General features: G+C 40.8%; 4 protein-coding genes and 1 pseudogene across 5 annotated transcripts; 2 read left to right on the top strand and 3 right to left on the bottom strand.

Annotated features, from left to right (window-relative positions):
* Window positions 1-13,025: 13,025 nt before the first annotated feature.
* Window positions 13,026-27,606, bottom strand: tbc1d30 (TBC1 domain family, member 30). Its single transcript, XM_030787900.1, has 13 exons — window positions 27,108-27,606; window positions 26,098-26,262; window positions 21,600-21,661; window positions 21,356-21,421; window positions 21,085-21,210; window positions 20,013-20,198; window positions 19,434-19,602; window positions 18,655-18,823; window positions 18,334-18,439; window positions 17,844-17,950; window positions 16,549-16,688; window positions 15,841-16,080; window positions 13,026-13,963 (listed from the first exon to the last, which is right to left on the bottom strand). Exons 1-13 carry the CDS (start codon window positions 27,604-27,606, stop codon window positions 13,026-13,028), a joined length of 2,973 nt encoding a protein of 990 aa, XP_030643760.1.
* Window positions 27,607-28,362: 756 nt separating this feature from the next.
* Window positions 28,363-35,037, top strand: gnsa (glucosamine (N-acetyl)-6-sulfatase a). Its single transcript, XM_030781359.1, has 14 exons — window positions 28,363-28,643; window positions 28,822-28,881; window positions 29,386-29,592; window positions 29,913-29,978; window positions 30,592-30,690; window positions 30,906-31,073; window positions 31,194-31,276; window positions 31,375-31,493; window positions 31,638-31,741; window positions 31,830-31,931; window positions 32,194-32,304; window positions 32,446-32,556; window positions 32,752-32,912; window positions 33,288-35,037. Exons 1-14 carry the CDS (start codon window positions 28,485-28,487, stop codon window positions 33,364-33,366), a joined length of 1,629 nt encoding a protein of 542 aa, XP_030637219.1. The 5' UTR covers window positions 28,363-28,484; the 3' UTR covers window positions 33,367-35,037.
* A 697-nt stretch (window positions 35,038-35,734) lies between these two features.
* On the bottom strand, window positions 35,735-40,987 carry LOC115808039 (adipocyte plasma membrane-associated protein). The gene is made up of 8 exons (XM_030769319.1): window positions 40,845-40,987; window positions 40,575-40,696; window positions 40,377-40,475; window positions 38,630-38,782; window positions 38,111-38,223; window positions 37,213-37,373; window positions 36,303-36,501; window positions 35,735-35,941 (listed from the first exon to the last, which is right to left on the bottom strand). The coding sequence occupies exons 1-8, from the start codon at window positions 40,985-40,987 to the stop codon at window positions 35,735-35,737; spliced, it is 1,197 nt and encodes a 398-aa protein (XP_030625179.1).
* On the top strand, window positions 39,084-39,204 carry LOC115827116 (uncharacterized; annotated as a pseudogene).
* Window positions 40,988-42,115: 1,128 nt separating the features above from the next.
* Window positions 42,116-64,429, bottom strand: rassf3 (Ras association domain family member 3). 2 transcript variants are annotated; one of them, XM_030766900.1, is made up of 6 exons: window positions 63,940-64,429; window positions 61,888-61,890; window positions 51,285-51,392; window positions 49,381-49,639; window positions 45,795-45,904; window positions 42,116-45,643 (listed from the first exon to the last, which is right to left on the bottom strand). In XM_030766900.1, exons 1-6 carry the CDS (start codon window positions 64,060-64,062, stop codon window positions 45,494-45,496), a joined length of 753 nt encoding a protein of 250 aa, XP_030622760.1. In that variant the 5' UTR covers window positions 64,063-64,429; the 3' UTR covers window positions 42,116-45,493. The 2 variants fall into 2 exon arrangements, with proteins under 2 accessions (XP_030622760.1, XP_030622752.1); XM_030766892.1 differs by lacking the exon at window positions 61,888-61,890 and having other exon boundaries at window positions 45,789-45,904.
* Between the last annotated feature and the right edge of the window lie 7,258 nt (window positions 64,430-71,687).

Genomic DNA, 71,687 nt, shown 5'->3' with positions numbered 1-71,687 from the left:
ACTCTATATGAACTCTGAAACTTAGCAGACTGACTGACATATTCCACACACTCATATGAATGTGAACATGCTCATGCAAGCACATACACACACATACACATACACATGCACATACACACACACATGTGTTGTAATATGAATTGATATATGAAATAATGCTTGCAATTATGATGTATCGTACTGTCTAACAAAAAAGTCAGAATTAAGTATGACTCCATTGTTCTTGTATTCATTATTTTCTCCATGAGTTTGGAGTAGTGGGTGTTCACTCCTGTTAAAGATTTTATCAGAATTGGCCCAGGCTGTGGAACACAAACAAACAACATGTTCCAAGAAAGAATAATACACACAGTTCATCAGATAGAGTTTTGCAAAGTTATTCTTAGACAGGTCACCCCTTTTTTCATTTTTCACTATGATCTCAGTGTGATTTACACGATTCATTTCATAGCCCAGTATTATGCACAGCTTGCAGTCTTGAAACACTGTATGACCCAGACTTGACCATAAAGGACAAACCCAAACAAGCAGCATCTGAGGAGGCACTGGCTTCACTGTAAACACTGCACATCCCCTTTAAGAGGCATATATTGGAGTATGGTTTAGTTCGTGTGAAGTCATTTGTAAGAAAGTGTGTGGAATTTTGTTTTCTGATTTTTCTTTATTAGCAGTATGCTTGCACACAATTGTTGGTTGACTGTACAGTTGACAGGTTAACATTTGGACCTTTTATTCCAGCCTCTGTTGGTTTCGGACTGCAGGACCACCACCAGTGGTGGGATGCTTTTTGGGTGGTGGGCTACTCTTTATACAGCTGTAACGTGACAACCTCAGCACTCACAGCAGTCTGTCTGGGATTAATTACCGTCCCCATCGCACTCTCACTTTAGTCTTTGACTGAATGAACTGTCAATTTCATGGAAATGAGCTCCTAATAATCCGGCTACTTAGTGTTGTCCAGCTGTGTTCTGGAGGCCCTGCTGGCTGCCAGAGATTGGTGTGACATCATAGTTGTGAATAGTTTTCACAAGGGCAAGAGCTGAAAATTACATCAAAACAGGTTCTCTCTCTCTCTCTCTCTCTCTCTCTCTCTCTCTCTCTCTCTCTCTCTCTCTCTCTCTCTCTCGCTCTCTCTTTCTCTCTCTCGCTCTTTCTCTCTCTCTTTCTCTCTCTCTCTCTCTCTCTCTCTCACACACACACACACACACACACACACACAGACGGAGAGAGAGAGAGTGAGAGAGAGAGAGAGTTTCTCTGGCTCCAGCTGACATTGTGTAAATCTGTGTTTAGGTTCATTTTGCCTGAAGGACCAAAATCAGGTTTCTCTTGAAGACTAAACAGAAAGCAGTCATATATACCAACAACCCTCTACCTCCCTGATGCATACTGACAGCAGAGGGAGTGAGAAACTTTTCTCTCATGACACTCTCATAAAGATTCAGAACTTGACATGTTACTGAATAGTAAGTATCGGTGAGAAATATTCATGTGATATGGGTGTGTCATGCTCTCTTTCAGCAAGTTGGTCCATGTCAGTCTCTCAGACCCTGTTCCTGGCTTTCCATTAGCCGGTAATTACCGGGTTTTGCCTGGTAAATTTTGTTAAAAAAAGAAAATATAAATTAAAAACTTGCCGATCAAAATGTATATTGTGTAATACTGCTCATACAAAACATATGAGAGTGCTGCGGCTTATGCGCATTGAAAGCTGAAAAGACACATTGGACACTTTTGATTTCAAGTCGGCAGGACTTTGCCACAATGAAAAAAAGGAGAAAATTAAATGTTATCTGGTGGCCTGTAAGCTACATCAGATGCCATGTATGCGTAGCCTTTTTTTTTTTAGCAGGCTACAAATGTTACAGGTTGATGTTTCGTAATAGCCTACATTTTAGCGCCTAATGTTGAGGTTTTGCTCAGTCGTAACTGTTCATTTTGCTTAATCGTTACTGTTCATTAAATAGTCAAACTGATTTGAGTTGTCATTCTTTCGTCAACCTAGGTGTACATTATATATGTGTATGCAACATAGACTGTTATTGAAAAGTGACTGCCAAGTTTCAATTTTGTCCGGTAAACTAAATTCTTTCCGGACACTGGACTGGCAAGAACAAATCCTAGCGCAAACCCTACCCTGTTCACATAAAAACCCAGATTGGTTTGTAATTCCTCCATAATCCAGATCAGAGGTTAATCACTTTCTAGAGGCATTTATGGTATTAGCTCATTTTAGAGACAGCTCTGCATCACTGACAATCACTTGTGTCCCATGACATATTACTGATCCCTTGTGATTGGATGATGAAATACATGTAGCTTTACATGTAGTAGGTCATTCATCTTCATAGCCTGCAACTGTGTCAGCGGAAGTGACTTTTAAGACGAGTTCATGTCATTTAATGGTTTGCTCATCTAGTTTAGTGGTTAGCACATCTGTCATGATGTAGAATTGAACTATAAAGTTAATGTGATCGTTATATAATGTTAGTGAAGTGTAATTTGATTTACTACATGTGTAAAAATCCTCTATTTCAGTTTTGTACTCGTGATCATAATTCTGATAATAATTTAAATTCATCTCTCTTAAACCCCTTCATTTAATCTCTTTATTTCTCTTTGTCTTTCCCCTCTTCCCCTCTATGGGGTCTAAGTGAGTGAACTAGAGTGCTCATGCAGTCTCAGGCAGTATAAGTTTACTTTATTTGCATTCAGTTCTCTGAACCACAGCCTGCCAGCCCATTACAGCTGAACGAGGGGCCAGTGATCTGTGCCTCGTTGAACAGCCGAGCGGGGAGCCTCAGAACAGGCTCCATTGTTCTCCCCTGAGGCAGATACGATTGTTCCTCCCTTCTGCATAACAAGTGCAGGTAGACTGAGTGCTTCCTCACTGCTTCTGTAGCCCAGGTTACTCTTGGCAACCCTGTGCTGAAGGAGATATGATTACCTGCTTGTATCAGCCTACACTACATTTATAGGTGTAAAGATATCCTGTATGTTTGTGGCAAGAGAAGTCATGTGGTTTCACTGACAGGTGTTAGATAGAGTCAGTTATGTGTCCAAATCTCTTTTTTAAAAGACAGTGGTTTACTGTGGTTTTACTGTCCATAAGAGAGGAGACAGAAATTCTAATAATTCTGGACAACTGAAATTCTTTTGCAACTTTGAGAATAAGGCAACCATCCAAGCTGAATAGGATGCAAAAGGGATCATATCATACTTAACTCTCATAGGGTATTGTGTTGACAAATATGCTCACTCCAGAAAAAGATGAAGAATTGGAGAATCTGTTGGGGTTGTCTTTGTCTGTTTTATTACAGGTTGAGGTAAAAGGAACAGAAGTCCCCATTGACACAACCTGTGAGAAGACATTTGTTAAATTGCGGCCAGTAATCTAGCGGTGAATCAACTAATATCTGTTCTTCTGATCTATTGTCATGCACCTATCCAGTGAATAATTCAATGAATGATCAGCTGCTCTAATTGATTTAATGAGGTTATTATAGTAAGATTTAGCAGATGTGATGATGTTATTTATATCAGTGACATCCTTTACTTACATGTTCCCTATTATGTATCACAAGTCAGCCCGTAAAGGTTCTGCTTAAAACATACTCTCTGAGCGAGCAGAATAGCCACTCCTTTGTACAGAAGTCAGACTAGAGTTGATTTTAGTGACAAATGACAACATTTTAGACACCTTAGCTACAAAAGAGATATTCTGCCAATATTTGTTCTGACACACATGCATCAAGGACACCTGAGAGACAAAAAGAACTTAGACAAATAGTAGAATTATGCCAGTTCGTGTGGAGAAATAACGAAGAAACAAGGACTGTGCCTATCTGGGATAGCAGAGCCAAGAAAAAAAAGAGCTAAAAGGATCCTTTTTGGTGAATCATCTTGGAAAAATTTTCTGTCATCATGATACACATACATAGGTGGATAGCTCCTGTGGTTGTATCTCATATCATGTGTGTATTTTTATGGGTGACGGCCAGTGTCAGGAAGGAAAAATGACGGGGTCCATGTACTCTTGTGTAGTTTGCTGTGGCTGATGTACCCTTGAGCTCTCAGTAATAAAGCCTACATCAGGGGACCACATCTGTGTCCTCACCTCCTCCTCCTCCTCCTCCTCCTCCCAGCTCTTTGTTTTCAGTTCTTAGTATACAGAGTGAGACTGAAGCAGCTGGTGAAGAACAGCACATATGGAAAAAGTTAGAAACACATGAAGAAACTAGGCGGCAATGTGTCAGATCCCTTAATGTAGCCGTCCATGCTTACATTCTACTCCCTCTTTCAAAAAGAGGGGGAAAAAAGAAAGAAAGAATCACTTTGGCTGCTGGTGCTCACAGCTGGCTGCCATTATACTCCTAAAGTGACTAACTTCACAATGACACCAGTCTTGGGACAAATCATTACAAGATGTCTTTGCCAATGTCCTGCCCTCTCTTTTCATTACGGCACGTATTCAGTGAAGTACAAATGCAGACAAGCAGTTTCTAAAAATGTTGTTTAAGCTGATGAGGAGCTATGATGTAACAGGTCAAGGTACAAATTCCTGACATCCTCCCAGCGTCAGTCAATTGCGGAAACTGTCAGTTTTCATTATATTTTCTTTAAAATATATTCTTTTTTTGCAGAGCGTTCTTTTGGAAAGGTCATCATGTAGAACAGTGCCGAGATTCTATGACATTCTATGATAGTCTCATGTTCTGTTCTCCCAGGAGTATCCCATGGCTGTCCTCATGTGGTCTGTAAACTACCCTCATCCTAATACTCCCCTCTCAGCACTGGAGTTAAGAGGCAAGAGAAGGGGACTTGGATGAAGGAGAACCATGAAACTGTTCATCGAGGCTGGGCAGTGAGTGAAACTTTTTGATGATTCATCCTGCAGTTCTTGTAGACACATCTTGTGGAAAAAATCATTCATGTGTACTCTTACACATGAATGAATTTCACCTTTAAGTTTTATGGAATGAAACCGTTTATGAATGTTATGAATTTTTGCATTATAGAATGCTTTGTCTCCACTGTCAGGCCAGTGCAACCATGTCTTTTTTGGGAGAGGCATTTCTTTTTTCTCAAGCAGCGGGTTCCATTACGTTTTTTATTAAAAATCCAGAGGACATCTCTCCTTATTGTACTAATCTGCTATTCATGTGCTGAAAAGCTATGCATAGCTTAACAGTGCTGTGCGGGAAATGAATATGGGAAAGACGTATACATGTCTGTCTAGAAGGGCATGAGGATATGGTTTAGCACTGACTGGCTGGAAGTATTTCTTAACAAAGTCCACTCAAGTAGTGGAATGGGAATTGCAATGAGCAAATCACACCGCTGGGAATAGAAACATAAATTCTTTCCCATTGGCTCCTGGCACAAATTACATAGACTTTTTTTCCCCATTCATTCACAGCCATCACAGGGCTTCTGTTTTTGCCCCTTGGTGCTATTAGTGAGGATATATATGTGATGTGGATGTATATGTATATGTGTATTTATGATATTATCTTGCTTTTTCACACACACACACTCTCTCTCTCTCTCTCTCTCTCTCTCTCTCTCTCTCTCTCACACACACACACACACACACACACACACACACACACACACACACATTTAATCATTGTCTGTAGAGTGGTAGAGAGGCTCAGCACTGTACTGTAAATGCCAGTGCATTGTTTCTAGTAACAGGCAGGAGACCCTCCCTTAGCCGGTGAACTTTAAGTTTCATGTCATTGTTATGGGCATCCTAAGGGCCCAGAATGCATTCACAATAAGGCTGTTAATAACAGACGGCAGGAATTTCCTGGTTACTTGTATTTGTGTTCTTCAGACTACAGCAGTAATCAAGCTCCTTGATTATATGTGAAGTACATGAGGAGAATTTTCAATGTTAGTGGGGTTTGTAATATGCTGTGTATTGGAAGTGTTCTGTGCAAACAGGTCATGCGATCAAATGACAGTGATATTACTAACTAGGCTTAGGTGTTCTTAAACACAGCACATTCCCTTGGTTCAAATAAATTCCTTCAGTCTTTCAGGTCAGTATTGGGTCTCAGTCAATGTCAATAAAACTGAGAGTGTTTCTCCGGCTCATGTTTATTTGACTGATATTTCATTACTGTTAGTTACTGTAAATGAATCATGCAGTCAGCTTTCCACAGATAGAACCACTGCAGACGCTGCTGTTTGGAGACCTTGTTTGTTTTTTTCTCATTTAAAATCTTGCTATATTTGTTTGCAGATAGAGATATGGCAAGTTACATTCAATGACAGGTCAATGCTAATAAAACAGCAAACTGTAGTACATTTAAAACTATCATTATTCTGGAAAACTAATTCATTACATTGCAAGATGTCCTACAGCATACGGCAATATATTTATCACTGTATCCATATATCCATCTGGCTTTATAAAAAATATTTTGAGGGGACAGGAACTATGTAGTATTGATAAACTTGGCAAATGAATTACGTAAAACAAATACAGAAAGTAATAATAATATTCAAGCCAGATATGCATGATAATGTTTTCTGTGCTTGTCTGGTAATTGTTTTGCTAACATGGATCAATGTTTGCTACTTTATACACCAAAAACAGAGAGTGAATCCAAGACAGAAAAACAGTGTGAGAGAGAGACAGAGAGGGAGACAGAGAAACTGCAAGAGAAAGAGAGAAACAGTGTGTATGAGAGAGAGAAATAGTGTGTGAGAGAAAGAAACAGTGCGGGGGGGGGGGGGGGGGGGGGGGGGCGTGACGGGGGGATGGGACATATTTTCTCTCGCTGTCAGAGCTGTGACTAACCCCTCTGTACTTACACACGACCTGTGCATCTCTGCTTAAGCACTGTCTGTGCTCAGGGCCTATGCTTGCATATCCTCCTTAATCAGAAACTTCCATTACGTTTTTCCACCCACCACTTGACCTCCCATCCTCTGTGAAAAATCTTCCGGGAAAGGCAGATGAGGCCTAATCATACCATGTCATGAACACATGGATTAAAGTGTGAGATTACTTCATAGAGATCCTGTCTACAGTAGGACGTAGGATTTGTGAATGTGTAGAGTACTCTTCTACTACACTAAGTGTAGGACAGGAGAGTCAAGAGCTACAGCAGTCAAGCCATACAGGTACCAGTAGGTGTGCAGCTAATGAGTTTGAGACAGATGTATCCTCTTTCATGCCAAGGCTTCAGTAAGGTCACCGGATTTGATAGCGTGATGTAATCAGAAAGAGTGTATAAGCTGTTGGAAAAGGTTTTTTTTTTTCCCCTAACCATGGCAACATAAAGCCACCATTCATCTACATTGCTGTTATCATGTAATCTACTGGTGTGTGCTCATGGTTTTTAAGCATGAACACAAACAGCAGCCAAATGTTACACTGAAAGACAAATGTTCCTCTAAACATTTCAAGTACAGATACAGTGTGTGCATGCTTATATATTACAGAATATTATCATGGAGGAATAGTAGAAAAATGACTTTGTTTACAAAATGCAGACACCAAACCAAACTAACAATTAAAACTGGTTTGTTAGGGTTTTTGTTTGTTTCTATTTTTTTTTCTGTCTCTCTCTCTTTTCTTTTTTTCATTTCTGTCCCACTTCCAGCTCTGTATTGCAGAGAAAAACAAATGAAAACTGAAGCCCAGCCAGGAATTCCCTGAGGACTTTCTACACTGGAGCAGCAGCCAGCTTTGCCAGAGCTACTATTACTTTAACAGTCAAGCAGAAGATGTTCCTCATCACTGATAATATGGCGTGCTTGTGGGTGTTTATATTTTTTTCAGTCCGTTTCTCCTCAGCTGGGGCTAAACCATTTTCAGTATGTTCAGTGAATTAAATTTATTTCTTATGAACTTGACCGCATTCTTTAAATTTATTTCCTGTTTTTGAATTTGAAAAGATTTGTGGGCTCCCCACAATTTACACCATCATAAGTATGATAGAAGTACTATTTGTGTTCTTGTCCTGAGACACAGTTTTACATTTTCGTTTTAAAGATATGATTCAATTAACAATGTGTTATATCGTTGTCCAAAGGTGATTTCCAGGTTTTGCATGCGCTGAAGGAGTCTCTCTGGAAATCAGAGGCCGAGCACCAGCAGAATCCGGCTCCCTGCCAGCCAAATCACACTTGTCTGCTCGTTCCATCTGCAAAATAAATCCAGACATCAGAAAGCCTATGGGAATTCCTCCAGAAGTTTCTCACAAACACAGAGAAGTATGCAAATCCAGAGACGTACAGAAATAATGCTCTCAGTTTATTTGGGTCTTTGGAGAGACATGAACATATGAGTAAATATGTAGACAATCAGAAGAACATCAAGGTTTTGACTGTGTCTAATTAAGGAGAGCTTGTAGCAAGAGCAAGCTTATCTGAACTAGACCAAGATGAGGATTTGATTGACATTTTGTGGAATGAAAGTTAGTTGTTCAGATGGCAAGAGTTCAGAATGATTACCAAAAGCTGAGTTGAGATGAAGAATGGGTTAAGGTAGTGCTGAAAGTTATGGGGTATGACTTCTGGTTTTGCTCAATGTTCACACAGAGTTACTTCAATTCCATAAAACACCAAAAAGCCTGAGGCAAGACAGTGTCTGTGGAATGCAGTGACAATAAACTTAAACTGACAGCGTCTGCGTTGAGCAGAGAGGGTGACACTGGAAAAATCACATGATGCCATGTGATACTTTGAAAAAGGAAATGTGGGTTGTGATGTCATGGTTTTAATTAATACATCAGAATTTTATCTGCAAATTGTTGGATTTTAATTACCATTATGAGTATTGCATTACCCCATAGAGATCACGGTACGCTGTAAGGGTGTCCTGTCTTTTTAATATAACTGATGAAACAAGCTGGCTGCCTTAGCAGAAATGAAAAAAACATGTCCACTTAAGTTCTTCGGTGCTTTGTTCTTCTTTACTAAAATGTCATCATTATGTCCTCGTAAGCGGCAAATGTATCCAGTTAATCGTCTTCTGAACTTTACGCAGACAGATTCTGACAGCTTTGGCATCTTTTCACTTACCAAAGATCCATCAGTGGGAAATGTTATTGTCTTGAACTTCAGGGGCCTTTTCACCTCAAATTGTATTTGGACTAAACTCTATTCCATGTAAAAATCTAAGGACTTTTGAAATGCAGTCAACCCCAAAAGTCAAAGTGTGTGTATTTCGTAAAACTGCTCTTTGTATATGACTTCTTTGAATTGATACAAAGTACTTTTCCCTTGTAGTTCAAACAAACTAAGTTTAAGTTGAAATAGTTTCTTTGGTGCCCAGGAGTAGTTGGGAGGTCTTGTCTCTCTTTGATATGTCCTCTTGTGGTGACATATGATGCAATAACTTATTTTACGTCTGGAAAGCTTGAAAGTGTGTCCTCCCGACCACTCAGTCTTTCACTGTAAGACGGAAAGAAAACAACGTGGAGAAACCCCTGTGATACAGATCGAAAAGGGAGGACCTGAAGGACTGCTTGTTCAGACTGAGAGAAATATTCAGTATTTCAATTGTAAAAAGAATCAGAACAATTGGCCTCTAAAATGATAATCTCTTACATTGAGAGATCAAGATCAATTAAGAAATCAATTAAAATGATTAATGATGATGGTATACACAACTAGAGGATACATCAACAAACTTTATGTTTATGTTGAAGACTAGTGTGGCTGATGGGATATGGTTTTGTGACAGGCTATGATGTCGCTAAATTGTGGATACTTGTCTTGCTCAGGTGATGTGAGGTCCTATGTAAGAGACAGGTCTATTTGGGGGTTTTTTTCTCTTCCCACCCTGATGTTTGTTTCTTTGAATAGCACCCCAATCTTGAATCCTGTGATCCAAAAACAAATCTCATGCCCTTGGAGACTTGTGATAAGTACTACTTTTGATTTGTTTTGATTAAACTGTCTACTGAGCCAATAACAAAGATAAGATCTTTCCAAAATTACCAACTGTCACAGCTGCTCCAGGATAAAGAACACTCATGGCAATTAACCTTAAAGCCCACACCCAGTCTCCCTCTCTCACCCCACCAACCACGTCACTTCAAATCCTTCATATGCACACCCACTTTAGCTTCCTGTCATGCCTTTCATGTACAGTTTCACTTGCTCACCTCAGTGTAATCATCAAAAGAGGACACAGAGTTCGTGTGGTGCTCCATTCACGTCTAACACTACTATGTGTCTTATGATGAAACGACACAAACATCCACGAGATTAAAACATGTATGTTTATTCCTTCATTTATCATCACATCCATGGGCCTTTCTGAACTGGATCTGGATTCAGCTTTTATCTCCTCCATTCTATGTGATGCAACATACTGACAGTTTATTCAAACTCGAACACAAAATTCCATGCTTTTTTCACTCAGGTGTGGGGCCAGGCAATCAATCTGTAGAGGTTGAACTGCATCCATAGCTGGCTTCTGCCAGCTGATTAAAACCATATAAGATAATTGCTATGGGCCTTCTGCTGTGAAATACAGATTTAATTAAAATTGTTACAAATATCTACTTAGCATGAGAATTCAAACGTAAAAAGGAGGCAGGTATGAAGCTAATTATGTCCAGTTTGTATGTTGAAATAAACACACAACATCTGGTTTTGTGAATGATAACATTACTGCTAATAATATGCATTTTTTTTTTGTATGAGCAAAAAGTTGTTCATAAATGAGGCATGAGAGGAAAATAACTGTCCGGTAGCTGCTGTACTTCTGCAGATCACTGACAAAGTCTCATGGTCCAAAGTGCTGCCAGGCCTGAGCACAGAGCCATCTTTTCATTCTCACCTGAGTTGAGTGACGTGGTTAAGAGAATTTACCATCAGCACATATCTGTAGTGTGAGGTAAAATATCTGCTAAGAGAGAAATGATGTAAAACTGGCAGCTCTCACATGTTTAGCCAGCCAAGATAGCACTTGAGATTTTGCAATGTTGACAAGTCTGATCTGGGGAGTACTTGAGTCCTTAATACTTCAATGAGAAGAGGCAAACCCTGAAGTAAATAACGACTAACGGTTTGAGGTTTTCCCCAATCAAATTTATAGTTAGTGATAAACCAAGGCCAGCATGTGGGTCTACAGATGAGTGAGAGACTAATTTGTGACTATCTTTCGTAACAGTAACTAAACAGTTTTCACCACATGCAAATAATTAGCCCAGACACTGATTAATATCCCCATTTACCTCACACCACAATTCCAAAGAGGAATTCACTACACAAATGCTTAAAAATAGGTCAGTTTACAGATTATGTCATTACAATTAATTAGCACAAGAATGGTTTGTATAGCTACATTTTAAAAATACACTATTCTCCTAGCGACTGTTTTGAGACAGTACATTTCAGTTTTCACCAAGAGCAACACGGCAGTTCATTCTAAAGGAAGCACTTCCACTTCCTCCTCAGCTTTCCAAAGTCCAGAACTTATTACAAAGGGCTGAGTCCACTGAATGACTCAGGAGGATATTTAAATGCGTGTACTGCCCCCTATTGGTCACAAAGAGACAGAAAACACATTTAGATCAATTAAGACATTGTGGTGAAAATCGTTCAGCAACATAATATCTGTTAAGTTGGAGCATCCATAAAGGAAATAGCTTTTTTGCCTCCATTGTAGATCTCAATATTTAAACTGCATCATTAACTGACAAAGACTTTGTCAGGGCTTTGATGACTGAAAGTATGACAATTTTCTTTCTCAACAGAACCATGGGAGTGTTTTTTTTTAATCAGTCAAGCTGGGACCTGACATTTTCACTCATTCTCTGAGAAACTACAGACAACGCAGTCAAGTCCTGACAGCAGCTTTCCAACCCTGTGTCTCAACAGGACCTCAGCGACGCAGCACGTAGTAAATACTTCTCACACAATCTAGTGCCATTTTTTTTTTTTTTTGGTGTTTTATTTGTTGTTATTGTGTTCAGTGATCATTAGAACACCAAATAAGGGTTTGTGTACCATTTCATTAGACAGAAAAACAGTAATCAATTGAACATTTGTTTCCAGAGATAGATAAGGAAAGAAATTCAGGAAGCATATTAAATTTGATGTGTTTTCCAGACGTGTGGAGAACCTCATGGTGAGGACAAAGTGGAATGGTTTAACTGAATCAGCGATAAATGAATAAGGCACATACAGCTCACAACCTAATATCTGCTGCAGAGTAAAGAGTCTGATAGGTTGGGGACATGATATGAACAAATTTAACTACACTGAAAATTCTGACTGATCAGAGGAGGAGATGAGAGACCTGTGGCTAGTGTAAAACCAGGTCATAGAAATGGAAAAGATGAGAACATCTGATATTTGAGACAGAAGATGCCAGTCTTTTGATATGACTAAAAAAGAGGTGTTCTTATCTGAAAGATGGCTGCTGGTCCAGTAGGACACTTAAGGACCAGTGTTTCAGTGTTCAGTGTGTTTTTTTTTTCCCCATGCACTGACAAGACATTGATAAGACTAGCTGAGTGACATTAATTGTCCACATCAATAAAGTAGATATAACTGACTGAAGAGTAGATTTTTTATTTAGAGTGGTCTGTGTTTCTTTGATTTTCCTTGTGTATAGATGCAGAGACACGTCCACTGAGACCTTGGCTTTGTAACATGCAGCACTGTTACACTGTTCTACTGAAAGAGCTCCATGCATTTTTCCTACACGTGTCTGATGTTTATAAGGGAAAAATAAGCATCTTCAGTGCTTACTAAAACATGACATTGTGCTATGGGAGCCCTTGATGATCATAGGGACTACAGAACACCAAATCTTAATTTACTGCAGTGCTCTTACACATTCAGTCCTTCATCTATGTTGATCTCACATATTCATTACTTTTAGGTGTGTGATGAAAGAACATTCAGATTGTAGTCTTTACACTGTCTAAGTAAAACTCAGCTGCAAGGCAGGTTGTACAGAGTAATTCTAGATTTGCATACTTCATGTGCTTCATTCTACAGCACTCGAAGGAAAATCAAGTGCAAACTAAGAGAGCAGCTGTTCATCATCGCCTCCTGGTGGAAGAAGAGACGCCACTGCTCACCCGGTTTATGCCCCTGCTCATCTGAGGGAAGTGCACTGTGGGAGTCCTGGAGGTGGGTCCATAGAGGCCAAGGTTTCGAGCAGCAGCTGATTTCCGAGGGGTTTTGACACAGGGGAAAGGGGAGAAGATTTGTTGGGCTTTGGGAGGTCCTGATGAGGGTGTGTGCCTGAGAGAACCCCCACTGTCTGAACTGGAGGAATCAGAGCCAGGGCGACATTTAGGTGTCGTTAGAGCTGGAGGTACCGGGTTTACCTCTGGTACTGGGTCTGGTTCTGTTCTCGGTGACGGTTCATCCTGAGTTAAAGTTGACAGCTCAGGTCCAGGTTCCAGTTCTAGTGAAGCCAGTTGTTGCTCTACCTGCTCCACCTTCTCCTCTCTCTTCTCCTCTTCACTGGAGTTCTGCAGAGAGAGATCTGACTGTCCATCCTCAACAACCACCTCTTCCTGTCGCTCACTTCCATCATCTTTCATTCTCTCCTCCTCTTTTTCTTTGCTTTCTTCTTCATTTGTAATCTGTCCTTCCTCTGGCTGCGACGATGCTGTCTCTGAAGTTCTTCTTTCCGGTTCTTCCTCTAAACTGAACGAATCGACAAAGCCCAGCTGTGCACGCGCTCGGGCAATGTTCCTGCGGTGAGCACGCATATGGGAACGCCAGGGAGAGTGCAGCCGGGTCCTCACTGCCTCATCCGTGGAGGGGGTGGAGTGACCCTGGGGCAGGGGCGCAGTGCAGAACCCCGGGCTGTGGGCAATACTGTTCCTGGAGCTTCGGTGACCTCCTCTTGGCTTCCTTCCCAAGAGGAGATGATTGACCATTGGGGAAGGGTGTACCTGGGAGGCTAGGACACTGGTGGCTGGACACTTATCTGAAATATAAGAAAAAGAGGTTGAGGGGTAAATACCTAAATGTGTGGCAGAAGGAGAATCAGGGAGAAGTAGCTGCTGAAGGAGTAGGGGTGTAACGGTACGTGTATTCGTCCTGAACCGTCACGGCACAGTCGTTACGGTTCGGTGCGCGCAGCTGTATGGAGAATACAGGTTAGCCTATGCGCGAAGATTGACGAACGTAATGTGGAACATCACAAGCGCAAGTCTCTCATTTCACTCTACTGTTGGTTTGTTCTCTTTTCTCTAAGATTTGGGATCTGATTGTGGTACAAACAAATGACAATACAAGTTTTCAAGGACCTTGTGTCCTTGTTTACCAGTACGTTGTAGTAAGAAGTAGAACACATTTCCGATTGAATAATAGCAACGCTGGCTGTCAATAGCCTACGATTGGTTACACGCCATTAGAGGCGGCCATGTGCAGTTGTGACGTCACAAACACACAGAATTCAGAAAGGGCTGTAGAAAGGCTTGTACAGCTGCAGGAGGAGAATGTATGTTTTCACACTTTTACAGTATTTCTGTAGCACATTCATCTTAGCAAATTCAAAAGAGCAAGGAAAATCATGATTTCCATTCTGTGGCAACTATAATGCACTACGGGCTGTACCAAGTATCTCACAGGGGACTGTATGACGCTAAGTGGAACAAACTGGAAGAAACCTAGCCTTATGCTTTTTTTTTTTTTTTTTTGCTTTTTTCCTGTTGTACCGAACTCGTACCGAACCGTGATGTCCAAACCGTGGTGTGAACCGAACCGTGACTTCTGTGTACCATTACACCCCTATGAGGGAGAGATAGAAAGACAGCCAAGATGCAAAGTAGTATCATACTAGTACTGTGGCTTCCCAGAAATAATGTTATTGTCTCCACCAGCATTACATGAATGTATTATTTTGAATGTAGGCTTTCTGCTTATTTCATTACAGGAGATTTCTGTGTAGTTAAACATTTTTCAGTACTCTTTAAAAGAATCAACTCCCATAGCTAAGCTCTCAAAAATCCTGAGTGTCTGTTCAATTAATCACTAAGCAGCTATTGTACGGCAGCAAGCAGCTTCCCCAAGATTGAGAGAGTTGAAAAGCAAGAGTTTAAGCTGACTGGAATCACCCTCACTGACAAATGAAAAGCCAACCAAGCTACAATGCACATCTGAGACCTCTGAGATTAGCAGAAATATCCCCAGATTAATTCACCAACAGCAGAATCAACTTCCTAGCACCCTATGTAATGCGCTAAAGGTAAAAAAAAGTTTAATTTGGTCTGTATAAAGATGAGCACTTTAGTCACTGGGTTGCTTACTGTTGTCACTTGAACAGGCACTAATGGGGTCTGCTTGAGTACCTGAGGAATTCATTGAGAGGAAACACATTGGCAAAACAAAAAAGAAGATGGAAAAAAAAAAAACTTTTTCACACATGAAAAATACCACTGGGTAGTTGACAGCCTATGTATGTACATATTGATACTTATTATGAACCACATATAGCCAAAAGAAAAATAAACATTAGAGAAAAAGACAGTTTACTGGGAGACAGACTGTGTCTGTGGGTCATAGGAAACACAACAGGATATTTATGCATTATTTAATCGTATGTCACTGACAGGACAGGGCCTGTATTCCACACCATCCAGACTCACAACACAGTCATCTGTCCCGGCTGTACAACTGTGGCCATACGGTAGCGACAGTAAAGACAGACAGCAGAGTCAGACTATGTCTCAGAGTGAACCAATATTAACTCATGTGATAAACTGATAATAAATTCCATCCAGATTTTCCTGTGCAAGCTTCAACTTATTTTAATTCACATTGGTCAATGAAGTGAATAGAGTTACTTGCGGTTCAACACTGCAGAGACTGAAGGGGGAGGGGTGTGCGTATATGAACGAGTGTGTCTCTGAGGTCTGTATGCCTGGTCACCTGTGTGGATATAGAGCAGGCTGGCCTGTTGTTGCTGGCGTCTCTTGATGCGCGAGTATTGTTTCTTCAATGCATTGATGTCTGTACTCATTCTCTCCAGCATCATGCTGTTAATAGTAGCCTGGTGCTCCGCCCGTCCTGCGCCCACTGCCCCGGGACTCACCTCTGCCATACTGCTACAGCGAGGGCTTTGTTCACCATGCTGCTCTGTAGAGAGAGAACAAGAGTGAGAAATTTAAGTAAGTGTGTGACAAGACACTGGCTCAGAGGCCATTAGACACAGAACAGTTATAAAAGAGCTGTTTTTTTTTCTTTATGGTCAGTGGAGGGAGTGGGGAATTGACAGCAGTAAAGAGTTCTTTAATTCTCTAAGACTCCACTGCTTCAAGACTCCAGTGCCTCGGTGCTCACATGTTCCAGCTGTCAGTGGGAGAGGCATTCAAATGTTCACTAACACACTAATATTAAAAACAATTCATAAAATGGTATTTCTACTCCAAAATCACCTACAAGAGATGTAGATTCAGAGTGTGGTTGTATTTGACAAAGTACTTGAAATACTCTTCAGTGTTTAAAAAAAGCTTTAATATTTTAATCTGTTTAATATGGTGAGAGTGCACAAACATTACTAATCACACAGGAGCCTAGAGGAACCAAGGTTTAGCACAAACTCACCTTTCAGATGCTTCTGGTATCTCTGCATCTCAGGGGCCAGCAGTCCACCTAAGGGTCCCAGACACCCCAGAGCAGTGATGAGAGAATCTTCATCATCTACGTCTCCATCATCATCACTCTCCCAGCCATGGCCGCTCTGACTACAGGAGGCACAAACAAACAAGCCACAGTTCAGTATAAGACTGACAACAGAGATAAAGAGGCAGCATTCAGATGGATCTTTATAGTCCTTCCAGAATCTATGGCAATTTCAGTAGACATTTTAACAGATTCAGTGGGTATGTTAATGGGTTTAATAGATATTTAAGGGGATTCACTTGGAAGCTCATGTAGAGGTTTCTAAGATACTTTTGCCAGGTTACACTATCAGGCTGGAGACACAAAATGTTTTTACAGATTATTTTAATTTGAACGGAAAAAAAATCTTGTTTCTAATTTGTAATATATGTGTTTCGTGTCACACGTTTTCCTTCCATATGAATTTTAAACTCAGATTAAGTTAGAAGGTAGACATATCTTGTAAGACCTTTACGTAGATTTGATCACTATGCTGTCATACAGTGTAATGCCTTGACCACACACTGACCCTGGATGCTAACACAATGTGACTGAAAAATAACTCCCAGACTCATTTACTGCTCCTTTTAGAATGGAAGCTATGATTATTTCATACAAAAAGACTAAAAAGATTCTCAGGACTTTACAGAATGCTTCATTTCACATTCCTGTTCTCTATGAACGAACAAATCAGCAATATTAAGTATTATTAATCTGAAAATAAATTTTAAAAATCATTTTGCTCTATTTTTTCTGTATTTGATATGGCAAAATGGAGGTTTTCAAATTTTATGCCATGCATGTAACATCAAGGAGATACACTGAACTTTTTTCTTGACTGTTGATGAAAATACTAAAATACATTACTATTCATCTCTAACTCTATTAAATGATGAAATCAGGAGTGAAAAATATACACAGTAATACTCCATATACATATCTATACAAACATGTCCATAGCCCTTCACTGTAGCATATCTCTGACAACTGGTAAAGCCCACAAAGAGTACATTTTATTCAAATTACACAGTACATGGTCTCACAGGGTGCACTCTCACAGGGGTCGAGCAGTTATCACTACTCTGAAAGATGTGGTTGCCAAGGACACAAGGGGATTTGCATGTTATATCTCTTCTCCTTTATATAGTTAAACACTAAGCTTCCCAGCTCACAGAGTGAGATATGACTGAAAGTTGTGTGTGAAACTTAAACCTGGCTGCTCTGGATTGGTTACACACCTGCTGTTAGCCTTGACCGGAGCAGGGAAAGGGGTTATGTTATAGGTGTATTTCTCCCTCAGCTCAGCCAGCTGGGGGAAAGGGAAAGGTGCCATGGAGTATACGGTCTAAGAAAAAAAGAACAAGAAGAAAATAGCAACACACACCAGACACCTCCATACAAATATAGGGCACATCTGTAATCTCTGAGTTATGAATGGAATGAGATGAAATTCGAGATTATGAAAGCTAACTGATTTTGTAATTTGGAAATCTCTTATTTTATTTCCATAACATGTACATAATTTTACCGGAAATATTCAGCAGAGTTTGGAAGAATCCATCATAGTTTACTAGTGGTATATGTATAATAAAACAAAGAATGGACGAATCACCTCACACACAACAAAACCAACAGATGAGGGGAAACACATTCCTCAGCCTTATACAGTATCTTCATGTGTCAACACTGTAAAACAGTGGTATGTTCTGCTCTAGTTCAGAAACTCACCTGCATGAGGTCATTAGAGTCAATGAGGTTGTGTTCCAGCATCTCCTGGGTCAGACAGCCCATAGTGCTATAGAACTCATCTGCACTCTGACAGTCCTCAATTCTCCTGAGAGAGAGAGAGAGAAAAAGAGAGAGGAGAGAGAGGGCAAGAAAGAGAAGAAGTTTAAGACACCTCAATGTATTATAATTCCAACCTGTATGGTAACAAACGAACAAAATAAAAACTGTGGTTTAAATAGTTTGAGTGCTGTAATGCTGTCGTTCCATGTTAACAGATATTCTTCCCTTTGTGCATAAATAGAGACAGGTTTGCCCACTCACTCTCCCAGTTTGGACCAGATTGCCAAGGCAACACGAAGCAGCACCTCAGACCCCTGGAAGAAGACAGAGTCCCATATCTTCAGCACAGTGTGGTGGGGCAAACAGGTGGCAAACATGGTGAGGAACCACTGCATGGTGAATACGTTGGTCAGCGGAGGCTCGTAGCTACCTGCAACACAGAGACAAGTCATGAGGAGACATAGAGATTAAAAAAAGCAATACTGAGACATGTCAAAAGATGTGAAAAGACACTGAGGTATGTGATGGTGGGTACAGAGGTGTGAAGAGATGGTGAAAATATGGAGATACATGGCAAACCATGTAAAGGCACTTGGCAAAGCAAAGAAACATGGAGTGATATGAGGAGACAGAGAAACATGGAGAGACATGAATGAACATGCAGTGACAAGTGGAAACACAATGAAAAATTCAAAAACATGTCATCCACACATCTACTTCACCTAGTGTTACTATTCATAACTATGACTCTGCTAAATGATGCAACTCAGGAGTGAAAAGTATATACGGTAGTACTCTAAATCCATAAAACATATCTGTAGAAACATGTCCATAGCCCTTTACTGCATCATACTGACAAGGACACAAAGGAATTTGCATGTTATATCTGCCCTCTTTTATATAACTAAAGACTGAGCTTCCCAAGCCACAAAGTGAAGAGGCAGAAAGAGACAATGAAGAGATGGAAAAAGAGATAATAAACCAGTATCTAAATATAACAGATAGAAGATACTGCAGGTATTGTTAAGAATGCCACACACCTCCCCCTTCTCGATTAGCTTTTTTCTGTAGGTGGTGGAGATGCTGAGAAAGTTCTGGAAGTTTCAGCCTCAGTAAGTCCCTAAACACTGCCATATCCACAGAAAGTGCTCGGAGGTTGTTGGCAAAGTAGCTGTCTGGTAATACTTTGTCAATCAGATAGATCATCACCTGCATGGATAAAAAAAAGTAATTTTGTCCGAGTGGTTTTGGGAAAAGAAGTCTATTCTCTGTGGTACACAGAAAACAGAATACAGAAATACACTGAGAAAAAAATTCACCAAGCAAGGAGTTAATAACATACTCAATGACACTGCATTGTAAACAAGCATGGCATTAATTGTCAGATAGATGAACAACACTTTTAGACAGAAAGTTATCGGTCTTCTCCATACAGTAATTTAAAAACAATTTCATGCATTGCTACGTCTTTGCTAAGATGTTTCCATCTCATAAGATGTAGAGGAGAATCAGAGATTTAAGCCAAATAGCACTCCAAGTATGTCTTCAGTCAAGGGTTTGGAAGTTATGGCTGAGTAAGCTCCAGGAAGTTATGATTTAATTTACCAGTGTACACTAACCTTGAGTGCATCTCCCTCGTTGCCCTCGGTTACCTCGAGGATAAGGGCCGCCAGCACGTTGAAGCCCTGACAGTAGCCCACAGTCTTATTCCAGCGCGCATACGCCAATAGCACACGTTTCAGTACCACCCTGTCCTGCTCAGCCTCCTGACCGCAGTAGGAACTGCACCCGGTCCTGTGCAGGTCCTGAAAATTACACAAGAAAAAAATGAAGTAAATACATAAATCTACACGCACACAAAAGCATTTCTCCTCATCTACTCATATATTTTCTTTTCTCTCCATAGAGGCCGCATGTACATTGGGTCAACTGGCTTTAAGCTGCTATAACAGGGATAAAAGTCCTCTGAACTCAAATGGAGATACTTGAACACTATTAAATGTACAATGTACATGATACTCGAGCTGTCTCAAGGTAAAGTAGAGAGCAAGAGAACAGGCAAATATGGTAGGATAAAACAATCAGTAGAGGATGAGTGTGTGTGTAGCAGGAAGGGGGGGTGAAGGAGAGGGGGAGAGAGGGAGAGAGAGAGAGAGAGAGAGAGAGACAGAAAATGGACTTTGATCTTGAAGTGCATTGTGATTCATTATGCATTTGCACCCAGGAGGGAAAAAACAACAGCAGACTGTATTCCATTAAACACTTAGTGTTGACGTACAACCCTAGGTAAACATCCTGCCAGGCCTTTAACATTCTACCTGCCCTATTCCACTTCATCCATTTTATTCTACTAAATATCTCCAACTTACAACCATTCTGCTTTCAACCTACTGTGTTCCTTGGCCAATCAAATATTTACTGGAAGCATTTGTGGACATCTGGACCATTTTTACATTGAAAGGCTAAATACATAGCTTCTTATAGAAGAAACAAATTTGAGCTGATGAAGAAAAAATAACATAAAAGTTTAATCCAACCCGAAAAAAAGGAAAGAAAGACCCAAACTGCTTTATTCATATGGCGGTTTTATACAGTAGGATACAAATAATGGAGGTTACAGTTTTAACCTGAGACAGGATCTTTGGGTTTTTTTTTAAGTGTTAGAGAAGGCACCTCCATTGCTATATTTACCTTAACAATCTGGATGCCAAGAGAGTCATCATCTGGATTACTGCGGTCATTGAAAGCAAATCTCAAAGTCTTTTCCCAGTCTATAGAGATACTGTGGAGGTACTGGTCAGCCAAAGTTAACCACACCTAGTTCAAAATCAAACCAACACACATTATCAGTGATCAAAACTTTTATGACACCTTTCTGCTGACATTTAGCACATCAAAGGAGTGTATATATTTACATATAGGTTATTGTGCACTGGCGGAAAGAAATAGAGAGTTGACATACCCTCTTCCTCCACTCCTTGGGGATTCCAGTAGGGAGTCTTGCAACTGCTTTCAGAGCATCATACCACTGTAAAAAACAAAACAAAAAAAAAAACAGTCATCATTTACTCCCAAAGACACACACCACTCAGGCCCCAAAGACAGAGGTATACACACAGGTACAAACTGTTCCTCTCTTCTCTTGGGACAGAGCAACAAAAGCAAACACAGACAGCAAGATATTCGAACTTTCCATTTGTACGTACCTGTTGAAAGCCGTTCTTTCCCAGAGATGGTTCGATAGTGAATTTCAACCTTGTGTCCACCCCTAAAATAATAATAATAATTTTTAAAATGTTAAATGTTACTCGTCTTTATTACTGAGGCACCACAAATGCATGCTTCCTTATAAAAACATGAACACTGAGCAAATGCATGCAGTGTCTGTTTCTGTTTCATAAACAATGTAGCCCATCCCTAACTGAATTCGTTTTAAATTTATTTCATTTCCGTTTCCTGTGAAAAAAGTGAGGGAAAGACTGGATTTCACCGAGAGGCCAGGAAAAAAACTGTAACGCATTTAAAAAACAGAAAAAACGACTTCGTCAATAATTAACGATGCACATCCGTAAGCGTTCATTTTCATCTTGAGGCCGGTCAATTAAAACGAACAGGCCAGCTTACCTAACACCGGCTATTAGCCGACATGACAGAAGCCATGTCTCCAATAACGCTATAAGTAAAGTACGGGCCGTATAATATACCACGAAATACACATTTTGACTATGATCGAGAAGAAACTGGTGTGAAAGTTGAGCTATCGTGTCTTGTTCGGAGAAACCGCTGTCCAACACTCCATGGTGCTGATTCCTCACTTCCTCTCAGTTTCAACTCGATATCCACGATAGAAAAACTCACTGCTTCTCCCGGAAAGGAACACTGTGTTACGTGAGCAACCAAGTTACAAACGGTACAGCAACATTCGTAACAACGGTAACATTCGTAAGAACAGAAAGTGTTTTTCTCATTCGCAGATGAAAAACTAACTCGACAATTCCGGCGATACTCCAGCTTACACTCCAGCAGCCATTGCTGTTCCTGGTCACAACCACCGAGTTGCAATACTGTGTCTATTTATGATATCATCAGCGTTCTCCGAGCTACTCTTAATGAGGAAGTAATTAATGTCTTACAACCTGTGTCCATCTCTGTCATAGCTCCGTGCTCAGTCCACAAAATAGCCCTGCAGATTCACAACCTAAATTCATCTTTGAATTTAGACCATATAAGTGTCTTGCCTTGGCTCCGGGGATTAAACGACTGTATTTGGATCCCTCCTACTTCCCCGTTTGAAAAGATTAAATGACCAGCGCTGAATGTGGGCAGGAAAGCACTGTACACTGAGAGCATAGGAAAAAACAATAATCAGACGCCGATTCGAACAGTGCTTGCCAACGGACTAAGACCTTAAACACGGAGTTTGAGAAGAAACGAGTTGCTGATTTGCTCTACATCCGGTCACATATATCCCTCATCAAACAATGTGGTGTATAACACAGAGGACCTAACACTCCAAACAAACCCCAACCACGCTAAAGCGAGACACCAATCTCATCACTAATGTCTGTTCAGGACAAAGTTGGGTCAACAACGCCGAAAGCCACTATGTTCAAATTCAGAAATGAATTAAAGTCATGTGAACAGTCACCTGGCTCCAGAGTGCAGAGCAAGCGCGGGGCCTTTCTAGAGATGCCATTCCGTTTCTTGAGGACATTACTGATGATGTTACTGACTCCTCCGGTATTCTGCCGTTTCACACAAATCCTAGACCTTCTCGAGGCGACAAACCTGTCTTGCTTCATTTGAAGGGCAGTAATACAATATCTGAAAACGATTAAATCTCCTTTGTCTTCACTTTCAGTCCCTTCCGCGTTCTAATTTGGTCTTGGTTGGAGCATTCAGGGCGAGTTCATATCCTAATCCAAAAGAAAAGCCCAAACAAATCTAAACGAGTAGAAAAATATGGCGAACTAATCGATAAAAACGGAGGACGAAATTGCCCCTGATCAGAACAGATGCTCATTCATCCGTTTATTTTCACGCTGGATCATCCGACATTCTCCAGCGATACCTTTCCAAAAGTCCATTTTACTCATTAAATAAACAAATATCTCGTTAAGATCATGATATAAAGCTATATTTTAATAGACAACCATACAGGTTTTCAAATGACCGTGTGCCACCGCATCAGGCTCTCTCACGGTGATGTCTCCAGAATACACCCACATATGCGGCGTCACTGGAGGGAAGGGGAGGGGTGCTGCAGAGGCGATGCAGAATGACTCTAAGACGCACTTTAACACTACATGCCACGGAAGACTGAACAGATGGGGATACAATGTAGAACGCGTGTGGCAAGGGAAAGAAAAGTTATTAATGATGTTATACAATCAGTGAAAGACCTTAAACACTTCATGTGTTGATTCGGATGTCGTAAGAGAGGGACGTCAAAAGAACAATAAATAAATAAACAAGATAGAATAAAATCATATATAGACAATTCCTGAGTTAAGGGACATTTATGAAAATGAACGACTTGCTCATCATGTGTAAGATTAAATTTTTTATAAGGCAGAGCAGAGACAAGGAAAGTCATCTGAAGGTCAGCAAGTAAACCTGAGAATGCCATGTACCTGCACAATTATAGCACGGTCAAACGACAACGCGCAATATAAGTGTAAAGCTATGCAGAATTTGTGATCTGTACAGAAAGACATACACACACAACATCCACTGTCTAAAGAACAATGCTCATCTCATTTGACCAGTGGTTTATTCTGTTCTCTCACTGGTCACATACAGACAGGTCCTACCTAGATTAAGTACATCTTGCTTTCAGTCACATACACATACTCCATCATGTGTCTTATGTGCAGTGTATTTTCATTTCTGTCCCTAAACACTTGCTCTGAGCATCCTTGTGTTATATTCTGGTTGGTGAACTATTACAAGTGGTGTTGTTTCATCACCCTAGTTAGGGGCCACTTAGAAGGGGAAAACATCTTACATGGGACTCCACAGTCACTTACCTCAGATCTGCAGCCTACACAATTCTAAATGCAGTTATATGTTTAGGCACAGTATTTATGAGACACAAGAGACACGTGTATATAAGTACAATGTAGTCATCTTAAAAAAATGCTGGTGTTGGCACTAAAGACACTATATATAGCATACAGTATATATCATGTGTTCTGTGCCTGACCTCCTTTGGCATTGAGACAATACCTTATGTATGAACTGTGTACTAATGCATAAGTCTACACTTAGATTTGTTGGCTCTTCAATACGTTTAAAGCAGTAAGCAAATTTACTAAGATGGTGCAGAGAGATTTCATTTTTGCAATAATCATAGGGTACAGTGTAGAAATGCTATTGTTAGCCCGCAAGGAGCGATACTCCCAGTTTCTTTTGTCATTTCAGTAAAGTCACCTTATGCCCTATGCGGTGTAATAACAAAACCATCACGGTGTCCCTTGCTCCAAACATTTTCTGAGCTTCAGACAAATGATCTGAGCCGACACAATGATACAGTATTAACAAAATTATAATTGTTGTGCAACCTATTGACTTAAGTGAAATTCCACCCCTTCCAGGGAAGCGGATTCATGCAGTCAGTCTTTTGATTAAACTTGCCAGTTATCAAAATGAGATTGGTGTTTCTCATGAATCTGGCCTTATTTACAAAGACACAACATGCAGAAGAACAGAGAGAGGGGAGAAGGAGGAGGGCCATTTTAGGACCCTTTTCAGGACATTTATATACTATACCTGCTCCTCACTGACTGACATGCAGCATGTTGATAAAGCAAAAGGAAAAAAAGGAAATTCAGCACAAAATTCCCCATGAACACACGTGTTCACATTTGCTCCATTATACTGACTGATCTGCTCTAATGTAACATTAGCTGCATATGACTTTGACTTGAATGTTCACTTATTAATCGCTGATTCACAATCACAAATATGTGTTAGTGGGCATTTAAAGTGGGATATTCATGACTCACACATTGCTCACTGATGACAGTTATAGGGCCCATTTACATCAGAGCACATAAAGAAAATATTATACGAATAAATTATGGTGATTGAGTTCCCAGTGAGGCCTTATGCAAGTTTTCACACTTAACCCCATTGTGATAGCAAATCTAAGACTACACTAGAAGCTTTTCTGAATACCTCTTTATGTTTTACTGATACAAAGAGACCAACATAATCTCCTGTAATGTATATTGATAACTCTGGCATCTTTAAATTGTGCATCCTAAAGCAACATTTGATCTAGTTTTCCTCCTCTCAGTTGTCATTCTATGACTACAGATCAGTTACATACTCAATTCCATAGGTCTTTCATTACTGCACTGTGAATGTTAGAGGTGACCTAGAGTTGATGGTAAAACAAGTGCAATTTGATATGTTTCCTCACCTGAGCTCCTTAAGCACCTAGTTCCTGAATGAATCATGAATTTTAAACTTCCACTTGTGCATTTTTGCAAAGGTTGAACGCAGAAGAAACAGAGTAGAGACTATGTTGCATTAAGAGCTTAAATTTATCCACATCTAAGAGAGATTTCTCTATACCAGTCTTGGAAAAAACCCCACACACAAGCTCATATGTCTAAGACTTACAGAAAAGTGTCTGTAAAAGCATTTTTGACCATATAAAAGGAGCAGCAGAAGAGAGAAAAGTGGGAGAGATATTACGTCTTTTCTGGGACACAGCTTGTAGACACGCCGTGATGATGTCACAGTTCTTCTGTAGTTTGTTGTAGAGCCGGTCCTTCCTCTTCAGCTGTCGCACAAGCTTAGCTGACTGGATGCCGATTCTGTACTTTACCTCCTGAATAATCCACTTCAGTTCTTCTGGATCTAAAACAAAGACGGCACAAGCCTACTTAACGCTGTTTTTGCTAATAAGCATATGTAACACCGCCAGTAGAGCTTATAATGGTTGAACGTTCGGTGAAAAGTGTACTTCGCTTCTGGGATATCTTTATCAGCATAAATGTTATTATCAAATTTTGTTTTATGGCATTTGAATTGTGGCAATGCACTAGTGAGCTTATCAGTGTAAGAAACTGTGACAACTCCTTTGCAATCACCTCTGTAAACAGTGGAGAGATGTTACAATGTTTTGGACACTGAAAAAGACAAAGTTCAGTTAAGTCTCTCATTTGTGCAGTCACTCAAATCAAGTAGAGCCCGTTAATTCTGTATTTGTTTACTCACCTTTCACTTGGTGTTAGAAGATAGAAATCGTAATATGAATTTGTAGTATATAGAGCAAACTGCTATACTCACAAAAAATTACTTTGTGAGGGACAATGAGTGAAAAGCGTAGGACGCAAGGAGAGTGCACAATAAACAATTAACTCATTACCAAAAAAGCCGTGACCTTTAATCTCCGCGTTCATCACTAAACTACACAAAGATTAGACTGTATGGCTTTTCAAACTGTACAGCGTGTGCGCAACCCCGTACACCCTTCAAAATTTTCAAGAAAGAGCATGCGCATCTGACGGGACTCCTAAGACGCATCAGCATCATGACACTTAAAAGTTTTATAAAGAGCTCAGTCTAATGAAGCAATAAAAGTGATCTCTAATAATCGACCCAGACACACTGAGGTTAGAGTTAGGATAATAATAGTTCAGTGTGCGCCTGTGCTCTTTCAAAAATTATAGCCTTTTAATGAAACAAGTAATTTTGCCAACCTTTTTGAGCCAAGTAATTCATCTGATGTCGCCTTGTGTGCTTCTCTTGGAGCTCTTGCAGAAAACTTGACCCAGTGTTGCTCCTTCCGAAAAACGCGTCCGAGCTGGACGCTTCGGTTGAGCTGTCCAAACTATCCACGTTCCTCTTATTGCTGGAGTAAGTATCGTAAAGTTCCACAAGCAGGCAGTCCACGATAGATGCACGGGACAAAGCTCTGGAATCATCTTCATCTGACTCGTTGGCAGGTATTCGAGCGCAATTGGATGACAAGACGGAGAATGTTGTGTTCGTCCCATTGGTGGATTCAGAATTTGTGTCCGGTACCGTAATATTAATGTCATCATGGCCTGTTGGAGCCCATTTGCGGAACGGTGAAAACTCGTTTGTGCAAAATGCACCTGAGTTTACAAAAACTCCGCTCTCCGCTTCGGAGCAGATGTCGCCGTCGCATATGTCAATTTCTTTCAGGTCGATATCACCAATTTGTAAAGTAGACATTTTACCCAGACATTGACATTTCACTGACATTAACACGGAGTCAACGCGTCCATCGTTATCTAAATATAATCCTTAAAAAAAATTCAAACAGCTAGATTAAACTCTGTAGATTTTTAATGTAGACGAGGAGGAACTTAAGTTCCGGGTGCATTCCATTCTCTTTCGGCTAGGTTGAGCTGTGCCTTCCCATCTACTTGTTTCCTTCCTGAAGCTTTCCAAACCCTGATTGCACCCCCCTCCTTTCCAATAGGTTGAATAGTACAGCCCATTTCTGAAGTTGCTCTTAACGCCGAAAGTTTCATAGTATGTAAGCAGGTGCACAGGTGTGCAAAACAAAGGCACAAAGTAGAAACATATAATTATTTTTGTACTATGAAAACACGAAGAAGAAAGAGTTTATTTTAGCTCTCTTTGTCCATTATTTTTATTTAGTCTGTCGTGATACAAACTATAATGAAATAAATTCTTAAATTATGTAGCGCATTTCGCATTAGTTGATGAGAAAAAAATAAATGTTTCTAATATTTGCTCAGTCAACGTTTAATCAAATGGATAACAACAATGTGTAAAATACATTGAGTTTAGCTAGTCAAAAATAAATTTTATAAAGGCCGTTTGAATTTTACATTTTTTCCCAACTCGTTTGCAATGACATCATCCCTAAAGCTGTGAGGGGGCTGCAGGGGCAAGTCAGCTGACCGGGGCTTCCGTCGCCAGGCAGCACATGACTGGAGAAACAGGGAAGTGCTGAGCAGAGCTTCCCTACGCTTCAATATCCTTGTAGGGGACAGTTTCTGAGTCAAGATTTCACGCTTTTATCAGTTTAAGAAGGCTCTGGCAAGGACAAAGCTCTTTCTGTTTATACTTCGGCTGTAAAAATGGCCTTGACTCAGTTGTGTCTCCGGACATTAGTGCATTTTGTTGTTATCTGCGTCATTTTGCTATTGAGTAATCAAATTGTTACGGCTAAAATCAACCGAAGACCGAACATTGTTTTGATCCTTACCGATGACTTAGATGTTTCACTTGGTGGTATGGTAAGTATGCAAGCGAGGGAGTGAGCTTCACTTTTAATTACGTCACTGTAACAATGAACGATTAATGTTTTATGTGTCTTCTTGATCACACCGTTGTTGGAATTGCTGCAAGATGTGCGTAAACAGGTCAATTTGGGAGGCCACTAAGTTCAAATTCCTTTTGCCTTTTTTTTGATAGATCCCACTGGTCAAAACGAAGAAGCTAATTGGCGATGCTGGGATCACGTTTACCAGTGCAGTGAGTAGACAAATCAATGGCCTCATAAGGGGAATTTAAAGAGTGCGCCCACAGTATTATTAATAACTGTGGGATTAACTTTCCCCCATTCTTTGTCACGCCCTTTTTGATGCCATCTGAAATCAAATATAAATGCAATATGGTATGGTATTTAGATTTGTATCTTACGAAGAAAACTCTAATCAGATTGTTTTTAAAATGCAGTTTTGTGTGACACGTGTGCTGGCGCAAGTATGTAGCATAATGAGAGAGAAGTGAGTGAACGATATTAAACGTTGTAGCCTGCTACTGCAAGACTTCATTGTTTTACAATACCATCCAAAAGAAACGTAAATCATCAGTATATTCCTAGCTACTGTTGCTGTGAACACCGTCGTGAATTGCTCTTATTTTGTATCATCAGTGGTGCATAGCTCCTCAGACAGATTTGTACAGTGTTATTATATGCGTCTATAGACCAAATAGACTAATCCTACGTCTCTCATGTTCTTATCCATCTGTCAGTTTGTTGCCAGTCCTTTATGTTGCCCCAGTCGAGCCAGCATCTTGACAGGGAAGTACCCTCACAACCACCATGTGATCAATAACACCCTGGAAGGCAACTGCAGCAGTCAGGCCTGGCAGAAAAGCCAAGAGCCTAATACTTTCCCGTTCCTGCTACAGAGATATGGATACTACCAGACTTTCTTTGCTGGGAAGTACCTGAATGAGGTACAGTTCTGACCTTGTTTGGTATTGAAGCTTATCTTCTACATGAATGTAGGCCAGGATGTTTTCAGTGCTTCTTAGGTTAGTTAGATAGTCTCTGGCAGAATTGCATTTGAAAGTCTGTTGGAAATTACATTTGGAAATGCAAATCAATTTTTCACTTAATCTTGAAGTGACTCTGTAGGGAAATCTATTGATTGTGGTGATGACAGCCTAAGCTTGCACAAGTGTCCCATCCTTTGTTTTTAAAGGGCATTGACTGAGTAAGTTAACATGTTGTCTTGACCTAGTGCTCTCCCTCTCTCCCTCTCTCTCTGGTTTAGTATGGAAACAAAGATGCTGGCGGTGTAGAGCACATTCCCCCTGGCTGGGACTATTGGTTTGCTCTGGTAGGATATCTGGATAACTCATACTGGAGCAGCACTTTTCTATGGTTCTATGAGCAGATACCTATTGAGCATGTGTTAACTTGACAATAAAGTATCTTGATCCATAAACACACCCTTATCAGTGCACATAAATGCACTCACGCATGAGCATGCTCTGTAGTGCTAACCTTGACATAGATCAATTACAAGAAACAAAGGGGCATGAAATAGCAGAACATTTATCTCTGGAAAACAAGTAAATTAGTCTGTTTTTGAGCACTGAAAAGTATAAACATGTCAGAATAATTTTAAACGAATAAATACTTATGGTAGATCAGTATATACACAAAAATCAACGGATGAGTTGTAAGAAAATGAGGAATAATTTGTGGGGTGTGTAAGTCTCAGATCCATGCTTCTTCTATCAATATTTCCCAAACGATCCCTCCCTTGATTCCACCCTTTAGTGCACTGGGAACAGATTGCATTGTCTCAGCATGCAAAAAAATGACCTGAGACACTGAGTTAAAAATGTATTAAAACGTCGGTGATGAATCTACTACAGTTACACAGAGCAAGATTAGAGCATGGATGCTATGCTCAACAAAAGTAATATGCTGACTGTCTTCTACAGGAGAGAAACTCTAAGTACTACAACTACACTCTATCTGTAAATGGCAAAGCACAGAAACATGGACAGAATTACAGTGAAGACTACCTGACAGATGTTCTGGTAAGCACTGCTTTTCAAATTCAAATTCAGGCAAAGCTAGATGGACTCTGTTTATATATATATATGTGTGTGTGTGTGTGTGTGTGTGTGTATATATATAATTTTATGTATTTATTTATTTATTTTCTTTACAACGAGAACCTGCTCAGTGTACACGTTTAACTTCCGCTGCTTTACGTTCTCCGTATCATTTTTTGCTTGCTTTATCGCTCCAGGCTAATGTCTCCATAGACTTCCTCCAGTATAAGTCAAACTACAGACCGTTTTTCATGATGGTGTCCACCCCAGCACCTCACTCACCCTGGACAGCAGCTCCACAATATGAGGACAAATTCAGTGATGTAAAAGCACCACGGGACCCCAGCTTTAATGTACATGGCAAGGTGAGAGTTCCTGAATGTTCTTTTGAGAATGGTTGCATGCTCACAGTCTGTGAGTGCTAAGTCAGCTTTGAGTGCATTTTTAGGTTGTTTACATGTCTGTGTTTGTTCTTCCTCCCGCAGGACAAACACTGGCTTATCCGACAAGCCAAAACGCCAATGACAAACTCCTCAGTGGAATTCTTGGACAATGCCTATAAGAAAAGGTTTGTTTTCAGTAGAGACTTAAATGTAGTGACTGGGGAGAAACAGATGTATATAAGTGAATAGATGTGGATTTTATGGAGGTTTGATATATTCCTAGGTGGCAAACACTGTTGTCAGTGGATGACCTGGTGGAGAAGGTACTGAAGAAGCTGGAAGTGAGAGGAGAACTGGAGAATACCTATGTTATCTTCACTTCTGATAATGGTTACCACACAGGTACTTTTACAAACACCAGGTATCCAAAGGAACATCCCTGTCCTATGTCTTTAGAGTCTTCAGAAAACATTGTTCTTCAGCTGTTACGCAATCACACGCCGTACTCACACATTGTCATCTGTGTGTGTTTGATTTTTCCCTTAGGTCAGTTCTCTCTTCCTATGGACAAGAGACAGCTGTATGAGTTTGACATCAGAGTTCCTCTTTTAGTGAGAGGCCCGGGGATTAAGCCAAACCAGACTAGTCCGGTAATAATCCGCCGGCAAACTCTGAGAAAAATGATGTCACAGTTGTGTAAATGTGTTAATCAATTACATCTGACCACTTTGTCACCAGTTACTCGTAGCCAATGTGGATTTGGGTCCCACCATCCTGGATATCGCCGGGTATGACGTCAATAAGACTCAAATGGATGGAATGTCATTTCTCCCTGTGATGGTAATGCACCATTATCAGTATCATACATATATCAGAAATGTCAAAGATTTTTAAGTATATTACTGTGGATATATCATATCAACTATTTAAAAGACATTAAGTTCTGTGTCTTTTTCAGTGATGAAGTAACATTGAATAATGAATAAATTTTAAAATGATTTGTAATAATTAATTAACTTATCAGCTCAACTCAGAATGAATTCTTGTGTGATAATCAGACAGTAACTATTGGTCATAACTGTTGCTCTGATGGGATTTTCAGACTGGTCAAACCAACAGTAGTACATGGAGGACAGATATCCTTGTGGAATATGAGGGAGAGGGAAAGAACATCTCAGACCCAGCCTGCCCCTCGCTCGGGCCAGGAGTATCGGTGAGAAAGAGTGTGTGTGTGTGTGTGTGTGTGTGTGTGTGTGTGTGTTCATGAGCAGGAATATTTTGAATATTTCAGGGAATATTCTGAATGTGTGTGTTGCCAATGATAGATGTATGGTTATTATGTCTGATTTTGCAGGAATGTTTCCCAGACTGCGTGTGTGAGGATGCCTACAACAACACCTATGCTTGTGTTCGTACTGTCGCTCCCTCTGCTAACCTGCAGTACTGTGAGTTTGATGACAATGAGGTCAGTACACATCACAGATACTCTGCTCCTAGAACAGTTATGATAACAGATTAATATGAAACATTCAGAACCACACTGGCGTAAATGTATTGTCTCAAACTAACGGTTGTCTCTTGTGCTAGTTTAACACTCAGCCTTATACTAGTTAGTCTCATAGTACAGCCTGATGGATGTCTCCTGTGTTTGTTGTCTCAGGTGTTTGTGGAGGTGTATAACCTGACGGCAGATCCATTCCAGCTGACTAACATCGCCAAGAGCATCGAACAGGAGGTTCTGGAGCGGATGAATCATCGTTTGATGATGTTGCAGTCTTGTTCAGGGCAGTCCTGTAGAACGCCAGGCGTCTATGACTCACGGTCAGTATGCCTTTCTCGTACTTTAGTCCAGCGCTGTAAAATGGAAATGTAGAATCGGTTAAAAATATTTTCCCGTTCAGAAATAACAGCAAAGATGTTGCTTAAAAAACTGCATATTAGTATTGTGATTAATGGGTAATGTTGAACTCCTATTCAATCTGGACCCCCTTTTGTTCCAGTGTTTGACTGTTATTAGGGAGATAAATCAGGATGGGGAGTACTTGATTGATTATATTAAGCAGTGAGGATGGTTGTTTTTGTCTAGTGCTATAACAATTACTATTTTATTTTCTGTGAATTGGTTCACATTTTGAGTAAAATGTGCCCAGGTCTCACCTGACGTGTTTTCTTCTTCTTTTTCTTCTTCTTCTTCAGGTTTAAATTTGACCCTCGAATGATGTTTAGCAATACCAATAACCTTCACACAAGCAGAGTGCACCAGACATTGAAGTAGACCACATCAGAGGAAGAAGAGAGAGTGAGAGAGAGAGAGAGAGAGAGAGAGAAGACAGAAAAGAAGAGAAAAGAGTGGAGGGCTTTTTTTCAGCCTGTCCTACTCTTGCCTTTGTCTTTGTAACTTAAAGGAAGTCCTGTGGTAATCCCTCTTTCTTTCCCTGTTTCCTTGAATGAGTGATCCCTCATTGGGAAAGAATAAAGAATGGAGACAGGGCCTGTTATAATCTCTATGGACCCTTTTCAATATGGCTGCCTTTAATGAGGAATTCTCCTCTGTTATTTATACTTGGGAGAGAATAGTGTCACACTAAATTATCAAATGCATACACTTTTGATTTCAGTCTTTTGTGTTAGTTATATGTTATGAGCCAGATGTTTTTAGGGGCCATATAGTTTGGTCTGACAGAATAGACTTTTGCTGTTCTTCACATGGTAAACTGCATTGACGTACAGTGAGCTGATCGGTCAGTCACTGTTTGTATACAAGGCAGAGACATATCGAGATGTGATCCAATTTGTTGGCAGCATTTGAGACCTTATAGAATCTTGATCCCAAATAATTCATCATGGAGGGATAAAAGAATGTTCATGTCAACTACTTTAGGATCAGTTTGAAAAGTTTGTAGGCCTTAAATTTGACCTCTTTTGATGTTTTCTAGAATGGAAGGATATTGTGTTGGTTTGAGAGATTTTTTTTTTTTGAGCAAAGTTAATGTTGATTATAATCAGAGCTGTTTTAAGTAGTGCTAAAGATGACAATGGTCATAAACACACACTGTTACCGTTAACTCTTTTATTCCATGTGAAATATTAATGGTCTGTCACTGGTTATTTGTTTACTCACCCGTGTTGCTTGGATTCCTGGATGGATTTGCTTTAGGGAGAACCCAGACTTGTACAGAAATCACTTTATCCAGATACTTTATTCACTAACCACTCCAGTTCAAATAGTAATTTGTGACTGAGTTAGTTCATTTTTTTTCCAAGTAGCAGTGTTTTACAATAAGCATTCTTTGTGTGAATGAGCCAAAGACAGACAGGTCATTAATTATCAATGAATTTGCCGGAACTTGAAATAGCCAAATGAAAGAGCCTGTCCATTTGTATTGTGAATGTGAATTCATAAGACTATTTTTGCTATGAGGGAGATTCAGCGGAGTTTGAGGGTTATTCTTGCTTTGTGAAGCCCATGCACATACGTTTTAACAGGCAAAATCTGTCAGGAGCAGGAAGCTCCAAACTCCAAGGGAACTTTTCACTCTGGACCGCCAGAATTGATTGTTATGCTATGACTGGCAATCTCTTGGTGGCACTCAGCTAAAGTCTGTGTTGACTTTGATATTGCCAGTGGACAGAAACCTGTGTTTTGGCACGAAAAGGCTGGTTGCCTTCAGTCAAGTGCCAGGCTACAATAATGCACCATCCTCACTGTTAAAGATGAGATGGACACAATAGAAATAGCAAAACAAACATTTCTGGTTAATATTAGGAGTGAATAATTTACATACATTTCAGTTCACTGATGCACTTTCCAATATCTGGGGAAGATGTTTGTTGTTTGCACATAATTCTGGCCTTTCTTTATTTGCATTTAGCATTTTTGTTACAGTGTGTGTAGGCATTTTTTCTGGCTTGTTTGTTTGATCAATAAAAGAACTCTGAAAATGAACAAGCAGTGTAAAAAGTTCTTTACTGAACTGGCAAATAGTTTGACTGTGACTAGTCTCAGGGAAGTTCTACTGTGAAAACTATTTTTTTGTTAGTATCACAAGAAAAGTAAGGTTTTTTTTTTATTGAAATCATCACAATACACTTCCCATTCATTCACAGAATGATAGAATGAAACTCACACGTCATATTAAAAGTTAAAAACAACTTACTTTGTTACACATTCAGTTAGTGGATTTGAAAAGCAGTGTTTTGCACTGTTTTTTAGCAGTTTCAAGTGTTCTCTGAGATGATGCACATATTTACCTGTATGATGTGCTAGCACTGATCAACTTTTTAATCACAGTACAAATCTCCCTCTATATGCCTTCTGTCCAGTAGTGCAAAAAAAACCCTTTTACCAGATTATTTTTAGTGCTGAATGTCCTCCAATGCTCATCTTCATAACATACAGCAGACTCACCACAGAAGTATAGGCACATATCCACATACATTTTAACAAAATCATTCAAATCATTACACAAGTTTTTTAATAAAAGAAAAACAGCAGTGTGTTATTTTGGCACCCTTCAACCACGGTCTACCTCTAAGGGGAGGGTCCTGTTTACAGAATCCTGCTGCACTGGGATAAACTGACTCCCTTGGTCCTCATATCTATTCTTTGTTTCAAGTGTCCACCTTTATGGAAGAGTAGGCTGCTAACTCCACTGTTCCAGCACAGGCAGGAAGGGCAGGTCAGTGCTGCCCAGGTAATACTGCTCTCCCTGCTGAAACACGTCACTGATGGCCCAGGTCAGGGTGCCGTCTGGGTCGTGCAAACTGTCCAGAATCTCTCCATCCATCCCCAACTCCAGAACCAACCCATACTTAGGTAGCAGAACATTATACCAGCTGAGTGGAATGATCTAGAACATTAAGTACTGATTAGGTATAATAATAACTGAGAGCAAAAACAAACAGCTGTTCGTATGTCACTGTAAGGGTGCCCCTATCTTATGAGAAAGTTCTTACTATGGTGCAAGTAGACAAAATGAGATACAAATAAATTTAACCAAGTTCATGCCATAAAAAGGACCATTAAGGATATGTAACTGAAAGCAAGCAGACGATAGAATCAGCTGGTTAAAGAAACAGTGAGACTGGATTGGTATTAAGCTGTGAACTGTCTATCAAAGCAACCAAACATTAAACAAAAGAATAATGTCATGTTTGAGAACTGTAAAAATGTTTTGATACACCGATGTGTTTGTTGAGGTTTACACTGACCTTGGTCAGGAAGCGCTTGACTGCAGGATATGGTCCTATCAAGTCCAGGAATGGCGGGAGAAGACGACCACGGAATCGAATGGTGGTGATTCCCACAAGGAAAGTCCCACGTTCACTGAGCCGAATGTTGTCAGGGTAACCAATCATATTGTTAAGGAGAACCTCTTTGGTGCCAGCTTTGGGCCCCTTCAGCCAAAACCTACCAAATATGGTAATATTTATTGTTGCTGTCAGGTTAATGTTTTAAACACAGCTTAACCTTAGGAACATATTCACTTTGGTAATAACTTGATCTTAAAGCATTTAGAAGTCATTCCAAATGTAGGCTTTACTGTTTTTTGTTTGTTTGTTTGTTTGTTTTTCCTTAATATGTATTTTTTTTTCCCCAAACCAAGGCCAAACGATCATCTTTCTATTTTAGTTCTTGTTTTGAAGGGGACTGTCATACCAAACAGTACTTCAAAGTATATTTAGTAAACATATACATGATAAAAGGCAGCTTGCAAGGTATGAAGACAGTGCTGCTACAGAACTTAATTTAAAACTATGAATCATAATAGAAACATTGACTGATAGTCCTTACTGAGAGGAAGATGTTTTCCATCTAAAACGGGGCTTTCTCGGACAGATACTGAGGCTAAGACCTAGGCTGCCATTCTAAAGCACGTGTCTCAAAATCAGGTCCTGGAGGGCAAGAGTCCTGTCGGTTTTTGTTTTCACCTCCTGGTTACCTGTTGATTTTCATCCTGAAAACAGGTGTGCACACTCTTCAGCCAATCAGAGGTTGTGTTTAGTTGGTCGACAATAAAGACAACGGGACCACGGCCCTCCAGGACTGGGTTTTGACACCCTTGTTCTAAAGGTATCTGAATAGACATGCTTTGGCCCCGCCCAACCCCTGTGTCATTACCTGAGGATCCGGCCAATGCTAGTCTCTGACATCATGAGAAAATCTTCATCAGGTGACAGAACGATGCCATTGGGCATGTAGAGAGAGTCCAGTAGAGTCTGAACCCGCCCACTCTCTGGGTCATACGACAACAGACGACCCAGGTGGTTTGTTTCTATCACCTGCAGAGACAACTCCTGATTCTCAATCTGAGCAGGGTACCATAGGCCACTGTGTTACAGACAGCTTAGTTACATCATTTTAAATGCGCATGATGCTCTAAAATGAAATCATTCCAAAGTAAGCAGTAATACTTTAAGGCAGGAAGGTTTGGAACCTTTTTTTTCACAAGCTCTTTTGCATTGCATGTTTTGTGTGTGTGTGTGTGTGTGTGTGTTTATTTTCCCATTTTCATGCACATGTCTGAAATACTGTTTCTTAGTGTTCATCATTTGCTGTAACACATCATCAGAAAAAAGAGGTGGTGGACACTAGAGGGAGCCAAAACATCACCGTTCATGTGTTTATATAAGGTAGTCCACACAATCACAATGCACAGACTTGGCAATCATCCATGTTAAACGTCACTTAGTATGAAGTATAAAGTATGGAGTGGAGTATGGAGTGTCTTGCAGCCTTCACCTTCATCTCCTTTAAGACTGCCTTTTTGTTCCCTTGTGAAAGTAAATGTTACAGTTGTGAAGGTAAGTGAAGTTCAATAACCTCATTATTAACCTTCCAATGTACTGTAGCCCATATAATACTAATACATCTTTCCTTTATCAGTGCAGGTATGCATTACCCACACCAGTCTTGTCCTTTAAGATCTACAAAGACCACTGATTGATACTAATAAGGTCCTGCTTGTCTTCTCTTTCCTTTCCTATCACCCTCTTTCTGCTCTGCGTTCTTTACTCACCTCATAACGGACATGTCTCCTGCCCCATCGGCTGCTAGAGTCAGTAAAAAACACAGTCCTGTTTTTGGAAATCTCCAACCCGTTCAGAAAGCCAAATGGGATTCCATTAGCACCTAGGCCCAAAAACCACACAAGTATACTCATTTTGAAACAATCATCGCTACTAGTGCCAGACACAAGCCCAATCATTATCATCAAGCATTTAGAACAGTCAGCTAACCCACTAATGTAGTCAACTGATAATACCTGTACTACACAAAGGAAGTGATTGAGTCAGGTCTAACTGACTTTGATGTGAGATCGGGGAAAGGCAAATATAGTAACAGTAGGAAAGGCTGCTTAGGCTGCTCTAGTGAGGTGACAGACAAACCGCTGGTCCTTTTACTGTTGGCCAGACATGAGTAATGTACTTGTCTAGCGCACCAGCATTTAAGTATGACCTAGGTTATCTGACAGACACATCATATTTGTGTCCTAAGAGTATTTTACATTGAGTTAGTGAAATCACAGGGCACAGACCTTCTTTGTTGGACAGCAGTAGTGTCTTCTCTCCGGTCAACGGGTTGACTTTAAACAGGCCAAGGTACGAATCTGCTACGATCAACTGTCCATCCTGGTCTAGACGGAGTCCGTGTGGGCGTCCGCAGATGGGCTCATAATCCATGCTGGTGCCTGTAGGGATATCTGAATATCAGTATGCAAATCTACCATGGCAACAGACAGCCCCAAAAACAGGGCCTTGTGCTCTTCACTGACACACATGAAATTAAGGACTGAACACTAACAACTGAAGGATGAACAGTAACTGTTTGTTATGACACATGTTCAGTGTGGAGCAGCCGTGAATGGTGTGACAGCCCTGTCATCCTGTAAACCCAATAATGAAAACAAATTATTCCCCTACAACGAACAGTCACCATGGTAGAGACTCCAGATAAGTTTTTTTTGTCATGTAGTTTTATTTGTCATCGTCGCTTACGGCCATAACACCCTCAGCACGCCCGATCCCATCTGATCACTCAGACGCTAAGCAGGGATGGGCTTGGTTAGTACCTGGATGGGAGACCACCTGGGAATACCAAGCGCTGTAAGCTTGGGGTAGCCGTGGCCTAATGGTCAGAGAAGTGGGCTTGTGACCAGAGGGTCGCCAGTTTAATCACGGGGACTGGCAGGAAAAATGTGGGCGGGGAGAGTGGGTGAACAGCGCTTTCCCCGCCGTGGCTGAAGTGATCTTGGCACTTAACCCCCGACTGCCCCCCGGGCGCAGGTGTGCTGCCTACTGTTCCTGGTGTGTGTGTGTGTGTGTGCTCACTACTGGTGTGTATAGGATGAGTTAAATGCAGAGGTTAAATTCAACACCTCACTGCTTACAGTGTGTGTGTGTGAAATCACAGAGATTCTAAATTCTAAATTTGCTGTCACGTGATTATGGGTAGATCTCAAAGTTGATATTTTTCATCTCCAACATCAGGATGGAGAGGAAGTTAATACTACATTAATTACCTGTAATTGACTGTCATTATGTTGTGTTATTATTTGAACCAATCTATGTATTAAATGCTCAATGTTTAGACTAGGTAAATGACCACTACTATGTGATGCTACATAGAATAAGATCACATATGAACAGCTATGTGATTATTGATTACTACAGCGTAAGACAGGAAAGTTAAACCTAAAATTGTAGGCCCGCAGTACTGCTGACAAACCATGCTGAAAATAGATTCAAACAGATCCAGGCTTATTTAAGCTCTAATGAAGACATCTGGATTCAACGCCCCTTTGAACTGTCTCGCTTTTGAAATGACAAAACACAAGTCATTGTGAAACACTGGACCGTGTCTAACAGTCCATGGCAGAATGACAACAGCACTGTTTGGACTTCAACGCATTTCAAGTCTCAAACCCACTCCTGGAGTCCAGATACCTCCTTTCCCAGTGAGAGATGAAAATAGCAATACCCTGAGTAGCTGAACACCCCAAAAATAGTAGTTGGGCAATGGACTCTTCATCTTGTGAAACAGAAATGATTTAATTACCATGATCTGATTGTTGGCTAAATTTATCAAACAGATCCCACTCTGTTCAAAATCCACATTGCTTGCCGAGTCTGAGCTAGGAGAGTAAAATGAGGTAAATCAGTCTCTAGGTAGAAGAAATTAAACCTTAGATAGAAGTTAACATATTTTTTGTTGATTCCAAATAAGCTACTTCTCTTGGAATATTTAGAACATCCTACTTATGCTACTCAGATGTGAATACTGACCACATTCTGGAATGTTCTGCCCCATCTGTGTGATGAAAGTAAGGGTGTCCTTGGTGATTCTCCACAGCTTCCCATCTACTGTGCCTGTGTAAATATTTCCTGTGGAAGGAGAGGGCCAAAACAGAATGTTAACAAGCAAGAACGATGTCAAAAACAAAGTGTCTATTATGAACGCACACAAAGACACCCAGAGCTCACCATCCTGATCTGCAGTGAAGGACTCTGGACCTTTAAGCTGGCCAGTGAATAGCCTCCGACCTCTCTGTAGCCTGGTATTCACGGTTAAAGGACCCTCGAGAGCAGGGGGTGGCCCCTCAAACCTAGGTCAGAAAAAGTCCCACCTGTTTGTCAACTTTAGTTACATATTCACAGATGACCACTGGGTATCAGTGAAATACCCAATCTACAAAATATAAAGATTGCATATGAGCATCTGCAAAATAACACATGAAAAAATACATCACTTACACAAATGGCTCCGGGTCAATGGGTGAGGGTATGAGGTACAGTCCAACTACCACAGCTAACAAAACAACATTAACGGACCACTTCGAAATCCTGGGGAGAGCAGAATGAACAGCAAACATTTCAGGAACCTCTGGTGTCTTCATAACTAAATTTTCCAAAGGATTACGTTGTCATATGTACTATTATAGCACATGTGGGCGAGAACTAATTTTATATGGGGTGCGCTGGCATTACACAGAAGATGGTGTGAACTTCTGCGATGTTACCCTTCGTCCTGTAGTATGATACATTAACCAAGAATTCTGCAGATCCAGTACTTTCATCTCTTCAGCGGTTTGAGTTGGAACTGATCTCGTTATCGCGAACAGTTCCATAGTAGGAAGAACTCAGTGTACAGGGATCCCCGCACGTGTCACTTTTTTTACTCAGATTTTCTCACTCAATTTATCAACTGTTAGAGGACAATGACGTACTTCGCCGAACGAAAAGTCATTTTAAACTGTTACAATTCAGATTAGCCACATCATGTTTATGTCACGATGAAGTATGATGCAGTTCGTTATCCAGTAAACAATTTGTGATTAAACAGCTATACGCTATGAGTGTCTGCCAACACAAAAGTGCCACTTCTTCAAAATTCAAAGCAAGTAATGAAGTAACTGCACACGAGGTTTAAAACAAGCTCGTTCTGCTTCGAAGGGTCTCTCTTGTTATGCAAACAAGTCTTAAACGACTATCAAGCGATACTAATTTGGAATCCGTCTGTTTGTTGTGGCTACTCAGACATAGCAAGTCATAGCTGAACAAATCCGTGAAACTTACATGATTCCTCCGGCGAAATTCAGACTCCTATGTCAAAATAAACGTCTTCAGCATATCCAGTGTGACGGTGTGCGGAGACGAGTTGAACTCCGTCCTAATCGTTGAGCTATAGGGGTGTGGGAGTTGAGACAGGAGTTGGCTGTGATTTCATTGCTGGAGGACATTTAAGATGGGGTCAATCAGAGGACACGGACACAGAGGTACGCTTCGCTTCCGCGTAGTTTTTCAATTTATGAGATTAACCAACAATACCAGTGTGACAATGTTTGAGTTATACATAAATGTGGTCGTTGTACATACTGTTTAGTGCCTGCATTTATCTACATACTAGGTTGTGTGTATCGTGGTGCATGCTTGCATATAGTCAATATGATCTGTGTATAAACATGAACTGTCATGAAATTATTTTGTTACCGTACTGAACAAAAATGTGGACAATAAACAAGTCATTTTTAAGGAAAAAATGCAACTTTATTTGTCTTTTTGTCTTTAACAATACTTTTTGTCTTTCACAATAAAGGCCACATTTGGTAACAATTTTGAAGTAAATGGTTACCTACAAAAATAAACGTGCATCAATATTTCTAATACAACATTGATAATATAGTATTCCACCTCTTTATTTCATTCCCTGTCTTTGCATTTCAGCCCTCAGATATTAAACTTTTTTTTTTACTTAGCAGTACCGTCTAATTTACCGTTAACCGAAACCTGTGACATTTCTGTCACTAAACGATTTTTCTGTTTTATCTCAAGCTCCGTTATGAAAATTCTTCAGAGATGTTGTCTTATAAGCAATAATCATGTCATGAAGCCCTTCAGATATTTTTGGCAATCAACTATTTAGAATGGTACAGCGTTATATTATAATTGCTATACTATACAATATTTTTAAACAACACTGGCCCGTTTTCCTAACAGCCACTAAGAGTGGGCTATGCATTAAACATAATGGAAGAAGCAGGCTACAACGTAGTTATTTAAGTAATAAACTCCTGTCTAATAACCTTTAATTAAAAACAACGGGCTAAAACGAGTTGCAATTTCAGGAAACGTTCACAGTCTTACTCTAAATGACAAATACAGAGACTCAATATATCAAGTTTTAAAACAGAAAGAAAAAACTTCCATTAAACATTTCAAAATTTTCTTTGAAAACAACTGCGTTATAACGTTGGAAAAATAACAGGCATTTGATGAAAAGGAGTCAAAAAGAAAAAAAAGCCAAATCCCTGAATTAAAACTTAAAGTGCCCAAAAAAAGAGCTTTTCTAGATCATTGATCGTCTTCAGGCCTCAGATTGCCCTGCAGACTAAACGGTTTTTAGCTGTCTTTAGAAACCACACAATATCTTTAAAACAATGGCTTGGCGGTGAAAAATAAAATTACCCCTGCAACGATACGTAGATATTTGATTCTAAATCATATTAAAGCCAGTGTTTAAGGGAACATTACGTTGCTACGGGTAAACTCTTTGACACACCTAACGATTACCTTCAATTTAGTGAAATGTAAACTGCACCAGGCAAATCTCTGTCTATTTAAATTAAACTACACCCATGTGTCTTTTTATTTATATCTTTGGTTATATATAGCACAAATAAATCACCTGAAAAGACAGGTAAATATCCTGTGTTTCAAACAAATTTAAGTAAACTCCGACACAGATCATAGACTACTCTTATAACTATTATTGCAATAACAGCAGTTAACCCATAGATGTCGCCATTTCACCATGCAATTAGGCCAAACGTGGACAAACGTTTTAAAGATTACAATGCCGTACCCATCAGAAAAAAAAAATCATCATGCAGTACTAGCAGAAAATATGTACGATAACAGTGACATATGATAATTCTTCCGACGCACAAGCATTTACGTGTGGGTTATGCCCGAATATTGACCATGTAGCACAGCCCACTGAAAGATTGTCCAATCTAAAGTGCCATTGACTAGGTTCTGCATAGATTGCTTCACAACACTACAGCACTCAGTGAGTAGGCTATTTTTACCTTGAGGGTGTGAGACAAACAGTCATCTTCTATGTTGAAAGTGCTCTACATCTTTATTTTCTGTCACACAACAGGTGAAAAACCCACCCTCATCCATGGTCTCATTCGTCAACACTAGTCAATATGTTGATGACATCAGACTAATCTCCTCTCCCTGTGTTTCAGAAGGTTGGCCATGCATCACAGATTAATGAGCCCATGTACACTGCATACAGAAAATGAAGTACAGCTCCAAGAGGTTAGCGAGTTCAAAGTTGAGAGTGAACTGATCTTAACTGATCTAACGCTCTCTCACACATACATCTGCCCATCCTCAACCTTACAGAGTCTGTTCTTAATCTACAAAAGACTGCAGGAGTTTTGCACCATGTTGTCTTCATGCTATTCATACCCTAACAGCTCCCTTTGGGAGATATTGCACCGCCAGTCATTCAGGCCTTTTCGAGCCCGTTTTTAATGCCCTTTCCGCGCAGCACAGATAAGGAGCGACACGCCTGTGTACAACTGTTACCAAACAGAAACGGCACAGCTCTTTGTTTCTCACCCTTATCTTTGACATGAGGCAGCAGTGAACATGTGAGGCTTTGGAGGGACTCCATCACTCTTGTTACACTAAAGCCTTGCAGATACATTAGCGTGTGTCCCTCTAGCTCCATTTCTGTCCCAGACCAGTGAATGACTGCCCCCAACTTACTTTACAACTTCCTCTGGACCTCTTCATCAACTTTCAGGAGTTCTTTTCATTCCCATGGCAACCTGCCCTTTTGACACTGCCCCTGCTCAGCACTTCTGTATACGAGTTCAGAGGTCAAAGGTCAATTTCATAATTCCGCAAATTTATTCCTACACTGGTACACTTGTACTGCAGCGTTCCTCTGATCTCCTCTCTTTCAACTATCCAACGTGCTCTAGAAACCATCTAACAAACAGCATACGTGGCCTGTAAGCAAGGCAAACAAAGGCTGCCTTGGTTATGCGCTCCGGATCCTGTTCTCTACATATCCTCTACATTTCCTGTCTTTTCTTTTTTATTCTTCTGCCCTTAAACATCTTCTTAGTCATATCTGCCTTCCTGTCAGAAATGATCCACCTGTCTCTAGTCATTCCATTTGTCATTTAGTCACATAGAATCAGTGTAGGCCCATGACTCCACATACCAATGGTCATTTAGGTCTTCTGTGCTTGTTCTGTCTATGCAATCGGGCCCTCTCAGACAAATAAAAACACACACACCTGATAAAGGATCAATGCCATAGGATGCTCTGATCTCAAAGTAACAAGACTGTTGCTATGCCACTTTGCATTAAAATAAGACTTTTTAAAGTAAGTATAACGAGAATAAAGCTTCACCCACATAAATTAAAACATTTAACAGAAATATTTACAAACATAGCATCCACCCATTAAATAAAAGTTAGATATATCTAAATCTCAGTTCAAGAGGTAACTGAACAGAACAGGGAAAAAAAAGACAGCCAGAGAGATATTAAAATAACCATCCAGAAAGGAGAGAGTGGAGGAGAGTGTGTGTGTGAATATGGCACTAGCAGTGTATTCAGGGAATCCAGCTGTGTCTCCCGGGTTCTTTGGGTGTTAACGAGAGGGCACCCACACAAACTCCACAGTGACACGTCCTACTAGTGTTCATTCTGTGTACTGCACAAAGGAGTTTCTCAAAGAAACATGGTCACACTGCTCCACAGTTTCTGGTTGTCCCTTCATGGGCTCAGTCCTTTATGGCCTCCTCCCTCTCTCAGTTCTCTCTCTCTCTCTCTCTCTCTCTCTCTCTCTCTCTCTCTCTCGGCCGTATCTCCATTAGCCTGGCTTGCTCGCGGTCCTCAGTGCCTCCTCCAGTTTCTCCCTGTAGTTTTTGTAGCGACTGGTCAGAATACGCATCTGCTCCTCCTCCTCTCTATCCAGGATTCGCAGGAAGTTGTACAGCTCTGGAATGGAGAACGCATCCCACTGAGGAGGAAAGAGACACATGAGAAACACATGATGGAAATCAGAGGCACTGGCACATCAGCTTTAAGTGGTATACCACGTATACTAGTATATTTTACCATGCTGCTCTCTGTGTATGTTGAAAAACAAATACAGGGAGACCCACCATGACCTCCCCAGTCTGCTGTTCCCTCAGGACAAAGCTGAGTGAGTCTGGATTTGGACCAGCGGTCAGCCGCAGATACAGAGGATGCTCTCCTTCAGCTAGCTTACATACGTACACTACAGGAGTAAAAACACACAAACAAACAGCAAGAGTGACTATGAATACATTAGTCTGATTAATACTACAGCAACAAAAGTCATTAAAAAAGGGGTAAAATGTGTTAATTTATCATTCCAACATTGCCAGACTGAATCAAACCTACAGAGGGTACAAAACATGTTAGGCCTATAAAGTCAGTCAACAGCTCTATGACACTGTGGTATGGTGTAAAAACATTGTTAAATCCACGGACCCCACCACACCCCTTAAAACCAGTGTAAAATGAGACAGTGTTTGCTAATGCAGCATGTTGGGGTGAACAATGACAGGGCTCACCTACAGACGACTTCCAGTCTCACACAGTCACACCTCTGTCATTCACTCTGGTTACTCACTGAATCATTAGTTTCATGACACAGACATGGATTACATAACAGGCCTGTTACAAGTTCACACGTCTTCACTGCCTGCCAGTGAGGCACCGGCTCCATAAAAGACTTCGCTGGAGATCCTTAGTCTCCCGTTACACTCCGCTTCTGATTAAAAAAACCCCCAATTAACTGGAAGATGTCAGCTGTATTTAGATTCTGGAGAAGAGTAAATGTCAAACGCACAGTGAGCATGCGTACTCAGGCCTGAGACCATACTAACTGAGGAAGTGAACTTTGTGAAGTTATAAAAGAGGTAGTCCTGGAGCTGAAGTCCCAGATAATATCAACAGATCTGAACATTCTATTCTGTTCTGCGTCTCCATAACATCCTCTCGGCTTTAGTCCACTCAAGCTTTAGACCAGTGCCCAATAACTTAACCCAACCCTGGAAATATCTGGGATTTCTTGTGCTGGATTATTGTGGAGCGCTGGGGTGCGCAGTCTGTCAGTGTGCAGTGGGGTTAGTCAGTCAGCACCTTTCCCAGACAGATCCAGTCTGTCAGTGTGCAGTGGGGTTAGTCAGTCAGCACCTTTCTCAGACAGATCCAGTCTGTCAGTGTGCAGTGGGGTTAGTCAGTCAGCACCTTTCCCAGACAGATTCAGTCTGTCAGTGTGCAGTGGGGTTAGTCAGTCAGCACCTTTCCCAGACAGATCCAGTCTGTCAGTGTGCAGTGGGGTTAGTCAGTCAGCACCTTTCCAAGACAGATCCAGTCTGTCAGTGTGCAGTGGGGTTAGTCAGTCAGCACCTTTCTCAGACAGATCCAGTCTGTCAGTGTGCAGTGGGGTTAGTCAGTCAGCACCTTTCCCAGACAGATACAGAGATGGCACATATTTCCCTACAATTTCCCCCACTATTTGCCTGACATTTTTATGAGAACTGTAACAACGTAAAGTCCTGCCATTCTGTGCACTAGCTCATGTCTGTTTAAAGCTTTTCAGAGAATGTTATAAAATGTAAAGCAAGTAAAACTCAGTCACTTTACATCTCGCAATTCTTCATAATGGGTTTTAATGTGACCAAGTTTCTCAGTACTTAAACATCTAATTTGACTACCAATCTGCTCCTGTAGTCTAGACTCATTGTTTAATTGGGAGCCTAAAAGAGCAGCCCAGTCTTGTTTACCAAAGCAGTAGAGCACACGTTTACAACATCAAGTGCAATTCCAGACTGTAGATCGTTTACTGCATTCGTCTGCTTAGCCTGGGGAGAGTTCTCACAGTTGTGAAGCCATGTGAGTCATTCTGCTTTATAAGCATTTTTCCATCAAAAAACAACTTATGAAGACTCCTACAATTTCACAATTGTGATTTTGTCATATAATTATCACTCTACTCCAAGGTGTAGGAGTTGATATTCATCTGAACTTCCAGAGATACTGGCAATTAGCTAGTCATTTCTCTGTGACCAGTTTAAGAGGACCATGAATAAGATGAGAGAGGAAAGACATGGCTCTATACTCATCCTCGGTGGTCTCCATCAACTCAGTCTGGACACATTTGAGCCAAGCAGAGATTATAAACATAGCTCCTTTAATCACTGGGCCATATGTGCAGTCTGGCATCCCACTGTGCCTGTGACGTCAAAGCATTCACACAGCCCCTTATTCAACCCAGTCCCCTGTTTGTGTGTGGGTGTGTGGGGGAAGAGAATCCTGTGATGGCTCCCCCCACAAAACTCTTCAACTTATAGGAATGTGCTCCTGTCGGCTCTGAACACACTCAGAGCGGAGCTAAACAGAAAAGGTATCTACGCCATGAGCAGGCCACATATCTCAGGTCATTGTTCTAAAAGAGCAGCACAACACCTGGGGGCCTTCTCTCCTAGGGTCATGCTGTGATGTTGTTAGTTAAGTTTTGTAGTTGGCTTGAATAAATTTCTCCAAGACATGACAGTGTGTATAACTGAGGCATTTGTTCCAATGTAGTGCAGCATCAGACTGAACCAACCAATTAGCTTTGCTCCGAGACAAGAGGAATTGAGTTAACACTGATACCACAGGGACTGGTTGGAATAAACACAGGGGTTCTGTACTGACTACTGTTGCTGCACAGTACACAGTCATGCCCAGTGATGCTGACTGTGGCTGATTGTAGGCATGAGGGAACTGTGTTTGGACCAAAGATGTAGGGCAAGAGGCCTTCTGTTAGCAGCTGGCAAGCCAGCTTTCAACACACTGGCATAGAGGGCAGCAGCTGGTGTTTGTGTGAGTGTGTGTACTGTCCTGGCACGAGAGCTCTGAATGCATACTATGCTCAAAGTAATGACACAGCTCAACAGCAAAAGGCTGCAGGAAAGCACAGCGTCAATGGGCGAAAACACTCTACAAACACATGTGCTACACTTTCTCAGGGATCTCTAATGTTTCTGTAGACTAGATGTATGTCAGAAATACACACATGCACACACACTTTTCCTTTCCCACAGGCATAACATGAAGCCAATGGAAATAAAAAAAAAAGTCCAGCTCTCCTTCACAGTAGAGGATACTTGTTTCAGTGCCTGGTTGGACGTTAAATGTCAGTCCTTAAGTACGCTGATTCTCCAGTGGGTGAGACACTCTCACATTCATGGCCTGAGGCAGCAGGAGTGAGAGAGTGCATGGGAATAAAAGGTATATAAGAGTCAGAGACAGCAGGTTAGTGAGTGCTCTCTAACTCTATTTAAATGTGTCAGGATCTGCTATCTCAAGTTTAACCAAATCAAGTCTCATTTTGTGCGTACCTGCCACTGAAAGCCACAAACTGAAAACTGAAGCCGCATCTGACCTGGACCAGTCCAACTCAGAGAGGATTAAATTTACACCTAAATCCAGTCAGGTACTGGCTCTAACGTTTTTGGGTTTAGATGTCCCCGTGATCACCTCTAACACACATGCCTTCAAAACTTCACATGCAAAACAGTTCCATAAGCCCCCATGATTCATATAACTATGCTCACACTCAGAAACACATAACCATACACTACCAAATTCATATCCAGACATACACACACACACACACACACACACACACACACACACACACACACACACACACACACACACACACACACACACACTCACCCTGGTCTTCTCTTCGGAAGCGTTTGTAAAGGGCGAACTTGGCAGGGTTGTCGGCCACGGTGAATTTCTGCAGCAGGGCTTCAATCACCTGCCTGACTGTGTTGTTGCTGCTGATGTGTAGGGTGTTGACTGAGCCCCGGGGGAGATAGAAGGCCTCCTGGCCCACTGAGGTCCCACTGTGATTGGCTCCGCGCACGGTAATGGGCCTCCTCAGCTCCATCTGCACCTTTATGAAACCAGTGTACAACCCATTGGGGTTCTGGAGGGACAAAAACAAAGGCATTAGACCTGACATTAATCTATCAATGACAAAAAAACACAGGACCTTTTCATATGCACTGTGCTCATCCTTTTAATTATCCCTCCCTTGCAATTTCAAGGACTGATTTTAACATGGGAACCAGGTGTGCGCACTTGCCAATTAGACACGGGTATGAGGCCAAGACCTGGGAGGTATTCCAGAAAGCAGGTTTGATGACAACTCAGAGTTAGTTAACTCAGAGTAAGTAGTAAACCTCCTTATAGCCTTATGGCTTTGTTTTGCTAGGAGAATGAAGCCATAAGGCTCTTCTATTAGGAGATTCACTACTTACTCTGAGTTAACTACTTACTCTGAGTTTCACTTAACCCGCTGTCTGGAATACCCCCCTGGAATCTCTTGTAGTAACAGAATCAGAATCTGTCATGAGCCAGGCTGTTGGACAGGGATGACTATAGTCAGGGGACCCTTGAAAAGGACTTGGTTTTAAGCTCCTTAGTCAAAATGTCAAACTCAGTTAAGTACTATAGGGGCAGAAAGCAGAGCTGAAACTCAATGCTAACCTCACAGTAATATCCACCTGAAAATTATGCATGAGTCTGGCCTCAAGCATACTGAACCACATCTCAGACAGTGAGACACACACAAACACACCTGGGCTTAAATACACTCAAATTTCACTCCCACACACCTGTGGTGATTCTTCTACGGAAGATTTGGAAATAAACCATACAGTCTGTCCTACCACTAGCAAGCAAAAGAAAAGTTATGACTAGTGTATGCTGTGAGAAGTCCAGAATAAGAACAGTCTGTGTGGCATGCAGGAAAGACAGGACAAAGACACACATGGCATGAGGAGATGTGGAGATAGAAACAGGCATTCAGCGCAGAGGCAATAAGACAGAGCAGACACACCAAAGCCCCCACAGGCTTCAAATAACCGATTTTTATCATACATGACCAGATGCACATACAAGAGAGAATGTGCAACCAGAAAAACTACAAAACTGGACAACTGCAACACTGTTCTCGCTACTGTTTTTAGTAAAAGGGAAATAGCCCTACTTGTCTTTGGCTTGGCAATGCATTAAGTTTGAGTTTAGACAGGGGATGGACGTGTGTCATGGAAACACATTGATACTGCTGTTAAACAGAGCTGGGATCCAGCCAGATATTCACAGGGTAAAATGGAATATGTAAACAAAAGAGCTTGGCTTGGCAGCGTGCTGTTACCATCACTAAACAAAGAGGAGAAATGAGATGGAAACGGGCAGTGAACAATACAAGCTGTACGTCTCTGATAGGAGTGATGATATGCTATTAGCAGACCCTTCAGGATTCAACTGCTGTGCAGAAAGAACTATTTATCTAGTTTTCACGCATACACAAGTACGTATGCACACACATATGTACTCAATGTAAAGCATAGTAAGCTAAACTTTCCACGAGATGGCTCGACTTTAGTTAAGTATGTTTTCTTACTTTGGTCAATGGGCTTAACTTGTTATTTGTTAACTCAGACTGTTACTGTTTGACTTTACACGGGCCCTTGAGTACGGGTCATGGTTCTGTGATTTGTGAAGTGGACATCTGGAGAACTCTGAGCCGTGTTTTCTGGGCGCTGCCGGGGGGAAGCAGGTCTCACCAGTGTCATTTTGAGATGGTCTCGTGTAGCGGCATTGTACAGGTCAACCTTTTGTCTGAGCTCTTCTCGACTGAGCTGAGTCCGCTGTTCCTTCTCCTTCTCGACATCCTGAAGAACAAAAACAAAGAAAGAGAAAAAGAAAGAACAGGGTTAGAGGCTAGTAAACTAACTGTCAGTGGTTCACTTCCAGGAAAGTATTTCTGTAAACAGCCAGAAGGACTGACAGTGTGTGTCACGAGACAATGAAGAGAAGATTATGGGGACGGTCACACGCATGACAGCGTGCGTGTCCCCTTAGGGGAAGCAGTTCCTAAACACTACCACACACACACACTGACATGCATCGTGTGTCTAGGTAGGGCTTTTCCACTAAAAAAATACACTAACACTATTCACATAGTCATCGCTGGCATGCTCGACAGCTCATCACCACGTCTTAAAGTGAAGGAACAAAAGATAATGATGGAGGACAAACCCAAAACCAGTCACTCCCCTTGGGAAATGAGGCAATGGAACAAGTATTTTGGTCATTCAATTCCAACAGCCCAGAAGGGTGTATAATCTCTCAGATTTTACACAACAGAAGACAAAATCCAGAGTTTTGTGCATGACAAACACCACACAGGTTAATGATGGTAATAATTAACAGGGATGAGAGTGGATGCAGCTCTCCAGTCAAACTCTGAAGAATGCCCATTGGCCATGCATCAAGTATCTGTAGTACACTGCCAGGAAAACCATGCATGTTCTGCGCTATTGGGTTCATCTCCATTTCAAATATTACACTAACATGGACAACAAACAGTTACTCAATAGTGGTGTAAAAGACAACAGTTTCCCCAGTTAACAGGAAATGAAAAGCGCCTTGTACTCATTAATGGAATGAGCAGAATAAATTCCAGAAAAGCCCCTGCCTCTCTCTCCTCTGTGCTGACTGTGGCTGAGAGTCTCTGAGCTCTCTGCTCTTACATGGTCATAGCATGGCAGTGGAGAGAGGCTTTGGACTTCACAAGTGTTCCAAGTCAAAAACAAACGTAAAACTCTTAAAGGCTGTGGTGCTGCTGAACCAAGCAGGCTCACAGGACCTTATAAGGAGACGCTCCAGTCCCGGTCAAGGTGCCAACATGCTGACTGACACAGACTGTTGTAAAAGTTCAGAGTCCAAGCAACACAATAACAACCCATGGACGGAGACCTGATTCAAAGCACTGTTATTCCCCTTCTCAAAAGCCAAGACTGACACAGAAGCCAGACCTTGTTTTGGCAAATGCGGCAGGTGATTCGTTTTAAAAAGGCAAAATAGGTTACAGCCTAATCTACTTATGAGATAAGCACCACCTCGATATTGCTTCAGACCTTCATGAGGGAAACACTAAATCTGTGATTATCCAGATTTCTCATCTACCCATAACAATGATCAACAAGGCAATAACAACAAGCTATTCCAGCTTGTGGCATGTAAAGCACAGTGGCTCTGGACTTCAGGGCCAGTTATCAGAGATTTGCCATCCTCTCTTTACCTTTTAAGAAGGGCTACATTTTGGTTCAAGGCTAGAGAGAAGTATAGCAATCACATTCCAGTTTAGGCTACTTTCTCTTTCTCTCTTCCCTCCGTTGGGGGTTGGGCTACAGTCTAATGTATCTAAGAGGATGGGATTTCCTTTGCCTAACCTCTGTGGATTTAAAGTTATGTGTTAGTGTGTGACTCAACAGTGGATCAGCATAAGAGCGGTGCTATTCTTGTGCTGTAGGACAGTGCTGTGGGATCAGTCATTCATGCTGTTAGCATAGCTGCATGGGCTATAACTTAAGAGTGAGGGTTCTCGCTTCTAACTCCGAAAATGCCATGGGCATACAGCAAAACTACAGACTAACAGGCCAGCCTAGAGCACACTTAAAGAGTCATGAATTTAAAATGATTTTCAAACAAACAAACAAACAAACAAACAAACAAACCAATTTGGAGCAAAATCCCCTTAAATTACTCAATTGGAGAATATGAACTGACTAAATCTATAGTTAGCTTGTCCTCAGTGAACCTGGAGCTGGTCTGCCAGGTGTCACAGTGAACAGGTCAGTAGAACACATCACCCCAATGCAAAGTCTCTCTAACCAGCTTTACCTGATTATACCAGCAACCCAAAAGCCTGCCTCACACAAACAATGCAAAGCAAGATCAAAAAAATAAATTCCAAACCCACAACATCTCATTAAGAACAGACACACCACAAGAAACCACTGGGCCAATTAACTGTGCCAAATAGTCACTGTTAAGCGCCAACAGTTACAAGCCAAGAACCCATTAAATCCTCATTCACTATTTACCAGCCCAAACAAAGGCATGTTGAGAGACTAAGAGTCAGGGTGAGTCGGGACTCTTGATTCAGTCTGGGAGGGAATGTGTGAGTGAGTGGTCTCAAAACTGGAACAATGAAGGGGGCTCAAGGTCACACCACTGCCTCATGTTGTTCTCTGGTATCTCATCTGTGCCACAGGGAAAGTCAACAGGGCTACAGGGTCTGATGGCTTCATGACGTATAGGCTGTTTATGAGTTAGACTATACTGTAAAAGGTTGTTGTGTAAAGCTGCATCTGGTGACCACATAAGAACTGTAAAGCCAAACCCAGGCACCTAGATGTCTTAGCTAATTCATTTTAGACGACTCAAATAGACTACGTTTTAAAGACTTTATACAATGACTTCAAATGACTTGAACAGATATCAGTCAGACTGCATATACAAATTTTCTGAGCAAAGATACTGCTCCAAGCTAAAGAGACTAAAAGCAATGCGGAGTGGAGAGTCTCCCTAGAACTCATGTTTCAGTGTAGTGTAGTGCTGCTAATGTGAATGAGTGTAAACACAGTAAACAGTTAGCAACTGATCGGAGATCAACCTCAGTGTTTAGTAGCAGTCAAAAGCTTAGATCTATGACCACTGCTACTGAAGTGAGATCAGTTTATCTGAGAACAAAACAAGCAGGACAGGAGGGAAGGGGAGGGTTAATATGACTCCCACTGGAAGGCTGAGCGTGATAAAGGCAAAATAAACAGAAGCTGATGAGGTAATGCACCAAATAAAGAATTGCCCGCACCCACCCAGCAGGGGACTATGGAGTTCTATTCCTCCTACAGAGACAACACAAACTGCAGGAGAAAAGGAAGGACAGGGAACCCCCCCAGAAAAGACTTAAGTTGTCCTCGTGGTCCATCTGTCTGTCCTCAGATGTCACAAGGCTAATTGCTGTAAACAGGATCAAAACGTTTAAGTCGGACTATGCTTCTGTCAAACTGGCCTGGGAAAGTTAACAGCTGTCTGTATGATACAGTGCCCTTGATGTTGTAGAAACTGATAAAGGTGTGTCTGTTGAGGGGACGGGGGACCGGAGGGGGGGGGTCCTGCAGCTCCATATTTAACTGGACATCACTGAAATGGGACTTGTAATATGTGGTTAGACTGGTTTCCCAAGGCTCACCCATTTGATACACATCTCAGAAGCCTGACTCCGAGTGATAAACATCCTGATGTCATCAGGGTAGACAAAGCAAAAAACCCCAAAATTCAGAATAACACAAACCAGTTAAGAGATAACCTACATTTTATTTTTTTAAGAGGTTTTGACAGCACGGGACAAAGTATGGGGAACAAACATGCAGGCCTCACAGAGGACAAGAAGGTAGGCTATATGCCAAGCTGATGTGGACTGAATCCCAACACCCCCCCCCCCCATCCGTCTTCCTTTTGAGGAAGCGAGGGAAGTCCACAGGAACCGCACCTATTTTTTCTAACACATTCCTCAAGTAATTGAGTTTATCAAGAAATCAACTGTGCTCTCAGTCTAGCAACACAAAGAGCATAGTTCATTCACCATGCAGTCTCAGTTTACTGAAACTCCCTCTCAAAATCTCTTAGCAGACTGGATCAGAGAAGAGTCACTTCACTGTGTCCGTCCAGACACACTTGACTTACAGGAGTTGGAATGATGCGGATAAGAGTTCTTCTGAGGCAATGAGATTTTTCCCTGAAGAACTGGGAGGAAAAATAACCCATGAAGCAAAAGGGAACAGAAACCAGAGCAGAATGTTTCATAGCAGACTTACTAACCTGAAATGTTAGCCTGTGCACAAACATATAAATATAGACACACACACGTTACACATGGATCTTGTCAAACCTCCCCCTTTCGTGTGTAGAGGAATAGTACTGACTGCTGGGCAGTCCCAGACAGATGGGAGAGATGGGATCTGTGTGGATGTCAGAGCCAACAAGCCTTCTCCAGGATTGATCAGGGACTAGTAAACTCTCTACCTCTGTGGTTTTCACTGCTGTCCTGAGCAGACGAATGAATGGCGCACATATTTTATGCACTAATACCTCAGCAATGTAGAATGTTCTCGAAATAAGAAACTCTTGCCACAGAATTTTGAGCAAATAAGGTCAGAGAGTGTCTATGTTTGAGGAGTTACATCATTTGAACTAGAGATTCTTAGAGTTGCAGGCTGCGAGGAAACACAGGGCTCTGTTATCAAAAGCCCATCTGACAAATTCAAAGTTTGACCTTAGGTTCAGGCACATTCAATTTAAGTTCCTTTTTAGTTTTTAGTTCCTCATATCAGTATTGCAGTCAGCTTCAGTCTCTCTGTCACACAGGTCAATGCATCCTGATACATGCACTGCACCAAAAACTACTAATGCAAAGTACTGACCAAAACGACTACTCAGAAAGAAACAGTGTACAAATGTGCGTGAAAAACAAAGGGCTATTTTATGTATCAAATGCAACATGAGATGCAATTATGCAAACTTGACGTTTTATGTCAGCTTGACATTTTCAGTGAGAGGTTAAAGGCCAAAAAAATGAACATTTTTGGGAGAGCCTCCAAAACAAAGCCTAAATAAGCACTAAGATGAGGAGCAAACATATCTAACATTCTGAGGCAGGAGAAAAGGCTCCGTAGCCTCTGGGCAGACTATCTCTTATGACTTCTCTTATGATGTTTCTCCACTGTACCTCACACTGTAACTGGCATTATATCTCTAAGGTATATTATTATGGGTGTGGAGAAACCCTCTAGACAGTGACCTTCCACACCCATAACATCCATCATTCATGTTACACAGAAAAAAAAAAACACATTGGAGGGAGAGGACAGAGCACTAAGCCACACAATCCTGCAGCCAGGAGAGTCTGGTAGGGGTTAAGAATCCCAGACACCGATCTGGGTGTGAGGTAAGAAGGTTTGTGGAAAAAATGAACAATTCAAGTCTTCAGAGCCCTCTCCAGCACTTCAAAACGGTCGTTGGAGAATGGGCCAACAACAATGCAGACTTCCTAAAGATGATTTTTTATGAGCCGTCTCTGTGGAAACCTGGATCCTTCAAACGTCTCTCCGGTGATTCTTTTTTTGACGTGAAGTTGTTGCTACAGCAACGGTTTAGTTTGAACAACAATTCAGTTCAAATGAAAAAAGGTAGATCTACATTTCAAAGTGGTCAGACGAGCATGTCAGAGATTCCTGGGGAAGTTCTGATGAAGCGTACAAAAACACTAGAAGATTCTGTGATTACAAACAGAGGGAGGGAAATAGGCTTGGTGCTACAGTACAGATAACATCAGTTTTAAGAACATCAGGTGACAGAGAAGATAACAGCAGGGCAATGACATGGCAGCGTTGTAGAGTTGAAAGTACAGAGCTGAAATTACACTGCAGTAGTTCAACACTCATTCTGTTGTGGGGGGATTACCACACAGAGAGAGGACGTCAACCTCGCTAACCCAGTAAAACTCTCACACGCAGAAGGCAGAACTGAAAATGATCCTGAGCTGATTCAGTGTAGGAGGAACTGAAGCTTACTGACTCACCATCTAGTGTAACAGTTACTGGTAGCACTATCAGGCTAGATCCAATGGGAGCACAACTGACTGCCTAAAGAAACCAACTTAGTCACGTAACGTCCCAAATGATTTAGTTTAGATGAAGGACCATCCATGACACTGTAGTGACAGCCCAAATTAAATCTGTTCACTTGCTGAGGCAGCAAAAATTGAGAAACATGCAGTGGAAAATACAATAACACTATCCTAATTTAAATAACCTGGGTTTGTTCTCTTTGATGGATGAACCATGTAACTAAGTTGTGTGTATTCTGGGAATCATTAACCGCCTTCATAAAGAAGAGTCAGTGTATACCAAAATCACTGAAAGGCCTCAGCAAAACAGAAACCACAGCCAAGCAGCGAGTCTGAGCAATCTAATGTACAGCTCGTGAACAAACAAGAGAATCATTCACCATTTATCATTAACACAGCAGCTCTGTCGGCATGATTACTGCTGGCAATCATTAACCCTGAGCAGACCCTGCTATCTGTGAATGTAACGGAGTAAGAACAGGCAGTACAACGCAAGCTTCCCAAATTCAACAAATGTTGGTGGACTCGCTTAAAGTATACAGTGGACATCTTTGAGTTTTTAATCATAGTATATGATGTGTCTCTGTAAGAGAGAATAAAGAAAATATGAATGAGACTTTTGTTGACTTGGGAATTTGATCTGCTCATATCTACTCTGACAGTCAGTAGTGATGAAGTCATTGGGAGACAACAGTCTGAGGGCTGATTTCAAAGGAACAGGTTCAATGAGAAAAGCTGAAATCTGATAAGACACATAGGCAACGTTCTGTAATGTAACCTCACATGTTCCCTCTTCTACTGGCCCCATCCAGTTCTAAGGCCATACTTCTCAAACTGTCATAGCGTCTATTCCCTGTAAATATGAACTCTTCACTTCTTGTTGCTGTGGTTACTGTAGCACTATTAGTAAAAATGCGGAACAGTTTAACAAACGTCAGACTTCGTCAGTGTCAGCCAGTTTTTGGTTTCCGTTGCCAAAAGCTAAATATTTAATTCATATGCTCAGTTCTGCTGGTTTAACTCTGTGCCTGTATTTTAATTCTTCTCTTAGAGGGCAGGGCAGGGCAGAACATTCATTTAAAGGTGGGATATTCAGGACTTGTGTCATAAAGGACCCAGTTCTACAATGGAGACAGAGACAGATCACATCAGCAGTAGCAAATGTTCGGTCAGATTAGAGTCTCTGAACAAAGGTCCCTCATTAAACTGCAGGCCTGGAAAACCAAGAGCGAGAGCGTGGGTTGATCTATTGAAAACCAGGATGTGATAAGGCCCCATTGAAAATACTGTCCCTCAATGGAGCACAGTCTTTACAGACACGAGAGAACCGATCAGGCCTGCAGTAAATATGTCAGCCTATCCCACAGGAATGGTTCGCTCTGAACCCAGCAAAGGCATGTCACATGTACCACAATTACACAGACATCATTTCACATGATGTTAAAACATGTGTTAGCACAAAGCCTGTTGTGCACCCATAACTGAGAGCTTAAAGGACACTTTAAGGCCAAAGCTGTGCTACCTCAACAAAAGTGAACATATGTAAGAGTACCACCTGTAGCTGGGAGCTTGATTTTTTATCTTGTGCATTTTTTTTTAACAGTTCTACCTTGAACTCTAACCTGCTGCCGTACAGTTAGTCCATGTACACAGACAATCTGTGTGGTCAACAGCTAGCCGCAAGACCGTGATATGCCTCGGTGAAACAGACAACATTTCATCTGGTCTCACTTGAGCTGCCATCCCTTTCCCCTCTGTGACTTCAAAGGGCTGTGCTGAGGCCTGCGTGCAGGACCCGTGGGTTGGGCTCAGTGGGGGTAATTACAGTTCTTCTCCAACTGCATCCAGATGCTCCATGTGGCAGCCTTGGATCCATTACCCTAGTGAGGGTAACTTTAGCTGAACTTTACTCTGACTGGGAACAACTGTCATTAACATCTCTGGGTGTCCGACATTTAACCTTCAGCACAGAAATAATAATAATAAAAAAAAAGGTAAGGGAGGCCGCACAGGTAAGTTGCATGGTGTTGTGGGTTGGGTCTTGTACTCTGTTTTGATGTGCTGCTGAAACGCAAATGTCGTCAGTCACTTTGCAGGGAGGAGCCCGTGGCATACGCCCGCAGATAACAGACATGTCTAATTAGGGTTTTTTCGTTACACAATTGACCTTTTTAGTGTCGTTCCCTGGTGCTTTGAGTTTTAAAAGAGCATAATACCTGTCTAGGGAAGCAGCAAAAAAAAGACCATCTGTTTCGGTTTTGTAATATTAAGCCGTACCCAATATGGACATATATGTCACATGTTGGATAATCCCTTTGATCTTACTGTCAACAGGCAGCTTTAGCTGATGTGACTGAACCCACACACACACATACACACACACCTGGAGGAACAACAAACACCTCATCTACTCCGTGACGCACATCGTCTCTTTGCAGACTAATCATATTATCTTGCTGCTTTCCCTTGACCAGGCACAGGCGTCCAGCTGAAAATACATGCAGATGCCAACATCAGGAGCAATACAATCTAATTTTCTTTGGAATAAATAAAAAAGAAAACAACTGTATTTTCCTTAAATAATCTTTTCAAAGCCCTGTGTTACATAACCACTGCTCGTATAGGCCTGCTTCATAAACCTGTTGTCTACAACGGCCATGCACTGTGAACACGGTGGCTATCAAACAGGTGCAATGCAAGAACACAGACGAGCTTATTCCACTTATAAAACACACCTTTTATATTGTGTTATCCTTTCATCAGTGGTTTGGAATGTACAACTTGCATTGTCTCTGAAAACCTTGGAACATGTTACAGCAACAGTCTTGCCCAAACAAAGCATGTGTTAAATCACTCAGTTTTTGTTTTGTTTTTTTCAGGCCAACTGAACCACTTCAGAATATACAACATTATAAAGGGAAGAATCTTTACGTGGTACAAATTATGAGCATATTTAATGTTAAAAACTCGTCCCAGATGATACACCCATTGCTATGAACATAAACATATGAGAGCTTCAGAAACCTCACTTAAACAGTCTCCATCATATGACAGCAGAGCTTTCTGCCACCCTCTCTTTTTCTCCAGCTCTCAAAGGTAAACCTTTACATGGCTCCTCAGTGATGCTTTTGTATAGATCAACATTTCGCTGGCACTATGCAACCTCAAACAACTTCATCCAACACTTCAACTTCACACAAACTCCAGCCTGCACTATTTGACTTTCATTAGACATATCATTTTTTTTTTTTTTAAATAAAAACTGAGCACTCTTACTGGAGCTCTGCTCTTCTTGATTTTTTCCATCTCCCAATCTCCACAGCCTTACCAACCGGCCATAACCTCCATCTCTGAAATGACCTTAGTTCTCTCTCACGCTGTAATAACTATCGTCCGCAAGTAGATAAGGCAAGTGTGGTGTAAACATCTACTCTGGTCTCAAAACCAAAACCAAAAAAAACCCCCCAAAAAACCAACTGTGTTTCAGTCTGCCTTTTCCATTTTCTGAGTTTTCCATTCTTTTCTATGTTAAGTGAGGCCTGTGCAGATATGTCATTGCTAGAGAGTTTCTGGAGGCTCCCTAATTTTAATTCAGATTACGCTGATGTCTGAATGGGTTTATGTTACTAGAGGTTTGGAGGTTATATTAACCACCCTTTTTCGAACAGTGTCAAATTAAGCTAGTGCATACTGTTTCTGCATAGCCATATTCTGCAGACAAGACTGGGCTTTGGTTTATGCACTAGGATTTAAATTCCACTTAAGGAATAAGACATAAACAGAAATGTTCCCTCAGAATACTGACCTACACGGTTCATTTTAAAACTTGCAAATTACAGGCTGTTTGCTAAAGGAACCTACGTGAGTTTGAAGAGAGACATTTTGTTTTTTACCCTTTTTTCATAGAATTTGGAATTTCCCTGTGCTAACACAAACTCCCGCCATGGCCTGACCGTGGCGAGAGAAGAGAGAAGATTAATGCATGTGTCCTTTGCAGGAAAAGACAGTCACTGCTTCATTTTCCACCTGCTCGGTGTTCAAGTGTCTCCATAGGGATGTGCATGCACCTCGATTCACCTGCAGCTGTACAGGTGTCCCTTAAGCGTAATGACAGTGAGAACACACTGTCCAGACACCCTTTCCAAATCAGAGCCAACAGGATTATTTGTGACACACCATCCAATGGGTGGAGATGAGCACAGCATCTCTACCTAACAGTGTAGGCGTGTGATGACGAGGTGTCTTAAGGCACTACTGTTGGTAGACTGTGTCCTTTTGAATGTTAAACAGTGATGTCATTCTTCAACCAACCGAACAATGCAAATCCCTGAACATGAGTGTTCTAGGCTTACTACACAAACATGATGAGGTCATGTAGGAGAGAAGCCTTTGACAATCTGAATCCATCTTCGTGGGTAAGGAGGTGTGTGCAGCACAAGGACCAATCAAAATCAAGCCCACCAATTAGTGACCTCCTCACAGCAGCATGGTAGACTACTTACCATGTCATTTTGAGAAAGAGCCATCTTTTTTTTTTATTATTTGTCTTCCTATTAATCAGTGCTTGAGAAATGAAAACAGCCTGAAGTACACAGATAAAAACTTCTTTCTTTTTTTTTTACCCTGCCTTTCTAGGCTTTCTCACACTTTCTAACACCAGTTTATACTCTCCGACAGATGAGGAAACACACTTGCTGGACCGCAGACTTTAAAGTACAACTGACAATCTCTCACTCTCTCTCTCACTCTCGCCCTCTCTTTCGGACGGCTGGAGATAAAGTATTTAGTCTGAGCACAGGAACACTGTACAAGCTGATTCAGCTTCATCCATTCTCACAGTTTCATAATGAAAAACGGCTGCAGCTGTTGACTTTGGAGAGTTTTAGCACAAAACTGAGCCTTAATGTTTGAGAACTCTTTCTTTTTTTTTAAATTCTCTATAGCTCAACCAATTCAAAACACAGTATATCATGATGTTAAAAAGGGACAGCTTTTCACAACAATTCTAGTGACCATTCCACAGTGGGCTGTTCAGAACATGGGTCCTAACTCACTAAGTGCTAGGCCTATATTGCAGCAGTTCCGCCAGCTTATCACCTACGTACACTCCATTTTTCAAAAACCGAGCCTCCACACAACACTGAGTAAGTGCATGGAAAAAGCACAGAGCATATCAGCTCCACCTGACAGATAAACACAGTTAACAACATGGTCAACAAAGGCTTTGAAGGAACAAAAGCTTCATAGACTACATTAAGCCTTTCTGCACTCCTCAGAAGCTCTCAATGTATAGAGACTCTCTCAAAGACTATTCAGTTAAAATATTAACCCGTCTTCTTGAAATTTTCCAAAGACAAAATTGTTATTCTGCCTGTTGCCTCGGGTTAGTGTGCAGAAACAGGAAATAAGATGTGGCAATCCAGCTGGTGGAGCTACCAAAGGAACTGACTCATTTAGTTTTGAGAAATGGCTTCCACAGACCTGACCCTCTCCAAAAGATAACACACCAAGAAAACAAACAGCTAAGGTTTCAATCTTGTAATTTAGATAAGGGAAAAAAATACACGAAACTTTACAGTGAAACTGCGTTACAAAAAGACCCTATTTTTTTACAGGGAGTCCCCATCATAGGAAACTTCTCTCCACTCTGACATTTCTTTAACAATTGAGTAATTGACAGCAGTGTGGGGGAGACTCCGTGAATGTCTTTCGGGACACAATATCGCCATAGCTCTCCTCACCCATGCACTGTTCACGAGGGCAATGTTGAGGATTCTGACACGGGTGAGTGACTGTACAGACTTCATAAGCGACACAGACACGCATAAAGCGATTTAATGAATGCATCACAGTTGCATCTGATAGGAGAGTGTTGAGGTCAGACAACTGTATTTGACAGTTGTGTAAAAAAAAAAAAAAAAAAAAAAAACACGACTGGACAACAACCACCCCAAGTAGGCAGATTTTAAAAAAAAAAAATCAGCACTGATGAGTCGAAATTGACCTACTTTACTAGAATTTCACAGCTAACAGAAAACATATTATGGGTATGAACCAAATAAATAGTCTATGCTTCCCTTCAATCAGGCAATACAGAGATCTGAGGAAATGAACTACGCCATTAACTAGGGTTCAGGTCAGAAATGTTGTGGCACCTGTATTTTATCTTAAAGTCTGGGAAGCGCTACTCCATAATTCACATTCTTGTGACGAATAACATTTAACATCTGTCAACATGACAAATTTACAAGCAGGTCAAGGAGGTGGACAGACCTCACATTTCAAAGTAGTTTAAAAAAATTCTGATTAAGAAATAAATTGGTCATCATATATAGTTGGACATGATGACCTTCTGAGATTCCAATGCAAGCAACTGCTACACAACAACTTAAGTTTCTGATAAAGCCACAAATGCGATTTTAAGCTGTAAATTGTATTAGAGTTGCTTCTGACACAGCAATTACAATTAGCTAACTAGAGGGGACGTATGTAAATTACAAAAATATAATGGTACCAAGATCCATTTCTTGTAGTGGAAGAACCAACGGACAATTCAGGCTTATTGTAGCTATTAAATTAGATGACTAGCTCTCAACTGACAAGCTTTCTTGGATTAAGATTGCTAACTGGATGGCTAAATATGGCATTTTCAGAGCTACAGGTGACAAAGAACACGTGTTTGATTTTACACATGTATTATGTAGACTGTGGCTTTTTATAACCAGTTTTAAAAGTTTCGTTACCTTTCCATCAGTGGGTTTTCCCAGGGGCTTCTTGAAAAACGAAGTTCGAGCCGTAAAAAAATATTCCTCGGAGTCTTCTTCTAAACTACTGTAACCACTACTCATGGTGCTCGTCCACGTCATTTGAAAAGACAGCTCAAATTTTCAAACTTTGCCATCAAATTAAAGGAGAGAAAACCGACAAACAACTACAGATGTTTTTCAAGATAACTGCACAGAGATATTTTAAACTGCAGTGTACAACAAGCTAACTGTTCCTAAACTAATACAGTTGATGTCGAGTAAAAACTATTCCCCGGCTCTTTCAATGACTCCCCCTGGCGCAAACCGACAGTCCAGAAGTTCGCGTGTTTCTCAATCATGTGTTGATGTGTAATTCTCAGGCGAAATAATTAATCATTTAAAAGACAAACATCACTTCCCTGAAAATGTAAAGGTCTCCGACACCTATAGGTTACTGTACGACTCATTGCCAAGTCTTCCTTGTGTGCTTTCGCGTCTTGGTGAGAAGGCGCAGTGACTGAACACACCCACTGGCCTCTCACAAAGAAGGACAGTTACTAATGATCCAATCGCCTTTGAGATGTTGCTTCCTGATTAAAATGAATCTATAGCGTTATTGCTGGGCTAGATGAGTACCACAGCTAATAGTAGACAAGCTTGTCCCAGAGTGCTTTGTCTTTGCCTTGCTTATTTTCACTTACTTTTTCTAATAGTTTTGTATGTTCCCCCCCTTTAAATTCACTTACCTCAATGTAAATGCAGCATACTGAAGCAAACTTTCTTATTTTCTTCCTTTGAATCATCTTTAGCTGCACACCAGTAAGCTCTAACTGAACTAAAAATACAGAAGTCAAAATATTTTGTACATGGCCAAGAAAAACGTTTTTGACTTCAAATACACCCTTGTGAAAGGGTGTAACTTAAGAGGCATGCAGTTCGACCTTGTAAATCTGAGTACTTCTGTGTTCATACGACTGAAATTACACTGTATAGTGTAAGTGTAGGTTTCAGTTGCTGATCTGAGCTGTATCTTAATAGTGCATTAGAGCAAATCACTAAGTAGTTTTGTGACACTGTCATAGATAACATGCCTGAACATGAGCGGGGCAAAATGGATAACTAAAAACTACAGATACAATGACACCACTTTTCAGCAGTCTCACATTTCGGGTCAGATGACCACGGCTTTAACTGGTATAGCTGACCAGTTATCCATACGATCCTGGGGCCATGTGGAGGGCAAGCCTGTATACACATTCTGCTGCCTTGGAGACAGAAGTAACCACCCCAGCCAGTGACAAATTATAAGCTTTGTTTGTACTGGTCTCTTTAGTCTGCCAGAAGAACTGGTTTTGGATTCAGTCCACAAGTAAGGCCATATCTGGCATTTTTGGGGTTAGCCACTTCTTGACATACTTTGTAATTTAACCCACTGGGATCATCTTCTTCTTTATCAAACATCATGCTAATTACTGTGGAAATGAAATGGGCATGGTTCTCAATTAAAGTGATTATCTTCCCCATGATTGTTAATGGAGACTTTTTTTTCAGGTTTTGAAAGAGGGAAATGTTTATGACTGGACAAGCACATTTCTCCATAATTCTGACAATAGCAGGAAAGTGTGGTTAAGTCATAATGTATCATTAAACATATGTTACAAGTAATGATGTATCACAGTAGTTTTCATAACTTTTAACTGTCTCTCAACTTTATGTTTAGAGGTGCCTTTTTGTTATTTTTCAACATATGCTCCTTCTCTAATCTAGTATTTTTGTCTGACGCACACAAATCATGTTTGATATCCCACCCATTTTGTCAGAGAGACTGCCCAACGTCATCCAGGCAATGTAACTGTGTCAAATGTAGACAAACATCTGTAGTGAATCACTAGCCACGCCCCTCCAACAAACAGCCTTAAGGGGGTTTGTGGAATGACAGTGCTTTATTTAAACCCAAGAATCTAGAGAGGCCCTAAAAATAACCCATGAACTGAGGGAACGGCTAAACCATACAAGCCAAAGACTAGTGTGGAATATCCAACACATACGCACACAAAAATCACTAACCATTTGTCAAATGATTTATTAAAAGTGCTATCGTGTGAAACTTTCTCATCACATAAGGTGAGCAGCACAAACATAAAACACTGAGCTCTCACAGTGCATGTGAAAAGAGTGCTGAGTCTTCACACATGGAAACTCATTCTGACATTCCCTTATCTGGGCTCTACTACAACAATGTGGGTGTCAGAGCGAGGTGACCTGTGTCACCAGGCAGCCGTCTACTTCTCTGGCTGGGAGCCACTGCTTTCATTATACATTACCCACATTCCTCTGCTGGGAGAGCTTGATGGTCCTAACACACCAGCATGCTTTATGTGGAGGTATTTAGGTATGGGTGTGTGGAATGTCTCATTAAGCCAAACTGACTTTCTCCACACCAACAAAGACTCGTCTGTGGTCAATCTGTGAGAGCCATTTCACCACCCGTTCTCTGTAGTTTTCATTAACTCTCCCTCCCTTTCCTGTCACACTACCTACTCACTAAAATGGCCTGTTTTGTGGGAAAAGGAATTGAAGAAAAAAAGGTTGGTGGGTGTTTTCAGCCAAAAGGTGTTTGGCTGAAAACAGCAGTAGTTAATATACTACCACAAATATGCAGTTACACCATATTACAGCAGACAGTATACTGAGGTGAGTATCATATTAAAGAGGTGATAGAGTGTTTGCACTTAATTTCAGATTAAGACCTGATGACTAATATTGGTTTCAAATTCCCCATTGTCACTCTGTTTCAACAGTTACCGAGGCATGACATGCCTTTGGTGTGAAGACAATGGGGGGGGGGGGGGCACCAGACACCTGAGAGTGAGCCATCTGAGATGATTAGTATCTGTCTTTTCACCTCATATATTACGATTTCCTGTTCCTGCTAAGATCACCTGTGGTAACCATGACGCCTAACCTCAGGGCTCAGGTATTCACGAGAGCTTGACAAACAGAAAGCCTAATACTCCACATCAAAGGCAAGAGGAATGCTCTGTAATACTATGCTGATGTATTTCACCTTCAACTGTAGCTGCAAGTTAGCTTCAACATAAAAGTAGAACACACCTCTGACAGTGCTAAATCTCAAAAAATGCGGAAAATCCCAGTGTTTATTAAAACAGTTTATTAACTGTTTATTAAAATCACAGATTAAAGCAAGCACTAGAGCACACACTTTCCTTACAGGTACCTCTGTATGCCTCTCATCTGAATGATACATTCAGGACACTTATCAGTTTGGTGTTACACCACATAAGCCAACATTATCCGTCCTGATTAAAGCTGAGATGAGAGTAATCCAAACATAAAAACTAACATGCAGAGAGAGAGAGCTAGCACTGATAGAAATCACTATTTCATTTACCGCCCAAAATTCCCAGACAGCAACAGTGTGACTGAAGACTAAATAAGAGGTAATTAGGTCTTGAACCTCATGACTGCTTCTGGTAACACAAAAGACTTTGACTACAAAGGCCATACTACTGGGCAGGTCCCATCATGCTGTGGGGTGGAGCGTCAGTGGGTGTCCTCAGGTCTTTGAAGCCCTAACGGTCTGTCAGACCATCATCTACCATTTGCTACAGTTCCGGCAGATTCCAAAACCTGCGGGATGCTCTGAATACCTCACTGTCTCCACAAGGAGAAAGCAAAGAGACATGACTGTTTAGATCTCTCTTATCTAGAAATAAACAGTAGGAGAGATTGTGTTCAAATGTATCATGGTCTAACATTGTTTCTGTGAACACAAGGAAAAATTCAGCTCTGCTGATACGACTGAGAATGACCAGTGGATTTGAAGAAGTTAGCAATGAGGGAAGAAGATAACAAGCACAGGCTGTTATGGTTAAAAAGATTGGGCCTCATTCACCAACCGTTTTCAAGAAGGAATTTGTTCTTAAAACCCACTTACACAGTTTTCACAAAGATTCTGACATTCACCAACGTTTTCTTATTTGGGATTTGTTCTTAGGTAAGAACAGAACCTACACACACTCAAAAACATACTTACGCACATTTGCGTGCTGACATGCTGACATTTGCGTGCTGTCACATGCAAAGTAATTGGTTATTGCATTTTCTTCAATTCTACAGTTGTACAATATTATAGGATTTAAATTACAATAATATTTTTGTCATTTATAATATTTTTTAATTATTATTTTCATTACTTTACAGAGCGTTTGGTATGGTCTTTTAAAATAAATAAACACTACACAAACACTTAAATTCACATCAGTTATGTTACTTGGGAGCCATGCCATTCAATAATCAGTGATCGATCACGCTACTTATAGGCCTAAGGTAGGCCTGTTTCTGCACCCTAGGCCCACTCTCCCAATGGCATATTTACTGCTGCTTCAAGATGTTGCCGATTGTGCCCTGAGGAGGGAACACATCTTCCATGACCATGTAGATGTATTTGCAGAGAGTGACTAGTACCTCTAGGGACAGGCTATGAAGATAACAAAGGATAAGATAAGAAATACTTTATTAATCCCGAGAGTGTCATAACAGCAAAGTCCAGCACAAATGAAACATAACAACAGAATAAAATAAACAAAATAGAAAAGTTGTATCTGTTTGTCTGCAATGTGCAGTAGGAAAAAAGTCAGAATTGTGAGAAATAAAGTCGGAATTGCGAGAAAAAATGTCAGAATTGCGAGAAATAGTCAGAATTGTGAGCAACAAAGTCAGAATTGCGAGAAATACAGTCAGAATTTCAAGAGATGAAGTCGCAATTAAAGCAAACTTTTTTTGTTTTGTTTTTAATTTGGCCAAAACGGGCTTCCATAGATTTCTGCATGTGCAGGCAGCCCTGTAGTCCTCTGACCTTTAACAGGGATTGGCGGGGCGTTTACCCATGCTAATTAGGAACAACTGGCACGTGCTTTCAATTTACAAGGACAATGAGATTCATCATTATAAGAACAAAGATGCGAACATTTCTGTGGTTTAAGACCATGTCATGAACCTGATATAGATTTTTTCTCCCTAGGACCTTTCTAAAGAACAAATTTAAGGAAAACTTATGAAGATATTGGTCAATGAGGCTCATTGATCTGAAAGCAATTACAATCACATTCTATAGCAAATGGTAAATAAATGTTAATATAACATTAATTTCTTCTGTGACATATTGGAGTTAAAAAAAATCCAACTATGATGACTGTTTATGCAAATATGATGCAAATGAAGAAAATATTTAGAGCTATAGCACTAGAGAGAGGGAGAGAGAGAGAGAGAGAGAGAGAGAGAGAGAGAGAGAGACTTCCAGAAAAACTGAGACCTTAAAATATTTTGTTCAACAGTAAAAGTCCATTAGAACATTTTTGAAATTTATCCCCTGTATCCCTCTAAATGATTCTACCATATGAATTTTAATAGTCTATTTTATTGGTGGTATGACCTCTCTATTTTCCAGGTTTTAAACTCCCTCTGAGTGAATAAATAACTGTCGTTCAGTGCCTGTTGACAGCTTCCATGTAGAACGACCAAAGACCTTGATCCTGTCAAACAGGCGATAAAACTCTAATGGTTTAAAACATCTCCAGCAAAGTCAGTGTAAACTCTTCAAATCAGAGGTTTACTGACAAATTTTGAACGAACTCTTCAGTAAATTTTTGTTTGTAGTGTGGAGCATAGGACTGTATAGACGTAAAAAGTCTTAAATTTCACATCGTCAATGATGGAAAGCGTGGTCAGTTAATAAACCACAAGATTTAGACAGCAGTGTAACACATTCTGGTCCAAATCTGAGTGTTCCTGTTCTGGTTCCTGCTTGGTTTGTATTTTAATTCAGTCTCCCTGACAGTTACTGAAGCTGGTCGCAATTAGGGAGGCACACATATACTGAAATACTGACTCTGCATTCAAAAGCATGAAAAGGGCATTTTATCATTGAGTAGTCATGTATTTACAATGATGACTTATCCCTCTGGCAAGGAATTTGACTTTTCTGGAAGTTTTTGTTTTGTTATTGCTTTTTTTCGGGGGAGGCCGGTACTCTTTAAGTTGTTTTATTTTATAGGTAATTTTACTGTCCCCTCAAAGTTAACATTTAATCTCCTCCATAATTGTGATGAAAGAGCAGCAAGTAAAACTAGATTAAAGAAAACAAAACAGAAAACACATCTGAACTGATCACAAACCACTTTCAAAAGGTATGATGATGGTCAAGCAGTACAGGTACTGACAGGACACCACCATAAGGACAGCTTCACCATATTATAAACTGCTTCTCAGAATAACATTGCATAACATATAATACATGCATGTACATAAATATGGGCAAAATAAATGCTTAATCTAACGTGGTTATCATGTTAGGGGTATAGCCATTGTCATCTGCATGATGCAATCCTGCATGGGAAGCTGACCCAGTTGGAGCACATAAGATTGGGGATTATCCTTTAAGATGGACTCTATGTCTAATATAAGACCTGAGAGAGTGAGGCCTGATTCCTGTCACAGGATAAGCAGGTTTGTGTGACTCAAGCAGTCATGTGTACTAAATATGAAACATGACCACAAATTCTGGCCTTCTAAGAGGTCAACATGCCATGTTAGCATTCCACTTCAAAGTTTGAGAGTTTTTTTTTTCCAAGAGTTTTGCCAAACACTCTTTGTTTGCCTTTGAGAGTTTTTGCCAAACACGGCTTGTTTGCCTTTCCCAGCATTTGGTGAATAGTGACAAAACGTTGAGGACCAAGAGAATACCTCTCACAAGGCCAACCAGAGAGTGGAGCAAGAGAGATGTTCATAAAGTCAAAAAATAAGCCTACTTTCTGACTTGTATGTGATGGTTTTCCAAAGAAAAAGATCGATTAGAAGCTGCTTTTATGGAACTGAGTAAAATGTACTTGAATCTCATCAGGTCAGAGTGTACAGTGTCATTATTCACTGGCATTTTCCAGGGCTGACTGATTTTCAGCACTTGTGCAAAAGCCTAGTTTTGGGCCTTGTTCTTCTGCCAGGGTAACAGAGTTAAGAGATAAAGAGAAGAACTGAAACCTAGAGAGAAAATTCCAGAACCGATACAGCCCAGGAAAAATAAGTATTTTTCTAAACATTCCTGTCAATTCTAGAAGCTATTAACATAGTTCAACTGAACCAGGATAGCAAGATGGTATTAAACAAGACCAGTGATAAATTCTCAAACCCTAAAGATCACAGCCTAACAGAATTAGACATCAGCGTCACCACATTCAAATAGAATCAAGTCTAACTGAATCAGGGAATAGATTTGTTATGGACTCACATGAGTGTCGTTATCTAATATTGTAAATATGATGACCTCTTACAAAAATATCACTTTATTTATACAAATGGATATGCATACACACAACATGCATGCACATTCTTAAGACTGTGAGTGAAACAGCTGTGCATGCTCATTAGCTGCCATACTAAACTGACGGTTATCTTCAGAACTTTCATCACCCTAGGACTGCCAAACATCCAATCCATCACTACGCTAATATATATGGGTCTAAACTCATCAATTCATACATTTAGGCAGTTGTTTGATAATCTGATAACAACCAAGAATGACTGAGGATTCATTTATTGCAGTTTAAGGTAGGCCAGGTGGCAACACTGCAAAACTAGTTCTGTTCCAAAAGGTCTTCTGGCCGCAAAAATATAATCAAACTCAGCAGGAAAAGACAGAGCCACCCCAGATGTAAGACTTTTCTGAG

The sequence above is a fragment of the Chanos chanos genome, chromosome 1 (assembly GCF_902362185.1).
Source record: "Chanos chanos chromosome 1, fChaCha1.1, whole genome shotgun sequence".
In the NCBI taxonomy this organism is placed as follows: Eukaryota; Metazoa; Chordata; class Actinopteri; order Gonorynchiformes; family Chanidae; genus Chanos; species Chanos chanos.
Note: the sequence above shows the minus strand (reverse complement) of the source record. Positions and strands in the feature narration are given on the sequence as shown.

Excerpts from the sequence above, each read along its gene's own strand:
- tbc1d30 (XM_030787900.1), bottom strand. The coding sequence starts at position 27,606 with ATGTCTACTTTACAAATTGGTGATATCGACCTGAAAGAAATTGACATA. Across the intron at positions 21,211-21,355 it reads CCAAGGAGTGGAGGAAGAGG|GTGTGGTTAACTTTGGCTGA; the intron begins GTATGTCAACTC and ends ATTTTGAACTAG. Across the intron at positions 18,824-19,433 it reads AGCTAATCGAGAAGGGGGAG|GTAGCTACGAGCCTCCGCTG; the intron begins GTGTGTGGCATT and ends TCTGTGTTGCAG.
- gnsa (XM_030781359.1), top strand. The coding sequence starts at position 28,485 with ATGGCCTTGACTCAGTTGTGTCTCCGGACATTAGTGCATTTTGTTGTT. Across the intron at positions 31,932-32,193 it reads TGTCATTTCTCCCTGTGATG|ACTGGTCAAACCAACAGTAG; the intron begins GTAATGCACCAT and ends TGGGATTTTCAG. Across the intron at positions 32,305-32,445 it reads CGCTCGGGCCAGGAGTATCG|GAATGTTTCCCAGACTGCGT; the intron begins GTGAGAAAGAGT and ends CTGATTTTGCAG.
- LOC115808039 (XM_030769319.1), bottom strand. The coding sequence starts at position 40,987 with ATGAAGACACCAGAGGTTCCTGAAATGTTTGCTGTTCATTCTGCTCTC. Across the intron at positions 38,224-38,629 it reads ACTGCTGTCCAACAAAGAAG|GTGCTAATGGAATCCCATTT; the intron begins GTCTGTGCCCTG and ends TTTTGGGCCTAG. Across the intron at positions 36,502-37,212 it reads AGCATTGGCCGGATCCTCAG|GTTTTGGCTGAAGGGGCCCA; the intron begins GTAATGACACAG and ends CATATTTGGTAG.
- rassf3 (XM_030766892.1), bottom strand. The coding sequence starts at position 64,062 with ATGACGTGGACGAGCACCATGAGTAGTGGTTACAGTAGTTTAGAAGAA. Across the intron at positions 49,640-51,284 it reads ACCATCTCAAAATGACACTG|AACCCCAATGGGTTGTACAC; the intron begins GTGAGACCTGCT and ends TTGTCCCTCCAG. Across the intron at positions 45,644-45,788 it reads AGCAGACTGGGGAGGTCATG|TGGGATGCGTTCTCCATTCC; the intron begins GTGGGTCTCCCT and ends TTTCCTCCTCAG.